Genomic DNA, 72089 nt, shown 5'->3' with positions numbered 1-72089 from the left:
GTTTTTTTTCTTTTCAATTTTTGGTTTTGGATTCAGTTTTTGGTTTTGTATTCAGTTTTGGTTTTGGATTCAGTTTTTGGTTTTGGCAAGTTAAACTTTCTGCAAGTTAAACTCTGACAGCCATTCATGCACCAAAAAACTCTGATAGCCAAATGCAAAAGCTATGAACTCTGCAAGTTAAACTCTCTGTGAATGTTAAAGCTATGAACTCGCAATATTTATGTTCTCTGATAGCCATTCACATCTATGAACTCTGACAGTCAAATACTCACCATAACCAAATACTCTGACAGCCATAATCAAATACTCACCAACTTGAACTCTGACAGCCATTCACAACTTGAACTAAATACTTTAACTAAAACTGGAAGCTAAAACTTACCATAACCAAATACTTGAACTAAAACTAAAAGCTAAAACCTACCATAACCAAATACTTGAACTAAAACTAGAAGCTAAAACTTAACAGCCAAATACTGGAAGCTAATACTCTGATAGCTAAAACTGGAAGCCAAATACTCAGAACGGGAAGCCAAATACTTGCAGTACTAAAAGCTATGAACTCTGACAGAACCAAATACTAAAACTCTAACAGCCAAATACTTGAATTCAATTCATTGTCTCGCAGCACTAAAAGACTTGCAGCTAAAACTAAGACTCGCAGTACTAAAAGACTTGAATTCACACCTTAGAAACAACAAACTTCCCCTACAAATTACATGCCTTATAAACCACAAAGTTATGTCAGCTTACATGCCTACCAAACAACAAAGTTCTGTCAGATTACATGCCTAACAAACAACAAAACTCTAACAGATTACATGTCCATTACAAAGCTAAAACTCCGGATGTGGTTACAGATTAAGTTGACTGAGTTTTGCATTCCAAATTACATGTTCATCCATTGATATTTAGTTTAGAAAATTCTGACAGGGTCATTTTTAGGGTAACAATGGGTTCTGCATCCAAAGTGGTTGTCTTCTTTCTTGCCTCCGCCAATATTGCATCATGAAGCCATTCAAATCCCCCACAGCTTTTGCATTTCAAGTATTTTTTTCCAATATTTAATCCATACTTCGTAATCTTAACAGTCCTCCTTCCCTTACAGTCATTTCTATTGCATTCGCAGTCTACCCAAGGGCAATCAGGCATCCAATGGCCTGCCTGACCACACTTAAAGCATTCATTTGTTGATGTGCTTGATCCAATCCCAGAAAGCTTTCATAAATAACTTCATCTAAACATTGCAAATAACTTCGACATGTAGTATGCTGACACTTCAAGTATTTCCTTTCTGGATTGTGAACTGTTTGCGATATGCCCAACAATCGGATACCATCACAGGTAGCTTCTTTACATGGAGAGTATAGAAATTGGCACTCAGTAGCTAGTTGATTATTACACCAACTAAAGTTGGGATTTTGTCTCCAAGGTGCGTTAGCAATGCTATTAAAGGAACAAACATTTTCCGGCTGTGCGGGTGGTTGTTCATAGACAAAAGAACAGTAGGAGTCGGTATGCTCAAGACTAAAATAGAAATTACATGGAAGAGAGTCGATGTTCATGATAGGATTAGGATTATGGTGAACAGAAATGGCTGCTACCTTTTTTTATGAGGGATTCGATTAGAGTTCTAAGTTCGGGATCAGGTTTAACCTCAAACATATTGGCAGCCTTTGTTGTTGAAGAAGAAGGAGCTGAACGGGGGATTTCATTACCCTCCCAGTTATTATTACACTTTAATTGATCTTCTAAAAACCTATAAGCCTCTGAGGCTCTTTTACTAAGAAAACTACCCCCATTCATTATATTAAGAATCTCCTTATGGTGATGTGAAAGTCCCTTGAAAAAGGCACGAGCAAATATGCCTTTCGCAAGGTTATGATGTGAACATTATAAGAAGATCAGTGTACCGGTTCCAGGCCTCCGAAAATGATTCATGAGGGTTCTAGCAGAAAAAATGAATCTTTTTAATCATTTCATCTGTCTTCAGTGGTGGATAAAACTGTTCCATAAACAATTGAACAAGTTTGGCCCATGAGTCCACGGAATTAGGCGTCACTACACCATTTGGGTGATTTTGCAACCATTGAGATTTCTTATTAGTGACACATATACATCTGTTAGGTAATTTTTCACATTCGTTATCCGTTAGCAATTTTTATAACCATTAGTAAGCATCTATGCAAATTAGGGGTGAGAATTTGGCCCTAACGACCATAACCCGGCCCTGACCGATCCGACCCTAAGCCCTATAAAGCCCTCACAACTAAAGCCCTCACAGAGTTTAGGGCCGGCCCGGCCCGGCCCTAATGCCTTCTAGGGCAGGGCTAGGGCTAAGATTCTAAAACATAGGCCCGACCCTAATTCAGCCCTCATTAGCCCGACCCTAACCAAGCCCTAACCGGCCCTGTTTCACAATTTCACTATAAATACACATACCATAATTGTCCAACTCTTTGTTAAATATTTTCAATTAAAATAACATTGTCCTTTGTAATTCATCACTTACACCCAAGGGTACTTCCAATAACTTGTCTTATATAACAAAAACTTGTCAACTTAACAGCCATGAAGAACAATGAGCACTTGCTTAATAAAAAATAAGACTTTATTCCTTTGATCATCAAGTCAAAGTCCATAACTTATTATTCTCAATTTCTTTTCTCACTTATTTCTTATAAATTATATTTTTATTCACATCCAAGCCAAGTCTAAAACTAAAGATTTCCTTCCACACCATTAAAGCAAAATACAGAGCAGACATTTGTAACATAGAAACCAAAAAACAACCTTTGTCAGAAAAATGACATTTGTAATCTCAAACCTTTCTCCATCACTTGTTCAAAAGCCAATATTTTCATTTCCATATACAAAGCTTGAATCACTTTTAAATTAGAAGAAAGGTAATATTATATTTGTTTGAATCTATTATAGAAATAATTTATGATATTACAAATAGTTTAACAACTTTCATGACCCTTAACCAAAACTATTTTGTTTCTTCTTTATATCTATTACTTCTTCCTTTAAAATGATAATATAATTATTTGTCTATGTATTTCAATTTAAAATGTAATTTTAGTGAGGTTTGAGTACAAGGAAGAACAAATTCCGAACTCTCGATGTACTTCAGTTCATTAGATTGTGGATTAGGGGTGGGCAATGGGTCGGGTCGGGCTAGCCCGGCCCTAAACATTTAAAGCCCTTCAAATATTAGGGTCGGGTCGGCCCGGCTCTAAAGTCAGCATAGGGTCAGGTCGGGCCAGGTCACAAGTCTAAACCTCAAGCCCTTACCCTACCCTAAGCCCTCTTTAAAGGCTTTAGGGCCGGGCCTATATATTTTCTTTTTTTTTACTACATCAGTTTTAAAACTCATTTATATTACAAAAATGTACAATAATCTACAAACTCAAAGTCCAACCAATCTAGTAATAATCTTGTATAAGTCCACAAATTTAAAATGCACATCCACAATCTAATGAACTGAAGTACATCGAGAGTTCAGAATTTGTTATTCCTTGTACTCAAACCTCACTAAAATTACATTTTAAATTGAAATACATAGACAAATAATTATATTATCATTTTAAAGGAAGAAGTAATAGATATAAAGAAGAAACATAATAGTTTTGGTTAAGGGTCATGGAAGTTATTAAACTATTTGTAATATCATAAATTATTTCTATAATAGATTTAAACAAATATAATATTACCTTTCTTCTAATTTAAAAGTGATTCAAGCTTTGTATATGGAAATGAAAATATTGGCTTTTGAACAAGTGATGGAGAAAGGTTTGAGATTACAAATGTCATTTTTCCGACAAAAGGTTGTTTTTGGTTTCTATGTTACAAATGTCCGCCTCAGATTTTTGCTTTAATGGTGTGGAAGGAAATCTTTAGTTTTAGACTTGGCTTGAATGTGAATAAAAATATAATTTATAAGAAATAAGTGAGAAAAGAAATTGAGAATAATAAGTTATGGACTTTGACTTGATGATCAAAGGAATAAAGTCTTATTTTTTATTAGGCTAGTGCTCATTGTTCTTCATGGCAGTTAAGTTGACAAGTTTTTTGTTATATAAGACAAGTTATTGGAAGTACCCTTGGGTGTAAGTGATAAATTACAAAGGACAATGTTATTTTAATTGAAAATATTTAACAAAGAGTTGGACAATTATGGTATGTGTATTTATAGTGAAAGTGTGAAACAGGGCCGGTTAGGGCTTGGTTAGGGTCGGGCTAATGAGGGTTGAATTAGGGTCGGGCCTATGTTTTAGAATCTTAGCCCTAGCCCTGCCCTAGAAGGCATTAGGGCCGGCCCGGCCCGGCCCTAAACTCTGTGAGGGCTTTAGTTGTGAGGGCTTTATAGGGCTTAGGGTCGGGTCGGTAAGGGCCGGGTTAGGGTCGTTAGGGCCAAATTCCCACCCCTATTGTGGATGTGCATTTAAAATTTTTGAACTTATACAGGATTATTACTAGATTGGTTGGACTTTGAGTTTGTAGATTATTGTACATTTTTGTAATATAAATGAGTTTTAAAACTGATGTAGTAAAAAAAAAGAAAATATATAGGCCCGGCCCTAAAGCCTTTAAAGAGGGCTTAGAGTAGGGTAAGGGCTTGGGGTTTAGACTTGTGACCCGGCCCGACCCGATCCTATGCTGACTTTAGGGCATATTTGAAGGGCTCTAAATGTTTAGGGCTAGGGCTAGGGCCCATTGCCCACCCCTAATGCAAATACTAGAATTATTATGTAACGTTTCTTGGATATTTTCTCACGCTTTATATATATATATATATATATATATATATATATATATGTGTGTGTGTGACAAACTTACATACGAAAAACATAATATAATATAAAAAAGAAAATAAAAACTAAACACACAAAAACTGAGTGAATTAGATTTCCACCCTTAGCAACTTTGCCAATTAGACTTCCACCCCCAGTTCTTTCAATATTAGACTTCCACCCCTAACTGGCTAACTTCACACCAAAATACATTCCGTCTGTTTGCTGCATGTGCAAGTACACATCTACCCCTCACCAGGTAAAATGACAAATAAACCCTTTGACTCCCCCAAGACCAAAACTCATCTAATTGCCACGTGGCATCATCACACCCATCTAACTCCATCTAATCCAATGAACCTAAATTTTTTCCCTAAATGACGTCCACTACCCCTGCCCACCTAAAATTCCCAAAATAACCTCACTCAAGTTTTCTCAATGGCCACGTGTCATCATCCTAACGAAATCTATCAACGGTGGAGAACAAAACATGCACAACACGTCTCATCAGAGAACATTTTCAGTGGCACATGTTACTCTTCTTAGCTAAGCTAAGCTCAAGAAAAAAATCGTTGAATCATCCTAAGTAAAGCTCTAACATTTTCATTGTGAACTCCAACATGATGTAAAGCTCCATCTTGACAAACCCAACTTTATCTAGTTTACTAGACAAATCCATATGAACAAGAACTCAAAGCAAGTACACTGAAGCAAGTAAGTAGGTGGTAGCTGGTTTACTTACACGTGATCTTACAAAAACTTCAAGGTAAGTTGCTTAAATTTCGCACCTTTAATCAGTTTTAACATGTTTTTAGGTGGTTTAAAGTGTGTCAAGTGAGAAATGTAAAACTTTTAGTCCAGTGTTTAACTTTCATGATAATGTTATTGTTAAAAACCTATGTTTGAGTACAATCTATTTAAGTTTTTGTCATTGTAACATGAGTTATTGTTTATATAGTTGAAAACGTGTATAATGGTGGAATGTTTTGTTTTATAAATATGTTTGATTCATGCTTGTATTGTAAGCTGGATATTTTGTTTGTTTGGTTGTTATAATAATCAGATGGAAAGGGACTGTTTGGCTAAAAGAAACTTGATCCTTCATTATCATGGGACATTTCAAGAGGCACCTGATGGTTCACTATATTCCCAAGATAATTATCGAGGTGGTGTTATGGAGAAAATGAGGAATGTGGACGGAGATAGGATAAATTTTATGGATTTAGTAGATGATATAAAGGAGAACTATTTGTTTGATATTAGTGTAGGATTTGAAATATTGTACACTTTGAATGGTGAGAAGGTGTATGTTAAGAATGACAATGATTTGATGCAAATGTGGGCTAAAATGGAGGTAGATATAAGGGGGTGGAGTCATGTATTTGTTGAACTTGAAGGGGAACTTATAGAGCTAGTTGAAACTATGATTGTGCCAACTCCACAAGTTAGAACTCCAAAGTGTAGGAAGCCTACCAAAAATGCAAAGAAAATGAGTACAAGGAGAAGAAGTATCACTAAGAATAAGTCTAGCATTAAAGATAATGATGATTTTTACTCAAAGAAGTGTATTGGTGCATTAGATGATTCTAATGGAGAGGATGACTGGAATGAGGATTTACCACCAATAGCACCTCTAAGTTCAGGTCCACAAGTTGATATATTAGCTCCACAAGCTGATATATTACCTCCACCACCACATACAACCAATGCATCTACTCCACATATTTCAGGTCCATCCTTTATATCAGATTCCACAACACCCATTTCACATGCACCAACACCTTTTTCACCTCCACCACCACCACCACCAAGACCCATAGATGAGATTGAGGATGATGAGGGGTATAAGAGTACACATTCTTCTGAGGATGAGGAGGACCATGTCATTGCAAACAAAGTAGACTTTGTTGACTTCATTGCAGGGACTGACAGTATTATTGATATAGATGAGGGAAGTCACTACTATAGAATGACACTTATACCACTGTTTTTAAGTGTGGTATAAATATATTTACCACTGTTATACAACCGTGACAATAGGTGGTGTGGTATATAATAATAGCAAAACTGTGGTATATATGTTTAACGGATACCACGGTTTTTCAAAAAACTGTGGTTTGTATGCCCATTATATACCACGGTTGTCAACAGAACCATGGCATATAAGCTATTGAAACCATGGTTTATATTAGTGTATGTGTTATAATACCGTGGTATATAGTTATACTAAACACTATGGTTTATGCCAAACCGTGGTATATATATATATATATAATAATAATAATAATAATAATGCTAATAACAGTCTTCCACTTAAAAACCGAACCTGCATAACAAAATTTACACAGCCTGCCTACATACAACATTTCCATCCCAACAAATTCCAAAATGTACAATAAACTATCAAACATTGCAAAAAATAATAATAATAATAATAATAATAATAAAACTTCCATTAATTTTTTGAGTGCACTAAGAAAACAAACTTCAAATTCCTTTTCATAAATTAAAAAGGTAAGACTCATAAATTAAACTGGAGGGATCCGAATATAGCTAAAACTCATCCTCATTCGCTTCCAACTGAAACACCCCATTTTCCTAGATGAACTGAATAATATCGAAGTCGAACACCGCCAAGTTCATCTTGTGTATGTCTCCTTCATTAGTAGCAATTCTATACCTCTTTGTAAGATTTTCAAGAGGTAATTAGTGTGCGTGAGATCATATGTTTGAGGATATGTATTAAAAGCCTCGCGACCAGTCATGATATATACCAATCAAACCTCGATAAAAAACAACACACATAGTATCTAGTAGATTGATTGGTACCACACTCATTAACCAAAGGGGCTTATCAATCAGTGTTGCTGCAAATCTGAAAAAGAATGGGAACATGTGTCAAATTCTGTAACTGAATTCACATACAATTATCTCATATTGTGATTATGTTAATAGTGACACTCCTAGAGCTAAGCACAGTGTCCAACAAACAACACACTTCAAACACAACAATAATCATCAATATCATTTATCCCAATGTTATGTTCCAAGACATAATACGTTAGCAAAACCAGAATAAGCCCTGGAACAACCAAAAAAAAACACATTATCAATGAGCACAACAACCAAAATCTTATTATGCCTTGCACACTAACATGTATGCAGGATATCTAATCAAAACCCAAAGCAATCCAATTGTAAAATTGGAGGATAAAAGTCAAATTAAATGTTAAATCCGAGATTTTTATTGACTTTAGCCGGATTCAGTCCACTTTTTGGACCAACAAGACCAGCAATATTTAAGAGTTAAAACCTTTAGATTTGGTCAAGACATTTCTTTAACAGAAATTGATATAATCATCATGCTCACAGCCAAGATGGGGTGATCCATGTCAACCCCCCGTGATGATGCCCACTTCACGAAGACTAATGAGCTATTTTCTAACATCCTACCAAAAGATCAACTCTAGGTAATTTCATAGTCTGTCATTATTGAAAGTGCACCAACATGGAGGCAAGTGTATGAGACAATTAACAAATTGCGTTATTACAAGGTCCGGAGAAAATGGCCATTTATGCTTTCTCATGCAGTTGGCTCACCACTTTAACTAAATATAAGTGCAAGTGCATGTGACAACAACACACAACATTCTCTTTTTCGTCTTCTTTCATCATTCTATCTTCTCTTTCTCCTTCTACATTGAACTCTTCAAGTCAAATAATTCAAACTATTACTTCAACAGTCTTATAAAAATATTTATGGACTTTGTAGCATGAAGTTAAACACAGGCAATACACTTAAATACAAGATTACAATATAAAAGCCACAAGACAAATGAAAATATAAAGGGAAAAAAGGTACAAAATCATATTAAGCGGATACAAATAACAAACCCAAAAACAAGAAAACATAAAAGAAATGTGTGGTTGGTTAATGCTAATGGTATGGTATGCATTCAATACAGGACTACAAGTATTAGTCATCATGTTACTTTAACAAATAAGCAGTAAAGAAGGGTCAAATGAACCTACTTAATCACTGAATTGTAGTTTTCACAACAACAAATAATACACCAAACAAACAAAATGGACAATGAACTAGCACAAGAGGAACAAATTTGGTAGAAGAATCAAAGAGCCCCTGATAACATTTAGAACAGGTAGACATAATAGTACGTAATCGAGGGTTTTCTTTTCTTAATCAATAATACAACGTAATCGATCCTTCAAACTTAAAAGAAGATTTCCTGAGAATATCAAATAAGTTTGTTAACTGTGGAACTGGAAACAATATTATACACTTGAAAATTTAGTATTGGCATGATCGGAGCATAATCAATTAGGTATATGTTAATAAGAAATATGAACTAACTAAATATTTTTCTATCAAATAAATAACGAGAGACAGAACTCATAGAAGAACACAACAATGATAATAGATCCTAACGATGAAGCCAGTTGAATCATTGCCACAACAAAAAAAAACGATAGTAAAAATATGTGAAAGAAGATAAACCAAGAACTGAACACACCCTACGGACTCGAGAGGCTCCCACTTGAAGTTGAAAACGGTGCCGGTAAACCAAATTGTGAGCAAAACAATTGAAAAGAACAAATAGCCAAAAGCCTTCCGAATATAAAAAATTCAAAAAATGCATATTCTAACAAAAAGGATGATTTGAATTAAAAATACGAGCGGACTGTAGTTGTGCTAGGAAGAAGGACCACCTCTAGAGCCCCCAATCATTTCTGCGAGCTTTTTTTTTCCTCACCTCGTCAAGTTTCTCAAGAGACCTTTCTAAAGGTCTCATTCCAAATGAACTATCGAAAAGAACAAAGAACAATAAAAAAACATTCCATGTCAAAAGAGAGCAAATTAGAGACTACAAAAGTAGAATCTAAAACACAGCTTGCTTTCAAAGGTTGGATTTTTCCTTTAGTTACCATCAAAGTAATCTCACTAACAGTAACATACTTTACAACAAACTACCTTAGCTATTGTTGCCATGACAGAAAAATGAGGCATCTCTAACTCGGGGTTCCATCATTTAAGCACTACAAAACACATAAAAGTTTATCAAATGTATAAAAAAAAAAATTTTATACTTATTTTGCCCAACATCATAATGTAAAAAAAGTAAAAAGAATAATAAGTGAGCATTGATGTGCACATATTCACTGACCTCCATACATATGGGCTTCCTTATGCAACTTAAGAACAACAGCCTTGTTGCTAGTCTCGATACAATATGTAACCCAATTCAAGGTTAAAGAGCGGACGAGGGGAACTTTATTTTTCACTGCAGTTCTAACATCTGCAATGGCATAAATTCTCAGGAGCGTGAGCTTATAGGTTTCAAGAAAGCCAACAGTTTATGCAATGTTAAATGTAATATAATCAGCTAACCAAAAAAGTGCATAAATGGATAAACATGTACCACAATTACTTGCAATTACTTATATCTTTGGTAAGTAGTACCATAGATAAGGAAACACATGTCCATGTGTAATACATAAGAAAACATGCAATATGTAATAACTAATAACTCAAGTAGTAGGGTAGAACTTGTCTTTTTTGTTCTTTTTTTTATCAGTAGGGACTTCTTATTTTATGCTTTCATCGGTAAAGTGAAGATTTTCATTCAAATAAAAAAGGAGTAACCTAAAAGCACAAGGAAAAAAGGAAAGAAAAAAAATACAAGAACATCATCAAAGACTAAAACCCTAACAACCCCACATCTAGGAACTCTATAAATAATATCACTCCATCTCACAATAAAAGACTCAAAATTAATGCTTCTAAAATCCACAAACACTTTACTCCACTAGCAAAGAAGGCCTTTTATGGTCAGGATGACATTCTGGATATTCATACATTTACCATCAAACTGTCATCTAATACTTTCCAACCATATCCCACACGATCACAAATGGAACCATTTTCTAAATACATTGACCTCTGGGTTAGGTCTCATTGCGTAGCATTCTGAGCCTATTGTGAGCCCGTCAATTTCTACTTCATTTTGTTATGCTTGCTGCAGTTGAGAGATATCACAATCGCATTCAAACCTATACCCTCCCGGTGGGTTAGAGATTGCCTCCATTCCATTGAAAGCTTACTATTAAAAAGCTAGAACAGTTTAACATACAAATGTTATTACAACCACTTAAAATCAATTGATTGATTCCATTTCAAAACTTTAAAATACCATATAAAGACCGTAAATATATTTATTTGCAGTGTCCATAATTTTATCGCCAAGTCTCAGATCCAATAACGCCGTTCTATAGAGATCAGCTAGTCTCTTTTTTTTAAGAAGCTAGAGGTTAGGCAGACCTCGAACTTGTATTAATAAAATCATGTTCTCAAGTAGACCAGCTAGCCTATGGTCTCTCTCTCTTTAATTAAGCTAGTAAAATAAGGACGGGTTGTAAAGTTGACAAAAAATGAATACTGATGGTTGAAACATTAATAAGATCTTGACAAAATGGGCTTGGAGGACCTATGGCATTAAAACAAAAAGGCCCAAAGTAGAAAAGCAAAGGACATCAAACAAATGCGATCCTAATTCTCGCCTTTAAAGTAGCAAGAGTTACCGTGCAATGGTTTCGAGTGGCACCTAAAGTCCAAAGCGACTATGTAGATCTCCTACTAAATCTGCAAACCCCCACATAAACAGAGCTACATGCCCACACCCTTGCATTCAGTTACTACGTTCGTGACATACCGACATGTAAGTACTAGGTAGAAAACTGACTTACTTGAGATAGCCTTTGAACTTTTATCGCTTGAATAAATAGGCACAATAGAAAACCAGGTTTTGAAACCAAATCCTTCCTCTTTGCAAATTACATTAGACAACTAGTACCAAATCATCACTTTGATGTCCAATGCCACTCTCTCTGCATGATGATTTTTCCCCTCCATATTTTGTCAATGAGGGATACCGATCACACCATAAACCTGAATAAGGTGTTGTAACCTTAGGACCATCAACATAATTTGATAACTTCTAATGGAGTTAAAAAAAAATAACAGGGGGCCGCCACGCACTTGTTGGTTTTACTCAGAACAAAATGGTTGTTTAAACTTAAACACAAAACCAATACTTCCACAAGATATCCTTCCATCCACCCTTGTCGACTTGCAACTTTCCAACCAAACACGAGCAATTTGAGGTTCATAGCTTAAGTGTAACTTGTTTTGAATTAAGTTCCGTGATACGTTGGATCGCTACTTTTCTCTATTATAGAAAAGCTTTCGGTAACCAACCTCGGGCGGCAATTTTGAAAAATAAAACAAAACAAAAGTTGCAGCTATCGATTCAAGATTACACGGTTTCCTGTTGAAACAATATTAAGCAAATTCTACAGGAAAGCCAGATTGATACCTTTGGTGACTAACTATAGAAAAGAATGGAATAGAGATGAAATTAGCAAAGATATTTCTTCTTTGTTAACATACACTCTTTGTTTCTTTTTTTAGGACTCTCCCTCATTTGACCAAATCCACATTTGCCTTAAGCTTTTATCGACAACAAAACATAAGTCGCATCATTTTTAGGAACCAATGAAGTAAATGCTTGGATGCCCATTCACCCAAGTTTATGTTCCCATGAATCCTACACCATTCATTATGGATCTCCAAACAATCGCCAAGGCATGAAGGGCATTACTTCAAGCACATGTTTAGCTTCTTCAAGGAACCCATTTCGTGAAAATAAATCAACTAAGCTACCAAATTCTCTTCGATGGAATCATTTTGTAGAGTGAACTTATTGAATCAAAGAAACCGCAACCTAGCTCAACAAGCCCCGGATGATCGCGATAATGAAATAACAGAAACAAAAGTAACTAGAAAAAAAATGAAAGATTATTACCTCAAACTGCAAACTCCTTGTTTTCTTCTTCTTCTTCTTCTTCTTTCTTTACTAGTAACGATTTTGATTTTGATTTTGAGGAGTGCGAAAATTAGGGATCTTGAAATAATGCGGCAGTGAGAGAGAGAGAGAGGAGAGAAAAAAAAGTTATGTTTTATATTTCGATTTTTTTCGTTTCCTCTATTCGCCAAATTTTTAAGTTTTTAATTTGTAACACTTCTCCAACGCTTAAAAAGCATTAGCAATTAATTCTGGAAATTCACCCAAATAAAACAACGCTTTACAACATTACCAACGCTTATTTAACGTTGGAAAATTACTAACGCTAAATAACCGTTGCAAATTAAAAAATGTGCGTGTTGCAAATATCCTATTATGGTGTAGTGTATTGTGTAGTGACGGTGGATTTTCTCCTTTCACCTGCAGGGAATCCTAAGAGTCGTAGAACTGTAGAAGTTGTGGGGAGAGACCGAGAGAATAGCAGGAATCCAATTTGAATGAGTTTCAGATCTTGCGTATTTTTTTTTCACAGATTTGACTATTTGGCATAAAGTCATAAACCACGGTAGAAAGTGGAAAATTTATATACCAATTTGTTTATGTTTAAGGTAGTGGGAATGTGCAAGACTCTCAAAAAAAAAAAAAAACTAACCATGGTATATGGCCCAACTTATCCCACGGTTTTCATGTAACTGTGGCATATACTAGTAAACCAATGACCAAAGAAATTTCCGCCGTAGTATATAAATATTTCCCATGGTTTTTGGAAGAACCATGGTATAAACGTTCTTATTGACCGTGGTATATGTGTCATTCTGTAGTAGTGAGTAAGCAGTCTGTGAACAAACCATTAATTTGGGAGGTGGGAATGGAGTGGCCTAACATTGATGTTTTGAGAGATGATATACAAGATTTTTGTATAGGAAATAAGTTTGCTGGTGACTTAATCAAGAATGACCCATTAAGAATTAGAGTGGTTTGTTTAGGGGAAGACAGAAATAAGGTACAATGTCCATGGGTAGCTTATTTCAGGAGAGATGAAGATGGATTCACAATGAGATCGAATATTAATTGAAGCCAATACATACTTGTCAGGCTGATTGTGATATGTTGCATAGAATGGCCAATGCAAATTGGGTAGTCAGAAAAATTCAAGATCAAATGAAGGTTAGTTAATTATAAGTGTGTGGAGTTTAATTATCTCATATTTGTCTTTTTACATTGTACTAATGTAGTAACTCTTCTATTGTTTTGTCCAAGGTTCATTTCAAAACCATGACTCCTGTTTTCATAAAAGAAGAAGTCATGAGGGTTTTTCATGTCAATATAAGTTATTGGACAGCTTGGAATGCAAGATTCAAGTCTTTACAACAGATTTATGGTGATTATGAGGAAAGCTACAACATGATCCCAGTGTTATGTAACATGGTATACACTTTATAAATGTTTACACTTTGTGATTTCAACCATCAAATTGATTATCTTGAATAATTGCATGTTTGTTGCTTGCTTGTAGATTCATGAGAGTAATGGTCTATCAACTATTGCAAAATACTCAAGAGATGTTGACACACTTCAGTTTGAAGGAGTGTGTATTTCATTTGATGCTTGTATTCAGGGTTTTTCAGTTGGTTGTAGGCCATTAGTGGGGTTGGATGGTTGTTTCCTTAAAGGGAAATATGGGCCTTGTGTGCTTAGCATGGTTGCTTTAGATGGAAATAATGGTTTATTTCCATTGGCTATATACATTTGTAGATCCGAGTGTAAGCAGTCATGGGAGTGTTTTTGAGTATCATGGTGAGAAGCTAGAACTACACCCTTGGCCTATTACCTTTATTTCCGGCGAGGGCAAAAGGGTTTGATTCAAGCTGTTAAGTGCATATTTCCTAGAGCACAACATAGGTTCTGTTTCAAACACATGTATAAGAACTTCAAAAAGTTGTTCAAGGGTGAGTATATGGAACAACTTGTATGGGCTGCCTCAAAGGCATATAAAAAGGAAGACTTTGAGAGGTGGATGGAAGTGATAAAAAAAGAAAACATTGAAGCACATAAGTGGTTGCAAAAGGAGGAATATGAAACATGGGCTAGGTCTTATTTTGCTGAGGAACTTAAAGCTGAACAAGTAAGTAGTAATTTCTCAGAGTCTTTCAATAGTTGGATCTTGGAACTGAGAGACCTTCCAATTACCTGTTTACTTGACAAATATCACATTTTGTTGATGAGTTTAAGGTACAAGAGAAAACAGGCTTGTAAAGAATGGGATCAAAATGGATTGGTCCCTAGAGTGAATAAACATATATCCAAGATGATTGAAGTATGTCCCCACTACACATTTGAAGGTTCAGATGATCATCTTTTTGTGGTGAAAAATTACCATGGTGATAGGTGGGCTGTCAATATTGTGGACCACACTTGTGAATGTAGGGCATGGCAGATGACTGGGATTGTGTGTGTTCATGCGGTGAGAGTACTCTTACCAAGGAGAGTTGAGTGGGTTGAGTACTGCAGCTCTTACTTTTGGGTCTCAGAGTACAAGCTAGCTTACACAAGTAATGTCAAACCCATGAAAGATGTCAAAGATTGGCCTAAATCTGTAAGTATGTATTTATATATGAGTTTTATATATTTGCCAAGTTTAATGTTCTTCAAACAAATTTATGTTCTTTAAACAAATTTGTAAAGTGTTCTATTTTCTTAGGATCCAACCAAACATGTGAAACCACCTCCTTTGGTGAGGGGTATTGGAAGGCCTAGAAAGGAGAGAATGAGGGCTGAGGATGAAAATGAAAATGGGCATGTCTATAAAAAGAGGAAAATGACTTGCAGCAAATGTCAAGGAGAAGGGCATAATGCAAGGTCATGTAAGGGCCCTGCTGCATCAGAAGTATCAAGCAATGGAAGTAATGGAAGCAATGCAAAGAAAACAACATCAAGACTGAAACCTAAACCTTGGACAAGGTCTAGAACTGTGACAGGAGAGTCCACTGTCATGGACAGGGAAAAGTAAGTTGTGATTGTACTAGGTTAGTCATTGTTACTAAAATGATACCAAATCTAAATTGTTTTTGTCTTGTTTTGTAGAAAAATTGTGCGGAAGACTCAGAGTAGTATTAAAAAGTCAAAATACAAGGCATTAAGAAATGGCAGTGATGCTCCTGCAAGTGACCCTATAGCAGAACCACCAAACAATGCACCAGTTAGAGTGGCACCACCAAGACATGAATACCCAAGGAAGAGCCAAAGCAATGGACATACCTTTTTCAAAGCACCAGAGCACAGACATACTATGGGTGACTTGATCATGAAGCAAGGAGAGGGGCAAAGGAATAGTGTAAGTGTTTTACATGCTGCTATGGGTGACTTGATCATGAAGCAAGGAGAAGGGCAAAGGAATAGCGTAAGTGTTTTACATGCTGCTATGGGTGACTTGATCATGAAGCAAGGAGAGGGAAAAAGAAGAAAAAAGAATAGTGCAAGTGTTTTACATGCTGATCATAAAGAAAACGAATATTGCTAGAGTTAGCTGCTAGTGTTAGGGCTCCTTTCAAGGCACCAACAGTTGTGAGTAGCTACTAGTGTTAGGGATCCTTTCAAGGCACCACCTGTCAAGCCCGATGGAGAAGCTATCTGCGGAAGCCTGCACAACCCTAGACCAAAGTTCAAGGTGGTGGGTTTAGTCTTGTTACTTTTGGAGTTACTTTTGGGATACTTTTGGAACAATGCAGATCAAGAGTACTCTGCAGTCAATGTATAGTTGGATGAATGATACTTTTTGTAAGTTAGTATGTTTGCATTTGTTTTGGTTGTTTTTACTCATTTTGGACGTAAACATGGTGTATCTTGGGTTTTAAAACTCATTTTGGTATGTGTCAATGTATAACTTATTTTGGTTCTGGTGATCGATGGATTAATGGCGATCTTGGGTTTTAAAACTCTTTTAAAATTGGCGATTATGGATTTATACTCTTAAGTTAGCAAGTTAGCATATTAAGAAAGAAAGTTGTGATATTGTGTTTGCTTATATAGGAAGAGACTCATATAGAAATGAGTACTCTATAGAAATAGAAATATTGTGATGAGTTATTGTGATAATTTTACATCTGCTTTTTCTAGGAGTTTTCTAGGTGGCTAGTCAATGCCCTCGTGAATAAACATTGTTCATCTGTTCTATAAAGGCATAGCCACCCCCAAGCACAACTCACATCACCAATCACATCTTTCATCTCCTCACACAAAAATGCAAACAAAACAAACTCAACAAACAATGGTGAAAGCAGGAACAATGAATAAATTTGAGTTAGATAGCAAACAAATTGAACAATCTTTTGAGCAAATCAAGTCATTGCTCAAAGACAAGAAAGATCGAGGGTGTTCTTGGAGATGATGGAGAACGATGGTAGGTTAAGTCTCAAAGTCTAGTAAGCCGTTTTGCAATTGCATGTGCTATTCTGATTGGACTCTTATTTTGGTCGATGTGAAGATGAATTAGGATCATATCCTCCACCGGCTTTGCTCCAAAACCAGGGTTTGCTCCTCCACCACCACCAAGGGATTTGATTTGAAATTTGCATCACAAACCAGAACCACCACAACCAACACCACCACAACTAACACCACCACCAACAAAAGCACATCCTCTTCTTCTCAGGCGATCATCAAGAGTAGGTGGTCCAGGACCATCACAATCACCTGGTCCATCACAATCACCTGCACGTCAAGCTAAAGAAATTGTCTTGGCACTAGAAGCAATTGGAGTGCATGAGCAAGAAGAAGTCCACCTACAAGAAGAAGTAATCTCAAGTTTGTCCTGTTTCATGGTGTGCTCTATGGTTGAAGTTCAAGCATTCTATGTTTGAAGATCTATGTTTAGAGTCAAGTTAGGAGTTCAAGTCAGTGTTAAGTGTCATATGGTGAGTACTCTCCTATGGTAGTTCCAATGTTTTGTCCTATTAGTTAGTTTCAAGAGTCAAGAGTACTCTAGTTTCAATGTTTAGAGAGGTGTTAGTTTTCTTTGGTTTTTCTCGAGTCTATTTTCTGCGCAATATCTTTTTTTTACTCTTTTTGTTACTACTTTCCTCTGTTTTCAAACATACACTAATTGATTGAAGACTGACAAACATACTCTCCTCTGCAATACTGTTTTGCATACAGTTCAACATATTTGAGAAGACTGATTGATTGAAGAGTACTCTTGATTGAAATTGAATGAACATTTACAACATAACTAAAACTTGAGTAAAACTTCAGAGTACTCAAAACTCAAACTTCATTAACAAACTAAAACTTCATTAACAAACTAAAACTTCATGAGTACTTCATTACCAAACTAAAACTACACTTCAACATTTAAAACTAATGGCAAAACTAAAACCTTAAACTTGGCAGGATTACAAGATGACTCTTACAAGATTATAACGAAACATCCAAAACAAAACAACAATACTGATAAAACTAAGAGTACTCTAACAAACTAGAGTACTCAACAAACTACAAACTTAACCCTTCTCTTTCCCTTTCACAGTCACATTTGCCTCGAACCCATCACACAAATTATCCATTTATATTTCAATTGAAACTCTCCACTTCCCATTAGAACTCCCTACAGAAGAGCTCCCCCCATCTACAGATAACAACTTACTAGGTTGTTGCTGAGTTTGTTGCTCGATTGACTCCTTCAGAGCATCCTTCATCCATTGAAAGCCTCAGCACTTTGGGTTTGGGCAACTCAAAAACTTTTCACCAAATGAATGAGGTTGTTGTGAAGTTCTCACAACACGACCAACATCGTGATCTCTTGCAAGGAGAGTTCGGGGACAATTCTGAATCCAATGATCAAGCTTTCCACATGAGAAGCAACCACGATCCTAAAATTAACAAAAGAGTACTCTTAACAAATAAGTAACAAGAACTAATAAGTAACAGAGTACTCTAAGTAACAAGAACTAATAATCTAACACGCAAGTGTACAAAGTGGAAAAACCTTCTCCAACGTTGCTTTTGACGCGACTATTTCTCCACCACCTCCCATTTTTTCAGTTTTTCTTTCTTCCAGTTCAGAACCATTGTTCTAAGTGAACAATGAACAATGGTCACGTTTTTAGAACCAAACGGCTATTTTTGCCACGTGGCCATTGAGAAAACTTGAGTGAGGTTATTTTGGGAATTTTAGGTGGGCAGGGGTAGTGGACGTCATTTAGGGAAAAAATTTAGGTTCATTGGATTAGATGGAGTTAGATGGGTGTGATGATGCCACGTGGCAATTGGATGAGTTTTGGTCTTGGGGGAGTCAAAGGGTTTATTTGTCATTTTACCTGGTGAGGGGTAGATGTGTACTTGCACATGCAGCAAACAGACGGAATGTATTTTGGTGTGAAGTTAGCCAGTTAGGGGTGGAAGTCTAATATTGAAAGAACTGGGGGTGGAAGTCTAATTGGCAAAGTTGCTGGGGGGTGGAAATCTAATTCCCTCCACAAAAACTCAAGCGGGCTTTTTTTCGTTCTCGCGCTGATCTTTAGAAACTAGGGTTTTGATCTCTCTCTCCCTCCTTTTGTTCTTTCTCCTTCATAATCGAGCAGCTATGAGATATCGCCTTGAAAATGCTCCTTGCTTTCTCTTAAAGTGCCAAAACATTCATCTCTCTCACTGATTTAATTTAAATAGATCTGTAATTCTCAAATAGTATTTCAGTTTTGTAGAGTACAAAGTTTGATGACTGTCTTGAAATTAATTTTTTGACCTAGGGTTAATTTTGAAAGAGCTTAATTGGCTTAAAGGAAGTTTGAATAATTTGGTTTTTAAAGGTAAAACTTTATTTACTCTTAAAGCTTTCGATCTGGTCCATGTTCCCTGAAAAATGACAACTTTGTTAATATTTCGAACATAATATTGTTTTTCTCATCTTATTAACTACAAATTTTCTGAATCCATTATCGCAAGAGTGAAGTAGTGAGTACAGGAGTTTTTTGTGTCAACTGGGGGGCTCTCTTTTCTCTAAAGGACGGGTAAATTATCCTTTATTTTGAGTCTAGCACTGTTTTATGAAACAAATAGCTTTTATTTCATATATTTAGTTAAGTTTCGAGCATTTAATTAACTTACAGCTGAATTTAGTTCAGTTATTCATAGGTTGTACTGAGGTTCATGCATTATTTTTGTCATTTGATGCTCTGTGATATGAATTATTGATACTGCAGTTGATGATTTAAGCCTTGCTTGTTTTTCCACCTTTGCAAATATCTGCCACTAATCATCTTGTATAAGTTCATGGAAGTGTCTGCAACGGTATACTTTATTTGATAATCGATAGTTTTAGGTGTTTGGGAATGTGGCAAGCCATTTAATCGATAGTATGAACTACTGAATTCTAACACACATGAGGTTTATTGAGCTTATTGAGAGAACGGTTACAAGTGTAAAAAGCAATGACAGCTTATTCTAGGGAACATAGTTCACTTATGCCCCAAGCACACAACGAATAGGCGTACGTATAGAAACTCTCATGCTTACTGATTTCAGTTATTTGTACGTACGAGACACATCTTTTGTTATGCTCTGTGGTCTGCAAAACCCTTTTTTTTCGCTAACAAAAAAAATGAAGTTAATAGGCCGAGCCCGTTAAAAATGCTGACATCATCATTGGCATGTAATTTGGCACCAAACTAACAACACTTTCCCTCTCTCTCCTTTCAGTTTTCAGTCTTGCTCTAAAAATAAAATGGCTTAATCGAACGTAAGAAGGATTAGAATTTGAAACAGAAGAAATAGACGACCCATCAATTGCCACGACACCAAATGGCGCGTGGAACCAATGAAACGAGCTTTGAAACGAAAAAGGCATCACCTGAAATTCTTGAATTTCAGTCGATTTAGATGATGAATCGGGAGGACGGATAGAATTAAATGTATATATTTTTCAATCCCTAAAATACCCTTACTATTCTTTTATCTTCAATTCATCATTTTAATAAAACCCTAACCCTAGAAATGTAATTTTTGTGTAGGAAAGAAACGTGGAGGAATTTGAACAAAATGGTACTGACCCATTAACTATATCACTTTACCAAATGGATTTGGATCGAAGTCAGTTTCTTTTGAGATCATATCTTAGAATTCGTCTTTATAAGGTGATCACTAGCTCGGATTCTTTTCGTGTTTTACTTATTTATTTATATTGTTTCTAATTATGGGCATTTATTTTTTATTGTAGATTGAAAAGTATATGATATATATATCGAAAACTACTGATATGTGGAACCGGCTTTCTGAACAAGAACAGAAGTTTGCTAAAAGGTGAAAATTTGTGGTTATTATGTGTGTTTTTATGCGAGAGAAGTTGTTTTACATGTTAATGATGTGTGGAAGATTGGGTGGCAGATGTATGGATGATATGGAAAAGCATTTAACGCAATCTGTTTTGTCACGGTTGCCTTTTGGTTATCAGTCTAGATGAAACAATCCATTTCAAGTAAAGAAAATGATATGGGTATGATATTCTTGTCAAATGTTTTTTTTTGTTGCTTTATTTATTGCATTTAGCTAATTCCAGGTATTTATATGGTGGTATTATGTTATATCTGTAGAGGTTGGCTGGCACATCTAATAATATGTTTCTTTGTGGTTGATAGACATGAATAAATTACATAGTACATGCCAAAACTGAGAATTGCTACACTAGAATTGCTAGAGGAATATTTGTTTATGTCGTTATGATTAGTTTGTTGCGAATTGGAAAAGGAAGTTATCTTAACTCATTGTGAAAACTCACAACAGCTGAACTTTTTATACTATGGAGAAAATGCATATTGTAATATTCATCAGCTGTGAACTCATCTTCTGATTTTAGGATTTTTTTTCTCCCTCAATGAAAATTTCCTGAAGAATCATTTTAAGTTTTCTTTACATTGTCACATAAAGCGTTTCGCTAGGTAAAGTTGATAAAAAAATCAAGGGGTTACATAAAGTGACCTACTCTGAACCCAAAAAATTCTGTAATTGGTGTATCTCAGTAGCAGAATTGCCTCTTGTGTTGTATTCAACATATGCAATAAAGGCTGTGCACAGTCCTACTAGGTTTAACCAGAGAGAAATAACTCTTTTCATTCCAGATAGGTGTGTACTGTTTGCAATAACATACAAATTAGATGATAGGTAGATGAATATAATGCAAAATTAGTTACCAACGAACGTAACTTCACAGACATATGGTATTGAGTCGAAGTATAGTTTCTTTCATTATTGGAAAGATGAATTTTATTCTGTGTACGTCTATTGCTTACTAGTTGTTATCCATGACATGTAGATTTATGACGTCCCTACATGGACATGCACATGAAAAGAGTAATAGATAGCATTAAGGAAACTCACCAAGTGCTGATGAAGAAGTTTTATGGCCTCAAAATGTTTGGTGAGGCCTACCTATGCCATGCAGAAAGTGGGTATAGGTACTGTCATGTAGGTCACACCTGATTTGTAAAGCTTACATAAACTAGTGTCAAATCAGAATTGTATACGTTGACGACATTTTCATCACATTTAACAATACAAGAAAATTTATCATCTGAAGCTATAAGTTGAGGTCAAAGATAGTGGCCGCAATTTTTTGAGTGGGCATTGAGATTGCTAGTCTAAAGCAGACAAGATTTTATTCGCCCGCAAAATTGTTTTGGATTTGCTCTTGATATACACAAGAGTCTTCCCTCCTTACAAGTTTGAGCTTTTAGAGCCATTGACGATGCCAATCTGACATGGTATCACAACATCAGAGGTCCGTCGTTTAAGCCTCTAAGTGCAGTCGTATTTCCACTAGGAGGGAGTGTTGAGATCATTCTACCAGATTTCTAGGTGTGTCCCATACTCCCATATGTTGTATCCACGGGAATCCTCTTGATATACAGTAGAATTTGTCCTGTCTACAAATCAAAGTTTTTAGACTAATCATCAATTTGAGAGTTACTCCTATAAAACACAACCTAAGTTGACTGATAACATTGGGGAGCCTTTCATACAATTGAGCCGATATTAACACTAAGTTAGGAGCTTAATATATTTATCTCAGATTCGTCAGATATAGCTTATGCTGTGAGCTTTACTAGAGTTATTTCTTATTTGAATGGATGCATTGGGAAGGTTATGTTTGAAGAATGCATCCACAATATGTTGGTAAATGTTGTATAAATCTGTTACAAAATAAACAGTTTTTCAAAGGCTGTCACACTCTGGTAACTGACAACATATTTTGTTGGAGTAAGAAATGTGGTAGCTCGCTGAAGTGCATAGGCTGAATGTTGGTCAGTGGCACATGTGATTGTGATATTTGTTGACTACAAGTCCTAATGTTTCATTACTTGATGACATATTATTATGATAATACTTTTGTGTAATCATTTTTTATAACCCACATATCATATGATCAAACTAAGCACATTGAGGTAGATCAACACTTTGTGGAAAAAAGAGGTTGCTTCTAGTGAAGTATGCGCTCCTTTTGTCCATATACATATTTTTTTCTTAAATGGTATAGACGTCCTCGTAAACACACACAAACACACACCTTAAAATTGTATTACTGTAACATCCAGAAAGGCTTGAACCCGTACGTGGCACTAAGGCTAAGTCCAACGGTGAGCCATCCCACCAAATATGGCGAAAATCGTGATCCAATGGTGCGTCAAAACACCAACCCGTTAACGCTATCGCCATTAATTTACCTATACATAGCGCGAGTTTTAGCGGAATGGTGTATGGTGTACACCACTTTGAAAGGCGGGTATAATATATTTTGTTGGCACACCACTACAAATGACAGGTAGAAAGTGTTTGCACGCCACTAGGAGTGGTGTTTGGTAGTACTTGCTTGATTTGGGCTACATGCCATTGGGAGAGGCGGCTAGAAATTTGAATATTTTCTTCACGCCTTTGGCACCGGCGGATGGTTTAGAAACCATTGGGTGCGACTTACACCATCCCACTATCACTATCCTTGTGCTATTGTACTATAGTGGGATAACGCACAAAACCATTGGACTTAGCCCAAGTAAAAGACAAATTAAAGTTTAAATGAGAAACAACCCTATACAAAAAAAAAAAAACAAAAACAAAGTCAATTAGACCTAGCTACAATTGTAGAAATGGATTAGTATTCAGCTTTCATGGCCATGATGCCACAAAAGCACCACCCTGAGTCCTGCAAATGAACTTTCCTCTTCCTCTTCAGAGTCATAGAGGCATCAACGTTGGAAGTTAGACTTTGAAAAACATAGGTTGCCACAAAATGCATATCATAGGTACACCAGATAGCACTTATGGTGTTATGGTGTTACAGCAAAAGGATCCCTTAGGATACAAATGAGAGGGATGATAAAGGTATGTCCCTCATTTTCAATTAAGATAAAGGTCTTTGTAGGAATCAGAAGGTCAGGCTGGGCTAGTTTGGTATTACACCATATGGCTTTGGCCTGATCAAAAGCTTCCTATGAGTGAGGTTGGAGATTGTGGTATGGTCCAAAAAAGCATCTGGTCCTAGCCTAGGAAGCAGTGGAGGTTGGAAGTTGGGATTCTTATTTGGGTTGGCAAATGGGTCAGTTGAATCTCATCTATAACTTAGTCACCGCTTCTTGGTGTACAAGTGTACAACTATAAAGCGTCGACTTCAGTTGGGTATTAAAGTATAAAGTTCAATGTAAAACAGTTTAATTATCAAAAAAAAAATTATCGAAAAAAATAAAGTATAAAGTTCAATAAGACTTTCAACATCCATGTAAATCTTTAGGCATATATTTAATTTTGACCCAATTTGAAGACAATTTTAAAAAGTAACTTTTCGGAATTGGTAATGTCCTATTTTAAATTCATTTAGTTTTATATTTGGTTTAGAATGTAATTTTAAAGTCTTTAGTCTTCTAAGGCTATAGTTTAGCTTGTAGGCCTTTATCCGAAGTTGATGATTATAGTTTATAGGGTGTCTAAAGCCTTGCAATACAAAATATAAGTTCCTCAGCCGCTCCACTTGTTGCCATTTGGTTTTGAGTTGGATGCTCAAAATGAGTATGGTATCATAGTTAGGCTGTTTCTTTGGCTTAAAGGGCCCATGTACTCCACACCACCCATTTGAAAAACTGGTCACCTGTTTGGCTCTAGATATGCCACATTTGAGAGGGTGTGTAGATATTTATGATCCCATATTGGGTGTCTAAAGCCTGGATAACAGTATACAAGTTCCTAGGTCGCTCCACAGATTGCCAATTGGTTTTGAGTTGGATAGCCATATTTAATAGTGGGTGTCTAGTTAGATATCGTTAGTCACAGGGTTATTACAGAGGAGAATATGTCATCCCCATTCATTGAAATTGTGTGTTTAAGTTTGATTTGTTAGAAAAAATGGTTTAATCATGTAGTTCTTTGTATAAGGAATACATAGAACTTGGTCATTGCCCAAAATAGTTTAGTATTGAATGGGAAATTGCCTTTAAAAGTTTCCATAACGTAAATGTATCATCACTATCGTGTACTTTGGGCTTGGGCTTATGGTGTGTAATTTAACTTGCTCGTGGAAAGCAATTTTGTTAACTACCAATAACTGAATTTTGGCTTCATGCTTGAACGTTTGTGTCTTTTCAAAATGTTGAGTGTTTTCGAAAGGGCACACCACTTCGAAAATGTGCTTTCTATTTTATAAAACTCGACAGAATTCATTGTTAAAATAATCTTTTGGAAAAAGCCTTTACATTCATTTTTCGTGCATTCTCTTCCTCTGCAATTTTTCTTTATTTTAGTGAAAAAGAAAACACAAATTGTGTTTGATGGTTCCTTTGAATTGTAGTGCTACATTCTTCGGAGCCAAATCCGTTCCATCTTGGGAGACAATATTCATCATCCTTGAGCACCGAGAGGGAGCAAATTTGTGGGATACGCTGGGTCAGATTATATATTTGGTATTCAAATTGAAAGAAAAATTGCATTAATATTGTATCGATATTGTACCTAGTATTGATATTGTATTTGTCTTTCCCTTTGTTGTATATGAGTGGGATATCTCATACTATAAAGTTGACTTATGATTATATATATATATATATATACCCACACACATCACATTTTACCGATACAACAACAACAACAACAACAAATTGAAAGAAAAGGTTTGTGACTTACAGTATTTTTGTTTGTCTGGCTTACCTACCACTAAGCAATGATGTTAAAATTGTACAATTCCCAATACAAACTGTTTGACTCGGATCGAGTTGACAGGCTAAAGAGTCAAATCGCCCAGTCAAATTGGAAGTTCCGGTGAATCGCGACTTTGAAATCGGTAATTTAAATTTGGAATTGTAAGGAATCGCACAATGTTTGCAATTCAGGTTTCCAAAAGATAAAAGAGAAAAAACTGATTTTCCCATTTCAAATCCCTAAAACCAGAGGAAAAAATGAGAAAAAGAAAGAGAAGGAAGAAATGGCTGATTTGTTGTTTTTGCTAGAGAAATCCACTTTCTTTTTCTTCTCTATGTCTCTTTACAGTCTGTCACAGTCCTCATGTTGCGGCGGTGAGAAAACATGAAGAATATCCTCATTGTTGTGTTTTCATTGGTTACACCATTAACAACAGTGTTTATTTTATTTTTTTATATATATTTATTTATCATAAGATTCCAGATATGCATGTTAAGATAATTGTGTCTTCATTCGGCAATCTTGAATACAAAGCCACAATATGCATCCACATTCCAAACTTTAGGATACACAATGCCTAAGCCTCTTTGCTCTTTGCTATACCTTATGGTGTTGTGACTGGCTTGCTGCATCTTCTTAGACAAGCTAGGCGTGGATAAAGTTGCGTAGACTTGTTCATATTCTTTTACGTCACCCAAGTCCGTGTAACCTTATTGAGGAGTTACATATCTTAAGTCTTGACATTCAACTGAATTGAAGGGAACTTTTACTTGTAGGAAAAGAGCACCTTAAGAAAAATTAGTTAAGCAAGGATCAACGTCTTCAGCTACGTTGATTACCTTTCATCACTTAATCGAGAGCTGCATTAGTCATTATGACCGGCTCTAGTTAGTATTTTACGGAGTTACACGATTGGTTGTGAATAAGTTTGCAGAGCACAATCTTCATTTTGTTCTACATATTTTGCTCGTTCATGACTGCAGAGCACAATCTTTCTTGGTCTTAAATTCCATATTAGCAGCTACGTTTCTAATTTTTTAGCCGTAAGTCTCACGGCTTATGAGGCTTAATTTCACAGTTCCATTGAATCAGGTTTCCCTTGATATAAATTTAACTTTTTACTTTATAATTTATCTGTTGGCACATTAGCCGGAAGACATCTCAATTTGTTTATGGTATCCGAGTTGAAGCACTATTATAGCTCCATTTTCTTCTGTTGGGTGAAAATATTTTACTATCAGAAGGGAATCTAAAAATTTAATGTGAATATGAACCAGGTTTGTATATAGAGAGAGATTTTACTTTCAAAGTCTTAAAGTGCATTGTCAACAATTGGTGCAATGCAAACTTGGGTTTTGATGAACGCACAGGTGCTTATGCATTTCATCAAGGACTCACACAAAGCTGTGAGCACTATTAAGTACAATCGCTTTGAGAAAAATTCTTACAACTGGGAATATTTAATGAGCCAAAAGTAAACCAGGAAGTACTTATGCAACTTGCTGGCTCCACAAGCAAGAGTTCCATACACTATACTCAAAGATCCGACTTTTGACGATTCACGATTAGGATTGTGTTTTTGTTTGGCTTCATGTGTCACAGTTGGGAAATGGATATTGCATATATTTACTGGTTTTCGTGCATGAATGGAAATTTCCTGTTGGTACAAAGACTGATGAACTTTGTTTGGAATTTCAGTTCCAGAGCCGCAGTTGGATACATTTGTATTCTATAAGAGCAAGGGGTCTCTTGGAGCTTTCCAAATTGGATGAGAGGTAACATACTATCAAATTCATTCATTGCTCTTCATCTACCTTTTACCTTCACTAATCAAATTCTTACGTTTTGGCGTGAGGCGAGATTGTGGATTTAGTCAGATGATTTGATTTATGCGTCTTGCGATACAAGTCAGTAAAACCACTTATTGAGAATGGTCAAATTGACATAGTGTGACTTTCATGTTGAGTATGGCATGGTGTGACATAATGAAGTGGGAATGTGTCAATTTCTTTGTTGATCTTGTAGTTATAAATGCAGCAAAAGGAGCCAATAATACAATGTAAGTTTTTTCGTTGAGAAAAATGTGAAGTACTTCGCTAGAGATTTTGAATTCCATAGAGATACTTTTGCATGAGGATGAAGATTACACTCGGTAAAAGACATCTCATTTCTAGTCTGTTACCCTCACCCACAGTTGAATCTTTTTCTTCACACATGTCAAATAGGAAGGATAATGGCGCAATACATGCAGAGGATCCCAATTTATGTGGAGTGTCTAGAATTAGTTAGATGCTTTCATTTATGGCATCATCATTTTAAGGGTCGTCATAAAGCGAAAAAGAAAACCGGGTGCCTGTTTTCTCTTTCCGGTCAAAATTCCATCAGTTTTATTTTTGTAGTTTTGAATTAGGTGCTCATCTTCCGCTTCTCATCTGTTTTCTGTGGGAAATTTTGTTGTGTACCAGATGTTGGAAATATGCATTTTCATTCATTTAATTTCTCTGCAATGAATAGTCATAGAGCACAAAGAAACATTTGTGTATTGAGTTAAAGAAAACTATGTAGGAATATTGGAAACCAAAACAAATGTAATGCACAACATATAGCAAATTATGTCCTAAATCCTGATGTAAACATCATTAGCCAATGTACAAGGAAAGCTCAAGGACTTGTTAAGATTCATGCCTCTCTCTCTCTCTCTCTCTCCATGAAAGCTCCTTGCGAGCTTTCTCTCTCTTCAATTTCACCCCATTTTCCATAAATTCCCATGATCAAGACCTTAAATCTTACTTTCACTGGTCTTCTAAGGTCGACTGGGATTGCATGTTGGTTTTGCTGCATAGTTTTATTTCGTGATTAGCGAAAACCCGTTTCATGGGTTGTTGAATTTGGCTCTACTCAAGTAGCAAGTATACTTCAGGTGTGTCTTTTCTGGTGTAAATTTGAATTGTTGAAAGGTTCAGGCTACTACACTTCCTCTAACTTGGATTCAGAGTTTGGTATGTCTAAAACATTTTGATTGTGCTTGTTGGGGTTAGACATCAAGTGGTGTAATTGGGGAGTTCTGGTGAGGCTCTTAGCTTTTGCCAGACTATCAGGTGTACATTTTCCCTGCCTACTCAGAAATTTTGTAATGTTTGGATGCTGATTTGATTCTTAGTGAGGAAAGAGTTGTATTTTCCGATTTTGACACACCAGAAAATATACATTGGGAAGGTATTGTACTTATTACAGTGACCATAATTTGTACAAACCCAATTTGGGTATTTTGTGGTTGCTTCTGGTGGCAGCTCATGCAAAATCTTGTGGTGTGACTAATGAGAATTCTGGCATGGAATTGTTGAGGAATTGGCCAGACAATTCCTCGAAAATTAGGTGTTTGACTGATATATCCGTAGAGAGAGACCCAATTTTATCTTTCTTTGTGAAACAAAATCTAATGTACATAAAGCTGTAAATATTATTAGTAATCTGGGTAGCTACAAGTCTTTTGCTGTTGGGTCCCGGGGATTATCGGGAGGCCTATGGTGTTTCTGGGATGAAAATTTGGATGTTCAGATTGCTTGGTCTGATAGTTGGATTGTTCATACGGCTGTTAATGATTTTCAAGGAAACTTTTGGTACTTATCTTGTATATATGGTAGTCCAACTCCTTCCATCCGCAGAGAATAGTGGGAAATTTTACATTCTTTGCTGCCACCATCTAATATACCATGGTTGTGCATAGGTGATTTTAATGATGTCAGTAACAACAGTGAGAAATTAGGAGGACCTCCGCTGCTTCCTTCACAAATGCAGCACTTTAACAATATGATTCAAGACTGTTGCCAAATGGATATGGGTTTTATCGGATCACCATTTACTTGGTGCAATAATCAGCAAGGTCTTTGCCGAGTCTTCAAACGTCTTGATCGGTGCGGTAATATCTTGTTGGCGGTGCTTATTCCCGAATGCTAAATTATCACACATACCAACTATGGATTCTGATCACAAGCTCTTACTTCTTGATTGTGCACCAAGGATTCAAAGACTGAGGAAACCATTTCGATTTGAAACCATGTGGATTACTGATCCGTCTTACAAAGATGCGATTCAAGAGGCTATGCAACCAGGCTCTGCTTTCTCATTATGTCGACATTTAGACTTGTGTCGGAGGAGCTTACAACACTGGAATATTCATCATTTTGGCAATGTTAATCATCAATTGGCTCAAATCAGGAAAACACTACAGACAAGTTCGGTCTCAACAATGGCCAGCTTATCTTCATCTTTTCAGCCATTGGATGATTTAATTCAGAGGAGAAGGATCTCTCGCAACAAAGATAGTCTTCTTCTAAAACGACTACATATGCATTGGGCGCAGAAGGCTCGGACAGATACGTTACTCTTTAATGAACTAAATATGAGGTTTTTTCATGCCACTGCTATATGTCGAAGGCATAATTCTCATATTTACTGTTTATTTGATGGTAATGGCAATACTTTGACCTCACATGATTCAATTAGCTCTCATTTCATTCAACATTTTCAGTCAATAATGACCTCCGCAAATCCAACTCTTGACACTGAGTTACTTGGTCTAATTCCTGTCAAAGTTGATGATCAAGCTAACAATGATTTGTTAATTGCCGGTGACTGATGATGAAATATGGAAGTGGAAGGCTATAAAAGACATTCGGTCGATGGTTTTCAATCAGTTTTTTATAAAAAGTTTTGGGTGGAGATGGGAACTAAAGTATGTGATATGGTGAAACATTTTTTCGGCCAGGATACTTTTGCCAGAGAACTTAATCATACATATATAGTGCTGATCCCCAAGATTGCTCGACCTACCTTGGCAGAACATTTTCGCCCCATCAGTCATACAAATGTCACTTACAGTGTTGTTGCCAAGATCATGGTTAAAAGAGTGAGGGCTATTTTGAACGATATTATTAGTCCCAACCAGAGTGCTTTTCTGTCTAGCAGACTCATTCATAATAATGTTCTTCTGGCACATGAGGCATTTCATCATATTCGAGCAAAGAACAATCAGCGAAAAACAATCAGCGACACAATTGCTTGCTCTTAAGTTTGACATGCAAAAAGCGTATGATCGTTTAGAATGGCCCTTTATCGAGGAGGTTCTGAAGAGGTTTGGTTTTCATGCACAGCTTATTCAAACAATTATGTTTTGTATTACTACTCCTTATGTTATTATGGTGAATGGCTCTCCTTCTGGATACTTCCGTCCATCTTGTGGTCTAAGACAGGGTGACCCCTTGTCGCCCTATCTATTCATTCTTTGTGCAGAGGTGTTATCATTGCAGCTTCATCATCTCCAAATGTCAAAGCAGGTTAAGGGCCTCCAATTTTCGAAAAATATCAACCCGCTCACTCGTCTAAAGTATGCAGACGATCTTCTGATTTTTGCCAAAGCTAACTCAAATGAAGGACAGGTTATTAATACAACTCTTCATGGTTACTGCAATGTTTCCGGGCGGAGAATTAATGGGGCCAAGTCCTCTTTGATATATCATAAAGCATTACTAAGAAGGCTCGAACAAATGCTTCATGCTATCCATCAAGTTCCATGTATTGTTCACTTTCCAAATTATCTTGGAGTACAGTCTATTCTTGGTCGAGCATCCCAGGATAATTTCTCATCACTGATTACCATATTTCAAACTAGATTGGTGAGCTAGAAGTCAACTCTATTATCTAAAGGAGATAGAATTACTCTTATTAATTATGTATTATCTGCACTCCCCACATGTATCATCATGTATCCGGCTACTGGTGAGCCTAGTTAAAAAGCTTGATCAATATCATCGTTCTTTCCTATGGGGGCATGAGATAGGAACATAAACTTCATTATTTTGCATGGGACTTGGCTTGCAAACCCATGAGTCAGGGTGGTCTTGGTGTAAAGGATCTGGAAGTCCAAAATGTTGCATTATTAGGTAAACAAGCTTGAGCATTGCTCCAGCCTACTTCTCTGTGGACTACGTACATGAAAGGCAAGTATTTCCCAATGGTACATTCTTGCGTTCTCGTTGTCCAAGGACTGCATCTAAGGCTTGGAAATCAGTTCACAAATTACGGGCACCTTCTTGCTTTTGGCTTATGGTGGCACATTGGCGATAGCCTTTCAGTACGTACCTGGCTTGACTCTTGGGTCCCTGACACACCATTATCCTTTCCACTATATATTGCCCCAACCAATTAGTTGTCATTTGGATAGAGTATCAGATTTTATTGACCCAGTTAATAGAAGTTGGAATCAGCTCCTTGTTACTACTTAATTATTGGCCATCTTAGTATACTCAGAGAATCTTATCCATCCCTCTAAACTTTTAACCTCAACCAGATTCTATCTTTTGGGCTCCCGAGAAATATGGTCTTTACGCTGTGAAAAGTGTTTATTCTGCCGTAATGAAATATGTGCGACTAGCGATGGCAGTGCATTCCTCTCTGTATAAGAAGATTTGGAAATTGCATGTTCCTTATAAAATCTGTTTTTTCCTATGGCAAGGAGCTCAAGGAGTACTTCCCACGGCAGATGTTCTTGCAGCTAAGTCTTTTAGGGTGGATCCAATATGTGATCTATGTGCAGGTGTGAGTGAAACTCATTTACAGTTATTTGAAAGTTCTCTTTTCGCTCGTGCTATCTGGTTCGGGTTAATCTTATGTAAGTTATTAATGCAACCCGAAAAGATGCTTTTCTCACTTGGCTAGCAAATATATTTTCCACATTGGCTCGTACCAATGATCGCATCCACTGTTTTGTTTTGTTTTGTTTCCATTGACTTTGTGGATTATATATACTAGCAAGATGCACGTGCAATGCACGCGATGTTAAAAAGAAATTGGCGAAAAGTGTAAACATAATTTTACTTCGCCATTTTTAATTAATCTTCAATTTGGGTTTTTAGGAAGCTAGCAAATTTTGGGAGAAAGCACACAATTTTTTTTTGTAGGAGAGTGTGTATGTACGTGTGTTGTGTCTTGAACTCTTAATAATTAGGCCACCTAATTATACGGGAAACCTGATTCTACTCACATGTTGTGACAATATATGAAACTTAAGGATCTCTCGATTAACAGCAGGCTAATTGATTTAGATGAAGTATAGTAAAAAAAAAAAACAGTTATAGAAAGGCACAAAGCAAGGTACGTACAGATTCAAGTATGGAAGAGATTTACTGATGAGTAGCTGAGTAAATGTGCATACCTGTGGTTGGGTTTGTAGCACAGAGGCCCCTTGCGGTGTGCTAACTCTTTCCCACCGATGGGGGACTTCAGACTGAGAGTTCACAAATGCGTAATTGTTTTCCATAAGTAATTACCCGTTATGTTGGCTCTCCATGTGATTTTTAATACCAGGAGGGAAACCTTTTACAAATGATGCATCTTTTGTTGGTGCTAGAGAAACCAGTTGAGGTCCAGTACACTGAACTGGAACCCATTAATCATATTTTTGACCTGTCCTTAACCAATGCTCATGAAACCCCACTGCTACTTTCTCCGTCACCTCCAATTCCACTACCACCCCCTGGCGAAGTCATGTCCTGAACCGAAAGAGTTTGCAAAAGCTGCAGTAGAAGATGCATGGGTTAAAACAACCAAGAGAATTTCATTTTTTAATCTTGCTTCAAAACTAACATGGAAGAACCTAAGATTTGGAATTTGCTTCCAAAAGTTTTAGTGTAGCCACCATGAAAATATTCAAAACTACAACAGATACCAGAGGTTTGAGTGATTAGTAAGAATCCCTTATCCTCTTTTTATCTTTATTGATAGATGTCGCAGATGTTAGTACCTCTTTTGGCCTGCCTATAAATAAGTGGATAGCTCTTACAGTTGTCACCCCAAACCATATGGAAATCAATGCAGAATTGCACTTTAAAAGGAAAAGATTTTTGGGATGGCCGGATAGCCAGACTGTACTCAACTTGCCTTCATACAGACCTGCTTAACCTACCCCCAATAAATATTAACTTGCAACTGTGTTTGTTTACAACCAAAAGACGATATCAAACCACCATTCTGTACGTGTCAGAGTTGAGTGTGTTGAAACACAGATAGTTCAAGAGATTTCTGTGTTCAACATTGTTTATTCTGGACATTTTAACACACTATGGAGAACTCTTCGGCTTTTGTTGCTTCCATGGTAATTAGTGTAGTTATAGTGTTGGGCATTTTTGTTCCTCAAGCAGAGGCGCGTGGATTTTTTGTATTTGGCGATTCACTTGTGGATAGTGCAACAACAACTATCTGTTAACAACTGCTCGTGCTGACGCTTATCCATATGGAATCGACTATCCCACTCATCGTGCAACTGGCCGTTTCTCCAATGGACTCAACATCCCTGATATTATTAGTAAAATATCTCTCATTTTTCATGTGCTGCATTTTATATTTTGAGATTCTTTTGATTGGAGTACATTTATAGTTTGTGTCTATACTCTATAGTACGCAGATCGTAAAAGTTAATGGAAATCTTGCTCCATATTTGAGCAAAGGCCAAGTACTTTAGTAATTTTTGTTTTCCAATTCCCTTTTAGTATAATTTATTTGAAAGTGCTTTATTACTTAAATTTAGAACTATGTTATATATACTAACACATGCCATAATTATATATGTAAATCGTAGGTGATCCAATTGGTGAAGAACCTACTATGTCATACTTAAGCCCATAGCTAACTGGGCCGGAGACTCTTGGTTGGTGCTAACTTTGCCTCTCTGGGATTGGAGTCCTCAACGACACTTTGGAATCCAATTTGTAAGAAGCCTCACATTTCAAATTCTAATACCCACACCACCGAACCTTATCTAATAATACTAATCCGAAATGGAACTGTACTTAGTGTATTTACATTATAAATTAAACTTGCTCACTTAGCCAAAAAACCTATCTAATAAATACGCCGTAATGGATGACACACTATGCAGGTAAACATAATCGATTGGACAGCAAATTAAGTATTTCCAGCGATATCGACAAAGAGTGGGTGCACTCATTGGCACCGCCTTTATTCAGCCAAAAGACGGTGAAGCGAAGCACTTGTTCTCTTCACTTGTGGTGGAAATGACTTTGTTAACAACTACTATTTAGTCCCATTCTCTGTAAGATCTCGCCAATTTGCGGTCCCAGATTACGCTCGCTATGTGATCTCCGAATATAAAGCATGAAAGAAAGAAGAGTTAACAACACAAATAAAAGAAAAGATTGTTGCATTTCCAGAAAAATGAAGACGGCAACGTCAAGTATAGCTACATTTAACCTGGATATTGGGAGCAAATCCACCTTCATCACCAACATTGGTTGCATCCTGACCATACTTCTTTTTTATGACACTCTGTGGATAAATTGTAATATAATCATTAAAACCAAGAAAACATCTTTACATACACTTAGGCATAAATCTGAAAGAAAAAATATTATAAGACAAACTTAGGTAAAAGAAAGATAAGAGAAAAGATTCATACATTGATTATTTTTACTTTTGTGAAATATTGGTCATATGGGCATTTTATGGATAGTACTCAAGATTGTGTTTACAGACAAACTTTGGCAAACACTTGGCTTGCTTCCTTTGAGAAACGAGGCACACCTTTGATAGACATTCCTATGAGAATTCTCTGCACGGTATTCAAGAATACCGGCGAAAATATTCCTACCCAAACAAACTCTCATAATTACTTTTCTGTCTTTGACATCAGATTCGTCGTGTGCTTTGATGTCCCGGTGCATCTCGGTCTACATGGCTTCCCCTTTGTGCATTTGTAGGTGATCCCCTTGCTAGTATCTCGGTCCAAAATTCAAGTTCCGCGGTCCATGGAGCCTTGGCTTTATGAATGGCTTGATATCGAATGATATTCCTATTGGAAACTAAATTACCTATACAGGTTGAATCCAAACCCAAGGCGACATGTATAACCGACAATGTTTTTAAGAGGAAGTTCATGAAAAACAATAAGAGCGGGGGCATATAGTTGAGCTGTTATAGTGTCGGCGTAAATGCAAAGTAAAAAGGAAATCACCTTACGTTCGATGGAGTCACCATGATGTGGAAATAACACGACACGCGGTGATTGATCCACCACCCTTTAGTCGAGTCTTGTATGCTTTATGCATTAGAATGGTTTTAGGCGGGGGCATGGCTTGATTGCACCGGGTGTTATGGTCCTTCTTCACTAAACTATTTTGCCCACCCCTACCCACCCTTCTTCCTCTTGCTCCCCTACCTCGGCCTCTCCCATTGTCATTACCTTGCGATTGGCCGGGTACATATTTACTTGACGCGGTGGCATTGCAGATTGAATTGTTGATGCTGCTACCACACATTGGGCTGCTTTGTTGTTGTTGTATTGTACACATTAAAATTAACACCCAAAGCTGGAGCAAAGAAAGAAGACTCCAAATAATAACATCGGCAAAAGAGTAGCAACACCCAACGCCAGTTAAACATTACACACCACCCGGTCACTACCGGTCCACACACACCACCAAATCACTACACACCACCACCACCACACACGCTAGTCACCACCACCGGTTGACACACACACCACCACCGGTCACTACCGGTCCACACACACCACCACCACACACAGCTAGTCACCACCGGTTGACACACACACCACCACACACGCAGTCCCACCACCACACACACAAAGCAGATCACCACCCACACACACACACCACCACCACCACCACACACAATAGTCACCACCACCACCACACACACAACAGTCACCACCAGTCCACATACACACACACACACACGGTCACTACACGCCTACACACACGCACACCATTCACCACATACACACGGTCCAGTCCACACAACACCCACAAGAGTCCACAGTCCACACTCCCATAATCATGCAAAATGCAGAACCACATGCACGATACAACCATACACAATCACACTACCATAAACAAACCTATGATAAGAAAGAAAAAGGATCCGGTGGATTTGAACCACCATCACTGGGATGCATGAAGATGGCACTCCAACTCCCAAGAGCTCTCCCATTTGAGCTAAAGATCCATTATGTATTTTCTAAGTTAAGTACAAAAAACACACGTGACTAACCCAACAATTGTTATTAGATAAATCCATAACTGCATCTCACAACACGGTATGTCCGCCTCCCACCATTATGTTCACAAATCACACCCCTCTTCTTCTTTAAACCACGAGACTACCATTTAAGTTATTTACACCAAAGTAGTACCAAACCATACAATTTCTATGATCAAATTTAGCGACAAATAAACTCAACGAATGTGAATCAAATAAAATCGAAGAAAAACATAATAAAAGAAAGGTCTGGGAAGTCAAAGCAATATACTGAGAACAATTACCAGCATATGTTCTGGATACGCCCATATATGTCTCTACAAATTTTTTACACAGTTGATCGAGGAAAGCCCTGTCAGGAGATATGATGACCATTGTAACTTGAATTTTGTGGACTTAAGTGGGGCGGGTGGGTGTTCTTTTGGTTCTTGAGCAGGCGAGAAGAGAGGAATAAGCTTCATCACATACGCTCGATCGAATCCATCTTGTTTCTTCAGATAAAGGAAATTCAACTTTGGTAAATAATAAACACCTTGATAATTTACAATTGGAGTTCTGAAAATTTAACTACAGTTATGTTATACAGTTGGTCATTTTAATGAGTTCTTGTTTATGGCCAAAATATGAGCAAAGTAGGCTAAAGCCTCATGGACAAAATATGAGCAAAGCAGTTCTTTTTTTTCGATGTAAATTTTCTACCCTTTCATTAGAGCCACCTAAAGGTGAGCAGGAAAACAAAAGTTGTCCAACATACACTTCGGAAGATCAGAATTCCCCAGCTGATGGTTAACCCATTTTGCTAGGGAATCTGCATCCCCATTGTAAATCCTACTAATCCAAAAGAACATGCAAGAACTAAAAGCCTGAGTTAAAGAGTTAATATGTGTCTTCAGCACCTCCAGGGTCCAAGGACATGCTGCCCCTTGAAGTGCCTTAATAACTTCCAGATTATCCCCCTCGAACACATAGCTATCGTGGTTAATCTGCCTTCCCAGTAAGACTGCCACCTCAGCTGCTCCCATTTCTGCTGCTCCAATATCCTGGGCCTTGAACCTCCGCACTGCTGCTCCAACCATAGCCCCTTCACTATTACTAGCAATTGCTGCAGCTCCTGTCCACCCTGTATTCCTGTCATAAGAAGCATCAAACCTAATCACCATGCTATCAATTGGGATTTCAGGGAACAGCTTTTCTATAGAGTTCTTAGAAAGGTTAGAAGGTAATTGAAATGATAAAGAATCTTCTCTGAAGGCATCCAAGCATTTCTCTGCCATGGCTCTACTCTGCCTAATGATACGATCTCTGTTAGCATTCCTTTTGTCGAATTTCAGCTCATTTCTAGCTCTCCATATGTAATGGAGCAGGTACATGATATGGGTCCCAGCCAGGCATAGGTCCCTGTCCTTGCTGGTGCACCAAGATAGGTAGAGTTCTATTCTGTTCCTCAATCCATGCGGCTGCTGAGTTGTATTGATTCTCAGCCCCACTTGGGAGCAAAACCAAATAGTTCGAGTCCAATCACATGTGAAGAAAAGGTGCTCTGCTGTTTCCATTTCTCTATTGCAAAAAGGGCAAGAGAAATCTCCTTTCATGTCCTTTTCAGCTAACCTATCACCCAGAGGTAGCACATGCATGTATAACTTCCAGAGAAACATCTGTAAATAATAAGGCAGGGGAGCTGTCCACATATGCTTGATAGCTATATAGTTGACACTGGAACTTTGTCCCATCTCATTTTCTTTGTTTTTGAGGTAGGCATAAACAGTCTTAACAGTTAGCTTTCCAAATCTTTCCATGGCCCATATCATTTTGTCAGCTGGGGCAGTGGCAGGCCTAACTACAATCTCTGCATCAGCTGACTTAAGAAGGGGTGGAACCAAAGATTAAGCTTAGCTGGATCCCAGCCACTGCCATCAGGCAGAAAGAGATCAGATACATGGAGGTTATTCAGGGAGTTGTCCACCACCCCTAGCTCTGCCAGAGTCATAGGTTTGTTAAGACACTTGATCCAGGGATCCTTTAGGATGGAGGTGGTAGTTCCTTTCCCTATTCTCCACATCAGCCCCCCACTAATGGAGTTAAACACATTATGAATGCCTTTCCAGAAGTAGGAGGCTTGATCTGGTGGCTTAAGAACATCTCCTATCCAGTGTTTTCCATATATACTAAACATAGTCTGAGTCCACAGAGAGTGGACGTCAGTAGCTGCCTTCCAGGGGAGTTTTGCTAACATAGCCTTGTTCATGTCTCTAGTTTTCCTGAGACCCAGCCCTCCTTCTTGTTTACTTTTGCAAATCTGTTCCCACCCAATGGTGTGAACACTTTTTGATTGTTCTGTTCCATTCCACCAGAAATCCCTACATGCCTTATCTATCTTATTGCAAGTTGCCACTGGCAACAAATACGTCGACATGACATATAGGGGGGTAGCTTGTATCACAGCTTGGATAAGAGTGGTTCTCCCAGCCTGTGATAAAGCCTTAGCTTTCCACCCTTTAACTTTTCTGTGGATTCTATCCACCAGATAGTCAAAATCTTCAGCTTTCTTCCTAGAAAGCATAATAGGGACTCCAAGATATTTTTCTGTGGGCTGGAAATTCTTCATCCTCCAGAATCTTTTTAACTTGATTTTTTTGTCTATAGCTAACATTCCTACTGAAGAAAACACTAGATTTCTCATAGTTTATTTTCTGCCCAGAAACCCTACAGTAACACTCCAGGATATTTTTGAGCTGGCCACTTTCAACAAGATTGGCTTTAATGAACAGAATCAAGTCATCCGCGTAGAGCAGATGGGTTAGAGCAGGAGAATTCCTCCTTATCTTGACCCCATGCAACTCCTCCTTAGACTCAGCTTGAGCAATCAATCTGGAGAGGGCCTTTGAGACCAGGATGAAGAGATATGGGGATAGGGGGTCCCCTTGTCTCAACCCTCTCTCAGGGTTAATTTTTTCCAAAGGAGAACCATTAAACATGATCTGGAACGAGACTGTGGATAGACATTGGTGGATCATGTGTCTCCACTTATTGTTGAAACCAAGCTTTTCAAAAATATTATCAACAAAAGCCCATTCCACCTTGTCATAAGCCTTTGCCATGTCCATCTTGAGGGCACACCAGCCCTCATTTTTTGACTTCATATTCTTCATATTGTGAAACACCTCACAAGCAAGCCCCACATTATCCCCAATGCTTCTCCCCTTAATAAAAGCCCCTTGAAAAGGGGAGATGATCCTGTTCATGAGACCTTTCAATCTATTTGCAAGAATTTTTTATACGACTTTGTACCCAAAATTGCAGAGACTGATAGGTCGAAATTTAGACGCATGGTCAGGATTCACCACTTTGGGAATAAGGGCAATGTAGGTCTCATTGAACTTGGGATTGAGGTACCCCGTGTTAAAAAAGTTTTGAACAAAGGAGACCACAGCAGGCCCAACTATGTCCCAGCAATTCTTATAAAACACCCCTTGAAACCCATCAGGACCAGGGGACTTGAGACTGCCCATCTGCTTAACCACTTTCCAGATATCCTCCTGGTCCGGGGTACTTGTGAGAATCTCATTTTCCCTATCACTCACAATACTTTTGAACAAGTCCATAATCTGGTTGTCCCTTTCAGGATAATCAGTAGTGAAAATGTCTGTAAAGTATTGATTGAGAGAGGTTCCCACAGCAGTTCTTCCTTCTCTCCACTCTCCATCATCATCTTTAATTTTATCTATCTTATTTTTCCTTCTTCTATATATTGTGGAGAGATGGTAGAATCTGGTGTTTTTTCCCCCATCCTTAATCCAATCAACGGTTGATTTTTGTTTCCAAAAATCCTCCTCCTTTTCATACCAACCCAACAAAATCTCCTTAATAGCTTTCGCTTTATTGTAATTCTTAGTGGAGAAAGGTTTAGCTAGAACAGTATCCAGGTCCTTTTGGGCAGCCTTGATGTTTGCAAAGATGTTCCCAAAAAGAAACTTATTCCATACAGATAGGTCAGTTCTGGTCTTTTGCAGCTTATGTATGAGATTGTGGTCAGGGAGGTCATGGGTAATGGCATTCTAGGCCTTCTCAATCACAGGTTTGCAAGCATCATTAGCAAGCCACATATTAAAGAATTTAAAAGGTCTAGGGTTCCTTTCTTCTTTATTATCCAGATTAATGATTAAAGAGATATGGTCCGAGGAAGCATTAGCCACCGTTTGAACTAGAGCATGTGGGAACAGAGCTATCCACTCAGTAGAAGCCATAGCTCTGTCCAACCTTTCAAGCACATGATCCCCTATTCTGCGGTTATTGCTCCAGGTGAACTTTGGGCCTTTAAAACCCAAGTCCACCAGACCCAGATCATTGATCATGTTATTGAACTCGTGCATACTCTTAGAAATAGTGCTTTTCCCTCCAATTTTTTCACTTAGTTGGGCTATAGCATTGAAATCACCAAACAAACACCATGGTCCAGGAATCAGAGGAGCTAATCCCCTCAATTCATTCCAGACTTTATTTCTATTGTGGGCAGCCGGCTCCCCATAAACAAAAGAAAAGAACCAATCATCAGTACTAAAATAATTCGCAAGTTTACCTGTAATTTGGTTTTTTGAGGCCCCAAGGATCTCCAGTTCCACACCTTCTTTCCAAAGCACAGCCAACCCTCCACTCTGTCCTTGTGCTGGAACCGCAAAATGTCCCTCTAACTTGAGCTTTTTGCTGAGATAGCCTATTTTCTCTTTATTAGCTTTAGTTTCTGCCAAGCACACAATATCTACATTAAACTTACCTATCAGGTCCTTTAGTTGTTGAACTGCCGTGGTGGTGCCTATCCCCCGGCAATTCCAGGCGTGGATCGTCATGGGTACCAAGGCAGCTGTGATGGGACAGCTACCGCGAACCCTGGAGGAGCAGACAGACCCCCACTGTAGTCATCACCCTTTTCTTGGCCCCTAATATTAGACTCATCATCCATCTTCTGACTTAGGTTTACTGAGCTTTGCCCTTCCTGAGCCTTCTTCTCTGCTTGTCCCCATTGAGAGCTTCTCCTATCCACACTTGAGTCATCCATTGCCAGAGGTTGTGGTTGGCATGTAACTTGTTCCCCATCCGCTTCATATCCCACCATCTCATTATAAAGTTGCTTTTCTGCATCATGCACCATCCTATCTTCCTCATCATCTGAGTAATATACCTCCATAGGAGCCTGATGCTCTGCCATAATTTCTTCTAAGATTCCTGATTCATATGATGTAACTGAGTCATTTGTACCCTCAGACTCAGTTGGACTTGGATCTGTTGTAGAATCAATATCAATCAGTTCCTCCGAGGTATTTGGTGTTGATGAGTCACTGGATAGTTGCACTATATTTGCGTTCCTTGGTATCAGGAGATGTCCTTTTCCTTGACTCCTTAGTTCAGTTGCCCTTTGTTTTACTTTCTTTGATCTCTGCTCCCCTATGCGTTTGCTTCTTCTTATCCATCCATCTCCTCCATTCATTACCATTTCGTCTTCCTCTTCTTCACTCAGAATGTGTTTCCTTTTTGGATTTTTTTCTTGAGTTTGAGCTTTTTGCTCTCTAACAATACTACCCAGCCTGGATTTAGTCTCTGTTTTAGACACCCTTTTTCCTCTGCCTCGGGAAGCCATGACTTTGTATCCTCTACCACGTGTGGATTTGTTATAGCTTTGTAGCTTAGACTTTTCTTGGAACTCTCTCTGAGATTCACAGCTTGTGCGGCTCGAGACTCCATGGGAACCTAGTATTTCTTCTGTAGTTGTTTGAATAAAGATCTGGGTCATAGCCTATTCATAACTTCTGGTAGCCTCTAACCCACTAGGCTGGCACCTGTCAATCATTCCTTCCTCCTGAGTTAAAGCCTTGTAGTTTTGCGAGGTGTCTATGCAGTGATCCTGATATCTATCCCTCTCTTCTGTATTTATCTTTCCAAACACCACTAGGCCCAGTATATCCCTGTGCTCCACCATATCCAGTTCGCAGCCCATCGCCTTCTCGTTCGCAGACTCTATTGGGCTTTGATATATCTTTAGCCCATGATCCTTTTCCAGCACTAGCCCATACTCCTTCCCATCTAGGCCTTGGGCCTGAATAGCAGTCTCTTGTTTGTTCTTTTGGTTCGGTAGTCCCATCTCGAAGCCCTTTTGGAAATTGACCGTTGAAGTAGCCGTTATACCTGATTCCTTGATCCCATCTCCAGGCCCCACATCTACTCCCTTGGTTTTGTCTTTTTGCTGTCCTTGCTCTGCTGATGTGGACCCCTCCCATCTGTTCTGTCTTGCTCGTAGTTGCGCTTTCCAGTTTCCTGTCGACCTTCTCTCCCTTTCCGGTGCCGGAGTTTCCTCAAACCGAAGTTTTGATGGTGTTCCTTCTATGGTATAAGCTTGTTTTCCAGTGAAGGCCACCCCATTGTAGAATTTGTTAGCTTTTATTTGACTTGTGAAATTTGGTTTGATATCCTTTATGCTTCCTCCACATTTCAGCAGCTCATATCTGTATTGGTTTCTAATTCGGCAACTCAGATGTTCATGGCCAATGACTCCACAAAAATAGCAGAATGTCTCCAGCTTTTCATACTTGAGTCTCACCGTTAACTCTTCCCCAGTCTCTAGCTTGATCTGTTGTTCTTTTGTTAGTCTTTCCTTTACATCCATTTCTACTCTAACCCGTGCAACCGGTTGATTGAATTTAGGTGGACAGGAAATATCAGCTTCAATGACCAGCCCTAATTCCTCACCAATTTTCCAAACGTTTGCTTTATTGATTCTGTCTTTTGGGAGGTCCCAAATCTGGACCCAGAAGCTAACCAGCTCAAAGTTATACTCATCCAGTCTTCTGCCTCTCTCCCATTCCTTTATAGAGAAAATAAATCCTCCCACCATCCAGGGTCCATTTGTCTTCACATGCTTGCATTCCTGACTATTTTCAAAGCTAATCTTGACATGGTCTCTATCAATCCGTTCTAACTCTATATTCCCTGTTGTCTGCCAAATTCTATGCACTTCCTTTCCAACTTCCTCTAGATTTGGAGAAAACCCTCCATGTAGCTTCCCAATTAGTGTAAGAGCATCGTTTTCCAAAGCTTCGGCATTTAGACAGTTGATCTCTATAATATGTTGTTGTTTTTTTTTCCAAAGAGAAGCTTTTTCATTTTTTGTTGTAGTTCCTCTATCTGGTTCTTACTACTACTTTCTTCTTGTTGGTGTGGTAGAACTAACGCTGTTGATTTTTGCATATTTCCCTTGTTTGGGTAAAAGCAGAGCTGTATAAGGGGGGGGGGGGGGGATGGATGGGATTTTTTGTGTTGGGTGAGAGATTGAGGGGGGGGGGGGGTGGGGGTGGGGGTGGGTGATGAAGTGGGGGGATCAAGATCAAGGTTTTAGTTGAGGTATTTGGATCTCAAACAGAGGTGGAGAAGCAAGGAGAGAGGGGGAAGCTCTGCTATCACCCGCAGGAGAGGCCTCACGTCCACTACTAGTCCCAAATCTGGACCCAGAAGCTAACCAGCTCAAAGTTATACGATGCATTCATGAGCAAAGCAGTTCTAAAGTCATGCTAACTTACTTGGGAGGGTCATAATAGTTTGAACTATCAATATTTGTTGGGGTATTAAAGAAAAAAAAAATAGTGAAAAACAGAATATTCTTACAACTCTAAAAATTCATAAGACACTTGAGGGCACATACAACACCACATAAAACACAGCTTACTATAAGGAAAGAAGGGAGAATCTAAAGACCATTTTACCTATGTGCCATTCTTGAGAAAAGAGGAAAAAACGAAAAAAAAAATCTCTTTGAGTAGATCATAATGACTCCCTCAACTGACATGCAGCACATTATCATGAGGGCATAGGTTTATCTCAGTTTAGAAAATGTATACCATGCGACTCTAGCCAGTTCCATTAAAAAAAAAAACTGCTTTGCTCATAGCATGGCGACAACACAATTGATTAAGTCTTAGTTTGAAATACATGTAAGCACACTATAATTAAGTGACCTAATCATCGGAGGCGAAGAATCGCTAGCGTATTTTTTAAAATCGTATTTTTCTATTTATTAATTAATTAAATTATTTATTTTCAAAATTAGATTGATTGGATTAGGGACATGTGGGCTGGTTTTCGGGCCGAAGTGCGTGTTAGGCTTGGGTTTCGAACCCAAGTATATAAACACATTGTTCTAGATAATAGGGTTTTTAAAATAATAAAATATTAAAAATGGAGGCAGAGCTAGAAGCTTGTCTGCTGGAGGGTGGAGCGCGACGATTCGGACTAGGAGGATTCGTCGAACTGTTCATAAAGGTGAGTAGAGTTATCTCTCACCACTACTAAAATTGTAATTTTTGGTCTGTTTAGAATTTACGAATTTACTGTCAAAGTGTTTCCGACCAGTTTTCAGTTTTCACAGTTATTTAGTTATGTCGATATCTGTTAGTTTCATTTGAACTGTTGAAGCTCGGAACATGGGTTAATGGAGGCGCGAGCTCATACTGTTTTCCTTAACTTACCTTTGTTGTTGTGTTGTTTTTGTTGGGTTGTTATTGATTGAATTGTGGTTAGGAAAGGGGGGGTGTCGATACATTTGATAGAACTGTTGGGAGCTTCGACAGAGCGTCAATGGTGGCAGTGAAAACCCCTGTATTCGTTTTTGTTTTTTTTTTGTTGTTTTGCTTTGGTTGATTGTCGGGAGTTTGGAGATTGGTGGTCGGACTGTCGAATGGGTGCTGGAAAGGGTTGTTGAAGCTCGAAGCTCCATTAATGGCGGTTCGACCAAACCTCCGCCAGTAAAACAGTTTGAACTGTTTTTGGTTGATTTGTGGGTTGTTGATGTATGTGTGAATGTTGGAATTTGATGGGGGCTGTTGGAAGCTTGAACCAGCCATAAATGGCGGCGTGAATTTTGAGATCTAGATTGGATGAAGGGTTTGGATTCAAGAATTTGAGGGTTTCGATTTTGTTAATGTTGTGGGGTTTTTCTTTAGGAGTCCAACCGCTTGGTTGGAATGGGTAGGCGATTTGAACTTGTGGTGGCCGGATTTTGGTGCTGGTGGTGGAAGAGAACTGATGAGGGTGATGATGATTTGGGCTTTGGGCCTTGGGCCAAAACCTTTTGGTTTTGTTTGGGCCCGGATTCTATTTTAAGTTGTTGGGCCGAAATGTTTAAGTGTTTTGTCTTGGGCCGATTTCTTTTAGTGGCTAGGCCGAAATTTCAATGGTGGTTGGGCGAAATTTCATTTTTTAGTTTTAGAATTGGGTTTGAGTTCAATTTTTGGACCGAACCACTTAACTATTTTGGGGGTTCTAATATTGATTGGGGCGATCCATTGGACTTAAAATAGATCTACATGGGTCTTTCAACTTTTAGACTTTCGGGTTCTAAGGTTTGGGTTTGGCCAGTTGGGTCCGAACCATTACCTTAGCCATGAGCCATGCACCTTTGCCCTTAGCCATGAACCATGGCTATGACTCTGAACCTGTCGAACACGGAAACGACAGTTTGACTTTGACCAGGACATGTTGACCTTTGACCATTGACGGTTGACTTTGACTTTGACCATGACATGTTGACTTTGACCATTGACCGTTGACTATGAAATGTTGACTTTTCCAGTTTTTCACCTATTTGATTTGTATGGACAAATATAGTAATAAAATATTGTCGATATTATATAACTTGGTTGGTCATTATCTAATTTAGATTTGACGTGAGTAGTGTGAAAAGCATATATATTGGGCTTTGATTGTGGACCGGGGATTTGTCTAATTGTGTTACGTTTTATGTTGTATATTATATGGACACATATAGTAATAAAATTTGTGGAAGCTTGTATAAATTTGGTTGTCATTATCTAAGAAAGATTTGACATTGATGTTGTGTATTTTTGACCGCGTGACGATATTGAGATGTTAGGAGACATTATATTCCTAATACGTTATAATAAAATGTATGCGTCACGTTGAAGCATTATGACATGATATCATATGTTGGGATATATATATTAATGTAATATCTTGGAGAAATTTATATAAACGCTCCATTATTATATATGTGAGATGCTACTATGAGGTAGCATAGTATTGGTGAATATTTGCCCACGGAGTGTGGTGTAGTGCAATAATATATTGGCACGTGAAAATATGAAAATGGTTATGAGATATATTGAGATATTTCTATATATTGTGGCTTAGTGCAATAAGGCAATTGACCTGCACGTGATATAGTGGATTTATTATGAGTCATTAATGTATGACACTTGAATAAATTACGTAACGAAAATCCTAGAACCTAGCTACCACAACTCATGTGATTGGCCCTTCTGGCGTTTCAGTTAATCTGAATGGCCTTCGGGTGACCTTCCGGCGTTTGAGTTAATTTGAATGGCCTTCGGTAAGTAATGTGATTGGCCCTCCGGCGTTTGATAAAAGCTGAATGGCCCTCTGGCGTAGCCGAATAGTGGCTTGATTATTCCGTTCGCCAAAAAATAGAACGATGATGCATAATATTTTATGCGAATAGTGGCGATTTACATAGATTTGGCTTCCGTGTGAGGATTTACCGGTGTCGCGGCATCCCCTCCGGGTAGTAGTTACGCACGGAGTGACTCATTATGTAAGGGAGGCATGTGGATGTACATGTTCGGCGTTGGGTAGCGATTGTGGTAGCCAGGGAAACTAGGTAAGACATAGATACGACGTGATTTTAGGGACACACAAAGAAAGTCTGAAATAATCTTATTATGGTAATATGCTTGGTTGATTATTTGTTTAGTTGAACCTAAGGCGCCTCGATGGAGGAACTACATGCCTTATTTATTATGCGTATAGTTTGTTGTGTGGTTAGTGGGAAGTTAAGGCGCCTCAATGGAGGAACTACCTGCCTTTATTATTGTGCTTAAGGATGCTGTATTAGTCGTTGAAAGTTAAGGCGCCTCGGTGGAGGAACTAACTGCCTTGTGGATTTTGTATATATATGTATATTATATGTTGTATTTTAGGGCTACTCACACCAGCATTGTTTATAATGCTGACCCGATTTGCATGTTTGCTTATCGGGTGTGTTCATTAAATGAACATAGTTGATAAGTCTTGACAGGTTTAGTGATGAAGAAGATTGGTTGCTGCTTGTGGTTTGCGTTAGCATTGCATCTCAGGTTGTGTTTTGTTTTCCCTTGAGGTGATATAGATTTTCAGTCTAGACGATGTTTTACGTATTTTCATTTGTAAATTTTTGTAAGGAAGAGGACATTTGTATAATGGAACTTTTATTTGGTTTTTTAATTATCCGCATATTTAAACTGTTGATGGGTTTTGGGAGTGGAAGTCGTCACACCTCGGAGATCGAAGAGTCGAGGGGACAAATAATGTTTTTCAGAATGCAATTGAAATTCGGGGTGTGATGAAGAACTCTCATTAAGTAAACTTTCTGCAGCAACCAAAAGCTTCGGAGACATCCACACAAGATAATCATCGAGCCATGATGCCGCAGGCTTAGCAATGTAATTTGTTTTGGTTTTAAGGATGCTCTTGCTATCTGCACAACAATAAACAGTTACCCATTTAAACACGTAGAGGATCAGTATAGCGAGAAGAATATAGGAAAACTATGATAACACATTAAGGAGCTGGTTACGTGGACTAATCAAGCAACTATTAAGCTGGTATCGATTTCGGGGGCAAAGCAAAATCAAATTAAGTTTCTACATATAAGCTGTTCAAGATTAATATGACATATTCATATATAGTTACTCGGTTGGGATCAACATTAGCGAGGAGCTCTCGATCGTAAGCCCTCATCTTACCCGGAAAAATGAGGATAATCTATTTGCTAAAATCATTAATCATTAAACAACATCTGAATATATTGGGTAGAACGACATCCAGGTGGAACCAGTAACACTAATAGCACATTAATGGTCTTATTAAACAGGTCCAACCAAGTGTTAACCATGAATTAACATGAAACTTTGTAAATTGTACCTCAGTGTTGATTTTCAACCTATGAGGTCTTTGACCATCTTTCGGCCCAAACAAAGAAAGTGCATCCTAGACCGATTCAATTGATCTTGTATCAATTTCACCCATAACTGGCTATTTGAAGTTCATTATGAACCTTGCGGGCTTGAACTTGAACGGCAGTGTGTAGGCTGTCACACATACAAATAATACCTAGGAGTTTGTACTGTCCCGAAATTAATCCGATAAAGCTTTTGACTGACATGTACTTTTTTCATAACCCTTTCTTCTAATCTAACGTAAGTCCCTTGGTCTTATTTAGAATGATAAGCAACTGGTGAGGCTTTATAAAAGGCAAATCCAACATCATATTAATCATAAGCAAGAGCTGAGTCCAACTAAGAAGATTGGCCAAACTTGTAGGTCGTCAAAGTCAGAGTGCTTTCAGGTCTAACACCTGGAGAGGTTACTTAAGTTGACTCTGCCGAAGAAGAATAACTCGTAGCAAGTGGTGTCTATGGGCTTATGACCCCCGTTTGAGCCTTCTTCCCTTGCACATACACCTCACTCCAAGCTCCATTTGTACTGATAAATCTAGGAAAAAACCTCTAATGCTAAGCATCTGCTGAAATCAGTCGACATCTTCAATTAGAAGCTCCCCCATGAGCTTAAACGGGGTTTCTTGCGCCAAAGCAAGTGCCACCACTAACTGACAAATTTGGATAAAAACGCTGCGGGGACGTGGAGATCAATTTAAGTGACATCCATAGCAGTTGAAAACGCTGCGGCAACTTTCCTCAAACCGTATCTGGATCGTTGCAGTGACAAATAGCAGTTGACGTCAGATCCGTTCTAAGCTGAAAGTTTTTCAGAAAACAGTTGACATCTACAATGTGTAAGGTTCTGCTGAAGATAAGCTGGGCAGTTCTACAACGAACCAAGGGGCGCCACCAAATGACCAAACCGGTACAAAAAGCGTCGAGTACTTGGAGAGCAACTTCGATGACGTCCATATTTGATCATTTTTAAAACTCACTTACATTCTATCATTATCTAAACCCTCCAAGTACGCATCCATCAAGTTCAGCCATCCAGTAGCATTGCAGCCACCATACCTTTTGCAACAATGTGTTCCAGAGCTGTTCTTTCTGTCAGCTTTTTCTTAAATAACTCCTCTCTATCTTTTTTTTTTTTACCGGCATTGTTTTGTTTATTTGGTGAAACCGGCTGGCTTAGGGGTTCCAACAGCAAGGCGAAGGAGTGCGCCAGGGGCGACTGCTCTTAAGGCTGACTTGGCATATGCGGGATGTGCTGCAGTCATAACTGATTTATCTGCAGCTGTTGAAGGTGTGTGGGTTCCATAAGCTTGATAGTCTTTTGGTTAAGCCCTCAATGACAGACGCATGTTCGTATCCCCAGTTTGGAGTGCTTTGCTGAAGGAGCGACCCTCAGTGAGGTTGAAGTCACAATTGGAAGGGGTGCATTAGATCAATGAAGTTGCTTGTAGGATCTTTCACGTTCTGACGATATAGGCAGGCAGCTGGCATGGACACCAGAAATGCATGAGCTGCGTGGCCAGTGGTTGTTATGAGCTAACAACAAAACATCATATCACCATGAATTCTTATGTCTGTAAAGCAGCTGAAGAGCAACTTGTGAGTCTGTAAAGAAGGTTGCAGTTCCCAAAACCAACATACTCTTAAGCACTTCGTAAGCATCAGGGAACCGGTGTGCCCGAAGGAATGCAGTAAGAAGAGAATTGCATGTGGGAACATTAGGACACAGACTTGCGTCAACCATAGCCTGAATAAATGGGAAGAGGGTGAATACCAAAAGAAGGTAGAAACAGGCAAATGAACACATATATTTGCTTGAATTTATAGCCGACACTTATCACAATGAACACAAAAAAGAATGAGTTAAAACCACACTTTTTCATGAGAATACAATTGATAAGAAAACCATGAAGTTATGAATCAAAGGTACCTTCATTTTATTGAGAACACTGTTTTCTTTTTGTAACTGCATTCTAGCGGGGCAACTACACTTTTCAACTTGCGCTTAGTTGAATTTCATGGAAAAACATTACTGAAAGATTATGTACTAACCTCATGGGCACTGCTGGATGAATCGCGTCTAACGGGCCTTGCCTACTTTGCTTCCAAATCTTTGCACACAACTTGCTCTTAATATATCTTCTTCTGTTATTCTCCTAATGGGAAATGTTCCTTCAGGATATAATTCACCATAAAAGGACATAATTCACCATAAAGTAACGATAAGCGCAAACCTTGACATTTCGGCGTTGTAGCCATTTGGTATTTCGTGGAATCTACAAAGCAAAGATAAGGAAAAACTTTATGTTCTTAAAAGTATGTTCTCTTACATGTTTCTTGCATTAAGAAAAATCCAAGCACCAATATCCATTACCAAAAGTTTTTTGTCCTTGTAAGTGGCCGGTGATCAAAAGGTAGTTGTTGGTGAGATAGAACACAATATATTATATTGACATTAGGACTTCTGAACAAAGACAACTTGATCAACTCTTTAGAGCAACCGAGGGTGATCAAAATCTAAATTGGATATATTCTACGGTTTTGCCTACCAAGTGTCCTTTTATTCTGTACATTTAAGCGTTGAGTAAACAAATTGGTGTTGAAAAGTTGTGATGCCATTGTTCTCTGTTGCGTGTATGGACTTATGCAAAGCAGAGATGCGCTTGCGGTGCTCAGGCTGTTAGACTCAGGCAATTGGGTAGCTAAAAGTTGTGTGACCTTAAAAGAAATTGTTCACACATCTAAATTACTCTATTAGGCTAAATAGAATGGCATAAAGCGAACAACAAACTCGTGATCTAGATTCTATTTGTATACATTGGATTACTTTCATAGATAATGGAAATGGCTTACTTAGCTGATGAATATTCAAAAGTCACACCGTCACTCCAAATAATCACTTGAAGAATATAACTGTGCAGTATAAAGAATTAAGATTCAACTATGAGGTTTGGCATAAAGCGAACAACAAACTCGTTATCTAGATTCTATTTGTATACATTGGATTATTCAAAAGTCAAAGAATATACAATTATAAACACATACAAAAATCCGCGATTTGAAATCGACAACTTAAAAATGAATATTTGGTATTATCGGATAAATGTACTATCTCGATTGCGGAAGAAACCCAACCGGAGGAACGAGTGTTAAGGATATCGGATTTGTGTTTGGAAACAAAAGGCCTACGAATTGTCTTGACCGTAGGCTTTTGATGGGCTCCTTCCTCGGCGACCACGCTAGAGACCACCACGCATAATGATGAAATTTGTCGAAGTCCTTCTTTGGATTACGTTCGATCTAACTTTGAATTGGAAGCATAAAGCAAAAACCAAGAGTGGAAAGAGTTCATGAAGAAAGGAGGGAAGTTGAAAGAACTTCGGTATTAATGGTAGTTAAGTGGGTATTAATGGTATTTAAGTGGGTATTAATGGCAAGGCAACACCGCGTACATGTCAATATAGGCGTGGATTTGGTTTTTGCCCTGAATTTACATAAAACTCCTTTGTCTGTGTGTTGTAATTGAAGGGTATAAATAGAAATAAAAAATTAAATGACGAAATAGTCCTTTTTAAAGACATTGAATAATATTTTTTTGTATTTAATTAGGGGTATTAGGTGGTAGAAAAAAGGCTGGTCTAATTTAAAAGGCCAGGTTAATTATGGTGTATTTTACTAATAGAGATGGTTGGAAAGAAATAAGTACAGGTTTCATACAACTTATGTGCTCCCAAATCCAATTACTTTGATTCGGCAAATTTAGAGTTAGACACAAGAACTATTGTAGTTACATCAACGACCGCGTGATCTCATTGTTCCAGCTTCTATTCTAGTCTTTTGGCGTTCACCCTTATTGAATTTTCATAAGTTTAATGTTGACGGATTATCTCTTGGCAATCCAGGTGCTGGTGGAGTACTACAAAATACTTATGGTGGATTTATGTTTGCTTTTGCATCACCAATCAGACGATGCTCTTCTCTTCATGCTAAAGCTTTAGCACTTCGAACGAGCCTTCAAATTGCCCACAAGCTAGAGTTGACATATGTTATTTTTGAAACTGGTTCACAATATCTTTTCGACTGCATAAGAAATGATTCACTCTTTGCCTTGGGAGATTGCTACTCTAATTTCTGATGTCAAAGAATTGTTACGTCATTACTCCACTTCCCAACTTCAGTGGACATATAAAGAAGGCAATTTTGCGGCTGACGCTTTTGCAAAGATGGCTTGACCAGGTTGCTAATCCAGAATAGTGCCGTCATCTAACAATTCGTCAGTACTCCACTTCCCAATTTCAGTGGACATATAAAGAAGGCAATTTTGTGGCTAACGCTTTTGCAAAGATGGCTTGACCAGGTTGCTAATCCAGAATAGTGGCGTCATCTAACAATTCATCAACTAAATCTTCCTGATAATTTTCTTAGTATGTCTTTAGATGTTATGTCTATATGGTGTCAAAAACCACCTTTATGTGTAACTAGGTTATTTATCTTATTGCTCTATCTGTGCACAGTTTCCGTAATGTTTGATATATAAATAAATGCAGTTACCAAAAAAAAAAAAACTATGTAGGACTTTGCTAGTCTGTCTCGGCAAAACGTCAAATGCAAGTTGCTAAAGTCCTCCCACTCTTGGCAGTTGGCATTACTTTAATGAAAATTTCTAACGAAAGCAAGAGTATAAAGTATAAACAACACAAAAGCGACAAAGTTCTTGTGGCTGGTGTAAATTATAACGTTCAAATACAAAAATGTTTCTTGTCTTGTTCTCTTTCATTGATTGAAACATCTACAATTACACAGCTCACATGTTAGACTTGCACAAAACTTCCAAAAAAAATTTGACGCGTTTGAGAACTGCTCCTGCAAGATTAAACAGCCAGAATCTTCAACAGACCTTCATAACAGACCCCACTCTTGTCATCTCCACCACCGAGTTTAATCATCGTTTTAATATCTTCATCACCAGTTGAAAACCCAGCCCAGTTCATATAACTCTTCAAATCATCAAAACTAACTTTACCATCTCCATCTCTATCCATTACTTTAAACACATCTTCCATTACACCACCACTAACAACAGGTGAAGTCTTGGAGCAATCTAGAACCTGCTTGAACTCGTCAAACTCGACAAAACCATCTTTGTTTGAATCAGCAATGAATATCATTGAACCAATGTCTTCATCGTTGGTTACTTCGTTTGAGCCAGAAAAACATGAGTAGAATGTTTTGAGATCATCCCGACTAATTTTACCATCATGATCGATATCTAGGATATCAAATGCTGAACGGAAATCTGGTGTAGTGGTGGGTGTTACTATGCCTGAAGGACACATTATGATTCCTATGAAGCGGTTTTGTGTTTAAGGTGCAGAGCCAATTAGAAGTTTTCCTTTTGGACTAATGTTTGTTATGTGCGGCTCTATATATGGAGAGCCTGAGGTAGCAAATGTTGAATACTTGTTTCGAAAGTTTTTTGACGTGTGGGGTGACATCATGAGAAGTCGCATGTAGTCCTGTCACTTTTTTTAGACTTTGTCGGATTACCGTGCAATTTGGAATTCTGGATTCTGGAGGAGTATTTTTGCTGCAATTTTCGAAGAGTTTGTCTACCCCGAGGATATTCTCATAGGGACGACATCCAATACCGTTGGATCCGAGATCCAACTGTCCGAAAATAAAAAACAAATTCACATTCTCTCTCTTCCTTTTTGTTTTTGTTTTTCGGACCGTTGGATCTCGGATCCAACGGTATCAGCACACTCATCCCTATAGGAATATCCTCGGAGTAGCCCAAATCATTTTCGAATGTGATTTTGGCCAAATCAAAATCTCCTTTCCTCATGATACTGACCCAAATTTAACTTTGTTGGTCTACACATTCGTCAGCTCAACTACATACCACCATGCCCACCATAAAACAATTGTTTAATTGTTTTGATGTAAGGAAAATTTATGGAACGAAACAAAATGGTGGGAAACTGTGCACCCGGGGCGCGGTATTGGCACCCCGATAAATGAGACTAGCGCCCCTTTGACAAAAAGTAAAACAATAATGGTTATTTCTTATATGTCCTTTTACACCCCCATATGCCTATAGTTCTACGACATGCAGTTGCCGTGAGATCGTACAATCCACGGCATCAAGTTGCCGCGATATCGCATATCTCACGGCAGACAGTTGCCATGACATATTTTTTTTGTGTTTTTTATTTTTTTTTTCACTTCAAATTTTGAATATTTAACACACACGACATATGGATACCTCATTTTCTTCTTTAAAGTTTCTTTACACTCCAAGAACAACACCAAAACCATGACAAAAAAAATATATAATCGAGCCATAATTTTGCTATCTCGCGGCAAATATTTTCATTTGCTAAAAGAAAATTTTGTGATCAAATTAATGAAGAAGAGTTTTGATAATTAACACAAGCAAAAACTCCATTTTAGTAAACAAAATCATCCCTCGGCAACTAACTTTTTTTTTTTATAGTGGCTATTAAAAAAAAGACCCACGGCAGCCACCTTCCGTGGGATATGGGATCTCGCAGCAATCCGATGTCGTGGATTGTGCGATCCCGCGGCAGGTGCTTGCCGTTAGTGTTTTTTGTATATTTAATAGAAGGGTGCTAGTACCGTTGAATTGGTCAAAGGGGTGCTGGTCCCATTTATGGGGGTGTCAATACTGCGGCTTGTGCACCTCACCCACCCCAAATTTGCCCCAAACTGTGGGAGCATTTTGTGAATTGCCCCAAATTTTTGTTAATTAGAAATGTAGAATAGAAACTTTCAAAGCTAAAACGTAACAAATTTAAGACCATATATTTTTTAAGACCATTGAATTTGGATTTGTATTCTCAACATAATTAAAAGTTTAAATATATGGTTAAAGTGTGTGTGATTGATAACAATGTTTTGACACGAAGAGTTGTCTTTTAAAAAAAACACAATAAAAATCCACACACTATACTCAATTTCCACCGTTTGTTTCATTTTATCTCTCGAAACAGTACTACCAAATTTCATCCATTATAAGTGATACTACAAGAAAAATATAATAATAATTAAGTATCGAAAATTGAAAATGGAGACATGTGACTAGTCTCAAACTTTGACTCTAAACTATGGTTGGTCAGTTGGACTAGGACCAATATTAACAAAAGTTGTATATGGTTGACCGGGGACCTTTGGGTTTGGTTTGACCATTCAATGACTTGGTTTAACCTATTTAACATTTTTTTTTATTTTTTCTTTTACCCTTTTTTTTTGCTTGAATTAATTTTAATTGATATATAATCAAATTACAACGAGAGAGGCGACAAACGTGCTAGAATGTGCACCGCAAGTCCCTTTTATTGTGTACTGCGAATGTGGGTCATCGCTGGATTAATATTCTCCACTGGACCCTGCTTAATGGTTTAAACATTTTTATCACTAATATTATAAGAAAAAAAATAATGAACTTACTATTTATAGAGATATTCAATTAATTAATACAAACCAAAAAACAATAAATCTGTCCAAAAACATGTAACACTTGGTTGTGTAAGTAGTGTTCTAAAAAGCAGCCTCGACAGTCTGTAGGCGCTAGGCGATGCCCAACCGACTCATTTAGCCCAAAATCGATTCAAAAAGTGGTGGACCCATTGGAGTTATCCCTCACATGAGGAAGAAGAGAAAACTGGTACTGTTCGTGTGAATAAGTCTGAGCGCGCACACGCTCAGATTGGTTGTGACCAAGGCGCGCCCGCGCCCTTGCCGTGAAAAAGAAGATAGTGTTTTTTTTCTAGCCTCTCATGAAACATGTCTACTGGAGTTTTGAGATGGAAAAATAAGAGGGCGCATTACGCTCAGATTGCCTTGCCAAAAATGGCGCCAAGACTCATGCCTTTAGCATCTCGAGGTTCGATTTTTTCGACAAAAGAACGCGAAATTTTGCAAACGCGCCGAAATTTCAGATTACTATAAAAATAGAAATTAGGTTTTGGAAAACCAAGTCTTGAATAGAAACCCAATTTTGAGAGCAATCAAGATTGAGAGAAAACATTTGCAAAGAGAAAAGCTTGTAAGGAGAGAGGAGTGATCTAGTAAGTTTGAGAGACTTGAGAGGAATGATTGTAATCTTCCTTCCCATACTTATAAAAGGATTAACTCTTGTGGAAGTAGGCATCATTGGCCGAACCACGGTACATCTTTGTGTTGTGGTATGTTTTACATGCTTTATATTTCTATTGCTTGTTTGTGATAGTTATATCCATAGTTTAGGTTGTGGTTGTTGGTTGTAGTGAAAGATTAAATTTTTGTTTGGAGTAGTAGATTGTCCAAGTGCAAGCTATCTTAGTGGGGATCGATTGGTATCGCTTTCCCCAACAAGTGGTATCGGAGCTAGGTTAGATTAAGCCCAACAAAGTTGTTATCCAAATCTTGCCCAGAAAGTGTTTAATAAAATTCCTGAAAGGAGGTTTGAGTTCAAATAGCTTGTTGAGATGGATCATTATATAAACACTCTCATGACTAGTTTAAATAGAGAACTATACTATTTGGAAAGCCAGGATGGAAGACTTGCTCTATTGCAAGGACTTGGCACAACTCATTGAGAATGAAGGAGTAAAACCAGACGCAATTGTCACAGCTAAGTGGAAAACGCTTGATGAAAAAGCGATTGGGTGCATTAGATAACGGATTGACAATAATGTAATCCGCCTTGTAGCCCAAGAGACCACTACTTTCAGCCTGTGGAAGACTTTAGAAGACCTCTACGATAAGACAAGAAAGGATGCACGGAATAGCTCCTGTCACTCAGAGATCCTTGTTACAGAAAAGCAAGAGAGAGGCAAAAGCATAAAACCATCTCATTCTAGAGGTGATGACAAAAGAAAATCTAGGAGCGCGAGCAGACCTCCTAAGAAAGACTTGTCGTGTAATCATTTCGGCATCCATGGCCACTTCAAGTAAGAATTCATAGAATTGAAGAGGGATGAGAAGACTAGTACCATACATGAAGACAAGTTAGAGGTCTTCTAAAGTTAGATGATAATGTCTTTCTAAACTCGTTTGGTAACGGGGTATGGAAATTGAGTAGAGGTTCCATTGTAGTAGACAGAGGAAAGAAAACTTGCTCGCTTTATAAGACACATGCTAGTTTATGTAAAATAGAGTTAAATGCGGCATAAGAAGAAGCTTCCTCCGAACTATGGCATAAAAGACTGTCATATGGGAGAAAAATGCATGAAAGTTCTTGCCAAGTAAAAGTCCTTGCCAAACATAAAATGTACGCTTTTAAATAGATGTACTCATTATTTGGTTGGAAAGCAACACAGAGTGTATTTCCAAAGATTCCCCTCTCACAGAAAGGACAATGTCCATGAGCTAGTACACACAGACTTATGTAGTCCTATGAAAGTAAAGTCCCATGGGAGAGCTTTGTACTTCTTGACTTTCATTAATGATGCGTCAAGAAAGATATGGGCATATAGTTTGAATAGTAAGGATGAAGTTCTTAGCGTGCTCAAGATTTTCCATAGCATGGTGGAAAGAGAGACAGGGAAGCCTTTGAAGTGTATTCACTTAGATAATAGGGGTGAGTACATTGGGCCATTTTGAAGAGTATTGCAAGAGTCATGGGATTCATCATAAGCAGACCGTTCCCAAGACACCACAACACAATGGTATAACCGAGAGAATGAACTAGACCATTGTAGAGAGGATGAGATGCATGTTGTCTCACTCTAAGTTACTTAGAAGTTATTGGGTAGAAGCAATGCGCACAGCCGTACACGTTATCAACCTATCGCCTTCGAATCTTTTGAATAGTGATTATCCAGAGAGAGTATGGTCTGGTAGAGATGTTGATTGTGGATACTTGAGGGTATTTGGGTGCAGAGCATATGTTCATATTCCCAAGGATGAGAGATCCAAGTTTGATGACAAAGCCAAGTAGTGCATTTTTCTTGGTTATGGGGATGAGAAGTTTGGCTACAAACTTTATGATCTGATCAACAAGAAGGTAATCCAAAGTCGAGATGTTGTATTCTTGGAAGACCAAACCATAACAGACTTTGAGAATGGTGAGAAGCTAGAAGCTTTCATTGATGATCTTGTTGACTTAGAACCAGAAGTTCCTACTATGGAACGTGCAGAAGGCATTGAGAATGCAGAGAACCATGGGTTTGAAGCTCATGATGATGATCCTATATATTGCTCATGATGGGATAGAACTTATTGATATAGAAGATGCAGATGAAGTGCATGAACCACCACATGAGCAAGCAGAAGTGCATCCTCTGAGCCACAAGAATATGTGGTAAGGAGATTCGACAGAGAGAGGCAAACTTCAACAAGGTATCCACCACATACGTATGTTTTACTATCTGATGGTCGAGAACCTATGTACTATCAAGAAGCTCTTGAAGGTATAGACAAAGAGAAGTAGTTGAAGGTCATACATGATGAGATGGATTCTTTGCATAAGAATCACACTTATGGGTTAGTTGAGAAATCGAAAGGAAGAAAAGCTTTCAAGAATAAGTGGATCTTCAAAGTCAAGCATGAGGAAAATAATCCACACCCAAGGCACAAAGCTTGCCTTGTTGTGAAGGGATTTGGTCAAAGAAAAGGTATTGACTTTGATGAAATTTTCTCTCCTGTAGTTAAGATGACTTCTATCAGGGTGGTATTGGGTCTGACCGCAAGAATGAACCTAGAGGTTGAGCAACTAGATGTTAAGATATTTTTTCTTCATGGAAACCTTGAGGAAGATGTCTACATGGACCAGCTAGAGGGGTTTGAGGTCAAAGGCAAGGAGCACCTGGTATGCAAGCTAAAAAAGAGTTTGTATGGGTTGAAGCAGGCACCGAGACAGTGGTACATAAAGTTTGATTCATTTATGGTGAAGCATGGCTATATGAAGTCCGCTTCCGATTATTGTGTGTTTGTTCATAAATTTCCAGATGGGGATTTTTATAGTGCTCTTGTTGTATGTGGATGATATATTGATAGTTGGCCAGAACATCAACAAGATATCCAAGCTGAAGAAAGACTTGAGTAAGTCCTTTGAGATGAAAGATTTGGGTCAAGCAAATCAGATACTTGGGATGTGGATCACTCGAGATAGAAAGAGTAGGAAGTTTTGGCTTTCTCAAGAAAGCTACATTGAGAAGGTGTTGAAGAGATTCAACATAGATCAAGCAAAGCCAGTCAGTTGTCCGCTTAGTGGCCAGTTCAGCATGACCAAAGATATGTGTCTAAATGGTGAGCACAAGCAGAGTCAAATGGAAAAGATTCCTTATACATCCGTAATGGGCAACTTGATGTATACAATAGTGTGTATAAGATCGAATATTTCTTTTGTCGTTGGTGTTGTAAGCAGATTTTTGTCAAATTCGGGTAAAGAGCATTAAGAAGGTGTTAAGTGGATATTGAGATATCTCAAGGGCACTTCCAAGGCGTGTTTGTGTTTTGGTAGAAGTAAGACCTTACTTGAAGGCTACACAGATGCAGACATGGCAAGTGATGTTAACTCGATGAAGTCCACCTCCGGTTATCTATTTACTTTTGCAGGGAGAGCAGTTTCTTGGCAATCTAAGTTGCAAAAGTGTGTTGCCCTCTCCACCACAGGAGCCGAGTATATTGCAACCATTGAGTATTGCAAAAAGATGTTATGGATGAAGAGGTTCTTCGATGAACTAGGATTAAAGCAGAAACAACTTGTAGTTCTATGTGACAGTCAGAGCACCATCCATTTGAGCAAGAGTCTAAGTTTTCATTCTAGATCCAAGCACATACATGTGCGTTATCAATGGATTAAAGAAGTTCTCGAAGACAAGCATTTGTGTATTAAGAAGATCCATATCGACAAGAACGGGTCGGATATGATGACCAAAGTCTTACCGAAAGGTAAGTTTTATGTTTGTTGTGCTACCACCAGAATGGTAGCACACTCCTCCTGTTGATTTGGGAATGCATGGAAGTATCCCCCCTCCCTCACTATTCGGGAGGGGGAGATTGTTGGAGTTATCCCTCACATGAGGAAGAAGAGAAAATTGGTATTGTTCGTGTGAATAATAAGTCTGAGCACGCACGTGCTCAGATTGGTCGTGACCAAGGCATGCCCGCGCCCTTGCCGTGAAAAAGAAGATAGTTTTTTTTTTTCAAGATCTCACGAAATATGTCTACTGGAGTTTTGAGATGGAAAAATAAAAGGGCACGCGCGCGCTCAGATTGGCCTTGCCAAAAACGCGCCCGTGCTCATGCTTTAACATCTCAGGTTTTGATTTTTCTACAGTAAATGTGAAATTTCGCAGACGCGTCGAAATTTCAGATTACTATAAAAACATAAGTTAGGTTTTGGAAAACCAAATCTTGAATAGAAACCCAATTTTGAGAGAAATCAAGATTGAGAAAAGCTTGTAAGGAGAGAAGAGTGATCTAGTAAGTTGGAGAGACTTGAGAGGAGTGATTGTAATCTTTTTTCCCATACTTATAAAAGAATTAGCTCTTGTGGAAGTAGGCATCATTGGCCGAACCATGGTACATTTTTGTGTTGTGATATGTTTTACTTTCTTTATATTTCTATTGCTTGTTTGTGATAGTTATATCCATAGTTTAGGTTGTGGTTGTTGGTTGTAGTGAAAGATTAGATTTTTGTTTGAAGAAACCAAGGGAGATAAGTAAAGTAAGAGTAAATAAAAAGCTTAGTGTTTTTTGCTTACTTGAGACCAAAGTTAGGCAAGACAAGTATGATTATATAAGAAACATTTGTTGCCCTCTATGAGAACATACAAATAACTATGGTAAAGACCTAGCTAGCAGAATTTGGATTTGTTGGGACTCTTTCTTGATAAGTATTGTGAAGTTACAGGACTCCGATCAGTTTATCCACTGTCAAGTTACGTTCAAGCCTACCAATGAAGTCTTTTTGCTGACAGTGGTGTATGCTAGAAATTCCAAAGGTCTCAGACAAGCTCTCTGGCGGGATCTAAATGCCATTCAAAGTTCAGTTATGTTACCTTAGTCGGTAGTTGGAGATTTTAATAACATAACTAAAGCCGAGGAAAGGATGGGAGGAAGTCCTATGCACCCTAGAGAAGCCGAGGATTTTGTGGAATATTTACAAAGGTCAGGGTTGTCTGACTTTTGAGTTTTAATGGGTTCTTTTTTCACTTGGAATAACAAGGTAGAAGGTAAGGGCAGAATACAGACCAAGATTGATCGTTGCTTAGTCAACAACCTATGGACTGATGTGTATCCTTCCTCAAAGGCAGAGTTTTTACCCCATGGGGTATCAGATCATTCACCAATCTTTTTATTTTGGTATGACTATGAAAGTAAAGCTCTACCTTTTAGATTCAAAGATTACTGGGTAGAACAAAAGGAATTCCAGGGCATATTGCAAGAGGTCTGGAAGGTACAATTATTTTCAAACCCAATGTATGTCCTTATGCAAAAACTAAAGCTTCTGAAGGCCAGAATTAAACCATGGGCTAGATCTCAGTTCTCAGATATTCATGGTAGAGTTGAGCAAGCTTGGGAAGTGTTGTATGATGTGCAAAGGCAATTGCAAGCTAATCCTTGGGATTTGGTGGTGGGTCAAAAAGAAAAGGAAGCTCTTCAAAAATATAGTGATTTGGCAAGAGTAGAAGAGGCTGAAATCAAGAGTAAACAAGAGGATTTATGGGCTAGAGATGGAGACAAATGCACTATGTTTTTCTTTAAATCATTAGAGGAAAAGAAAACTAAGAGGGGCATATGGTGCTTACAGAATGCAAATGGTGTTACTGTAACTGGTCAGGCTGATGTAATAAAATCTTTTGTGGGTTACTATACTAAGATTTTGGGTTCTGAAGCAGGAGAGATTTGTGGAATGGAGTTCTTCAACAGTCTTCAGGTTAAAGCTATTATCTCACCTGCCATGAAACTTCTTCTAGATGCTGATATTACACCTGAGGAAATTAAGGAAGCTCTTTTTAGGATGAAAGAGAATGCAGCTCTTGGGCTGGATGGTTTCACTCCATTCTTTTTCAAGAGTTGCTAGGATACAGTTGGTTATGATTTTACATATGCTATCCTTAATGCCTTTAAATTTTTTAAATTTCCGAGAGGTGTCAGTGCTACTTTTATATGTCTCATCCCCAAAGTTAACAATCCCTCAAAGGTTGAAGACTTTAGACCTATAGCCTTATGTAATACCATCTATAAATGCATTTCTAAGGTTGTAGCTAACAGAATAAAGCTAGTCATTAATGGCATTGTTCAAGCTAATCAATCAGTTTTTATTCCTGGCAGATCTATACAGGACAATATTTTGCTTTCTCATGAACTTCTCCGAGGTTATGATCAGAAGCATGACACTCCTAAATGTTCAATCAAACTGGATATAAGGAAAGCATATGATACAGTGAGCTGGGATGCTATCTTAACGATGATCAAAGTCTTTAACTTTCCTCCTTCTATGTTTAAATGGATAGAGATGTGCATTGCAACCACTTCTTTCTCAGTCTTGATCAATGGTGCTCCAGAAGGGTTCATTGAAGACAAGAGAGGTATACGGCAAGGCGATCCTCTATCACCATATCTGTTTGTTCTAGTGATGGAAATTCTCAGCTCAGTAATAATGCAGAACATCAACAACAAAGTCATATCTCTTCATTCAAAATGCAATAGAGTGAAACTGTCACATCTAGCTTTTGCAGATGATGTTCTCTTGTTTTGTAAGGGTGATTATGCTTCTGTGAATGCTATTAAAGAGTGCTTAAAAACTTTTGGAGAAGCTACAGGGTTAAATATCAAAAAGTACAAAACATCTTTATTAGCCGGAGGGTTAAATTATCAAGATGCTCTAGCTTTGGCTACACTCTTGGGGGTGGAACTTGTAAAACCTCCGGTGAGATACCTAGGCCTCCCATTCATCTCTGCCAGATTGGGAATAAGGGAATGCCAACCTCTTGTTGAGAAGATCACTAAGAAGATTACAAACTAGAAATCAAAGTTGCTCTCTCATGCAGGTAGATTGTAATTGATCAACTCAGTTCTTATTTCTTTCGACACTTATTGGTCGAGAACCTTTATTCTCCCAGTAACTGTTCTTGAATAAGTGGAAAAGATATGTGCTCAATTCCTATGGACTGGTACAACCATGAAGAAAGGACATCAACAAGCATGTTGGAGTATAGTCTGTCTACCCAAAGATGAGGGTGGATTGGGAGTTATGAATTTACAAAGGTGGAATTCAGGAGCATATTGTGGTTTAATCTTCAAGCTAGTGACAAGAGAGGACACCATTTGGGTTGACTGGACTTGGAAACAACATATTAAGGAAAAGTTTTTTTCGGACCATGAGTATACTAAAAGACTGCTCGTGGACTTGGAGGAATGTTTTGAACTCTAGAGTGGTTCCAAAGAAGTTTATCAAGTATGCGATAACAAACGGGGAAAACACTCTTTTATGGCATGACATATGGTGCTATAGATCTCTTCTGATCCAATATGTAGAGGCTGTGGCTGCTTGGAATTTTCCCCTGAACTCTAAAGTGAGTGTTCTCATGACTGCTGGTAGTTGGAATAAGGAAGTACAAGGGCTGCAAGCTACAACACTGAATGATAGCATAATGGCAGTGGAGATAAATCAGCACTTGGACAATGATTTCGTAGTTTGGACACCACACCATAGTGGTCTTTTCTCCTCCAACAACGCATATGCAGTTTTGTCACCTGAACGAGAGAAGAAAAGATGGTGTAGAATGGTCTGGGGACGTTGGGTGATGCCACGCCATTCCTTCACCACTTGGCAACTATTTTCAAACAGTCTCCCCACACAAGACAAGTTAGTAATGAAAAGAGAATTATTACCGCGATCACTGCTTCTTTGTCTCGTTCCTCCAGTAGAGAATTCTTTGCCCACTTATTCTTTGAGTGTCAATATTCTAAAGACTTCTTCTTAAGAGTAAAAAAATTGTTGGGCATCTCGACTGACAACAGTAATGCAAATTGCGAATGGGCTTCCTTGTTGAGGTTGTGTAAAATACCAGAGGAGGGCGATGTATATAAGGTCTTCTTATGTGCATCGGTTAATTTCATTTGGAATGAAAGGAATGATAGAAAGTTTCGACAAACTTCTAAACCATCACAGGCAGTGTTTCACAAGATGGTACGAGACTTAAGGAATTACCTGCAAGTCCTAAGGCCGGATGTCAGAGACACCGATACTGTTAGAAATCTTTTCCTCAGGCTTAACATATACCACTCAGTTTAAGCAGTAGGTGGAAACGAATTGCTCCTGGACTCCTCCAATGGGTAATAGAATTAAAGCAAATGCTGATGGGGCTTTGAAAAACAATGGTCCAAGTCAGGGGGGGGGGGGGTGATGAGAAACAAAGAAGGTATAGTTGTTGCAACTTTTAGTGGCGGTGGAGGTCATAGATAAGCGATTTTCCAAGAACTAAAATCTATTGATGTGTGTTTGGAGAGATGTGTACTTGAAGGATTTACTGAGGTAGAAGTGGAATCAGATTCCATGAGAGCTATTAATGCTATTAACAAGTTAGAGAAACCCCCATGGTACTGCAGAGATGTGGTGGCTGCTATTGAGAGGAAAAATGTTACTTTTAGTTACATAACTGTAGTGGCCCATTATATAACGCGGGACTGGGTCAAAGACAAAGGGGGGAGGCAGTGTAACAATGTAGGCTGGGGAGAATGGGATCATGTCCACGAAACCCTAGAGAGTGGAGGTGGCATGGGTACGGCTGTAAGATGGGCCGAGGGATGGAAGGAAGAGGGACGGTCTGGATGGGGGCGTTTCAATGAAGGAGCGAAGACCAAGTTAGCAGGACCAGGTAGGGAAGCAGTTTAATGTGCTACCCCAGGGAGCAGGAGAACCGGGCCGTGGAACCCTAAGGGCAGACGTGGTTGAGGTACGGCTAAGAGGAGAGCCGTCAGATGAGGGGACAGATGGATGGTCCAAAAAGAGAGGGGAGGGGTATAAAAAGAAGAGAAGGAAGACAGGAAGAGGAGGCTGCAGAGAGAAAAGAAAAAAGGGAGAGAAAAATAGAGAAGGAAAGAGAGAACAGTAAAGACTTCTTGGTTCTATTTGAGTGTTATTGTTGTTTTACTCCATTGGAGGTTTTTGGTTCTTACATTTGGCGCCGTCTATGGGAAGCGAGGAGCAAGAAAGAGATGGCACCTAAGAAACAGGTAGGGAGACTGAAGAAGGGGGCCGCACAGGAACCGATGCCCGAGGAAGTGGTTGGGGAAGAAGGAGATAGAAGAGAGGAGCAGGAAACAAAACCAACCCTGCTCATGAGAGAAGAGATCGGGAGGCTAAGAGAGGAGAATGACAAATTAAGACGGGAAATAGAAAGGGAAGAGGAAGAGATGGGTGAAGAGGCAAGCGAGAATGCGGAAGAGGAAGAGAATGAGCCGAATCTCGTGGAAAATCTGGTAGCCAGTTTGACAGTTGAGCAGGTGCAAGAAATGATAAATAACGATAGGGAAGCTAACCGGCAGCAGCGAAGAGTCGTGGGGAAGCAGCTAGTCAGGTGATGGTCGGGCTGAATTGCAGCCCATTGGCGGATGGCATCTGGGCTTCGGAAGTCCCAACGCGTTTCAACCAGCCTAGATTTGAAAGGTTCGATGGAAAAGGAGATCCAGCAGACCACATCCTTCATTTCCGGCAGCAGATGCCACTCTGGCAAGAATCTAGATATGACGAATTGCGGTGTATGATGTTCCCAGCTAGCCTGAAAGGGGGGGCGTCGGACTAGTATTACCGATTACCAGCTGGGAGTATAAGAAGCTTTCAAGAATTGGAATAGGCGTTTATAGATCACTTCATTCATCAGAAAAAGCGGGTGGTGGATATCGCGGCATTGTTCAACGTTCGACAAAGATCCGCAGAGTAAGTGAGGGAATACCTGTGTCGGTTCAAAGCTGAGACATTGAAGGTCGAAAATCTAGATGAAAGAACCGCCGTGATTGCATTTGAAAGGGGGCTGCGGCCAGGGACAGGAGTACACTAGTCGGTGGCGAAGAATGAGATTGCAACCTTGCATGAACTGTATCCGCGGGTAGAGAAATATATCCGATATAAGGATAGTATGCAGAAAGAGTCCAAGAGATCCGGGAAGGCGGTGCTATCCTTGGAAAAAGACAGGGAGCCAAGGAAGGCGGTGCTATCCTTGGAAAAAGACAGGGAGCCAAAGAAGGCGGGTGCGACCGAGAAAGAAAGGGGTGGATACCGCGGAACACACTCGGAGAATTACCTGATAAACCTTTCTGCGCCTATCATCAGAGACACAATCTTGAGACCGACGATTGCTACGCACTAAAGTGGATGGTTCAACGTTTGGTGGAAAAAGGAAGGATGAGAGAGTTTATAAGGGGAGGACAGAACGAGGAGGTTATACCGCGACAAGATTGTATCTTAGGAACCATTAACATGATCTTCAGTGGAGAAGTATTAAGCCATAATGCTCATAGAGACAGAGTGCGAAGAACTGCGAGCATCCAACAGGTTAATGAAGGGACTGATAGATCGCGAGCGAGAGTGGGGAAAGCGAAGGACAGGGATAGGATCGTCTTTAGCAACACGGATTTGGGGTCGGTGGATTCTACCCATGAAGACACATTGGTCATCATGGTGGCAATGGGCAATTATATGGTGAAAAGGGTATTGGTAGATTGCGGCAGTGCAGTGGACTTGTTGTTTAAAGGGGCACTGGAAGAAATGGGGATTGATCATAGGCAGTTGAGGACGCCATGGACTAACTTATATGGATTCAATGGGAGCATGATTAAGCCTATGGGAGAGCTCTTATTACCAGTAACCACAGGTCCAATGACTGTGCTTGCGCGGTTCATGGTGGTGGACTCATCTTCCCAGTACAATGCAATTCTAGGGAGGTGGTGGATTCATGAGATGAAGGTCGTCCCGTCAACTTACTACCAAGTGATACGGTTTCTCTCTCCCACTGGAATGTATGAAGTTCCCGGAGACCAAGTGATGGCCAAGAACAGCTATAGGGGTACAGTTAAACGGTTGATCCAAGGGCCAGACGAGGAGAACTCAAATCCGAGGAAGAGGCTGGCATAGCAATTACAGTGCGCCTCGGTGGAGGAGAAGGGGGAGGCGGCGATAGGTCTAAAGACGCTGGACGAGATTGAAGTGGTGAGTATTGGAAGGGAGGAGGAGAGGTTTACCGCGATAGGGTCTAGCTTGTCGGACGAATGGAAGAGAAAGTTAATTCAGTTCTTGTCAGAAAACCAAGAAGTGTTTGCATGGACCATTGAGGAGGTTACGGGGTTGGACCCGGAGTTTGCCTGTCATCGGTTACACATGAGAGAGGAGGCTAAGCCGGTAAGGCAAAAGATACGGAGTATTAGACCAAAGTATGCAGCGGGCATTCGTGAGGAAGTCGTGTGGTTGAAAGGAGCCGGAATAATTCGAGAAGTCGAGTTCACGGATTGGTTGTCCAATGTGGTGGCGGTACCAAAAAAGAACGGCAAGGTACGAATGTGCGTTGATTTCACAGATGTGAATGTCGAGTGTCCGAAAGACAGCTATCCCATGCCGCGGGTGGATGAGTTGGTGGATAAGACAGCAGGATTCAAAATATTTTCGTTCATGGATGCGTCAATGGGGTACAATCAGGTCACAATGTACGGGCCAAATTAGGAGAAAACAACATTTGTGGTAGAAGGCGACACCTATTGCTACACGAGGATGCCTTTCGGGTTGAAAAATGCTGGAGCTACGTTTCAGCAGTTGGGGGAGAAAATGTTCGAAAGCAAGAGATCAGGAAAGGGATGGAACTATACATAGACGACATGGTGGAAAAGAGCATGTCGGAGAGGGACCATTTAGATGGATTGAGGGAAACGTTCGGAATCTTGCGGAAATATAATCTGAAGCTGAATCCAGAGAAATGCATGTTCGGGGTGACCACAGGGAAGTTCTTGGGTTACATTGTTACTCACAGGGGAATAGAAGCTAATCCAGAACAGATAAGAGCATTGGTGGAGATGTTGTCGCCATAGAATGTCACAGAGGTGCAGCGTCTCGCTAGGAGAGTCGCGGCATTGAATATATTCATTTCCAAGTCGTCGGACAAGTGTAGACCATTGTATCGGTTGTTGAGAAGTACCCCGGACTTCGTGTGGACGCTAGAATGTGAGGAAGCATTTCAAGAGCTGAAGAGGTATTTGGGCAAGGCTCCGTTGCTGTCGCGGCCAGAGCAGGGGGAGAAGTTATACCTGTATGTAGGGGCCACCGAGTATGCGGTCAGTTCTTTTCTTGTCAGGCTAGCGGATAGAGTGGAGAGGCCGGTGTATTTCCAAAGCAAGACACTGTTGGATGCCGAGATGCGGTATAGCAGAATGGAGAAGTATGCCCTTGCCTTGATCTTTTCCACCATGAAGCTGAAACCGTACTTTGAGTCACACTCTATAGTGGTGGTGACAAACCTGTCGCTTAAACAAGCGTTAAGGACTGAGAAGTTGGGCTGAATGTTGAAATGGGCAGTGATGCTTAGTTCTTACGAGATACAGTATTAGATAAGAGCAGCGGAGAAAGCGCAGGCCGTCGCGGAGTTCTTGGTAGAATTCCCAGCAGAGGACCCATTGTGGGGCAAGGAGAGTGGCCCTAACAGGCTTGAAAGCCTGATCGAGCCCGCAGAGTGGGATGAGCCCTCCGCGGATCAGAGATGCTAGAGGAAGGTGGGGGGAAAGAGAGTGGCCCCAAAACCTGGTCGAGCTCGCGGAGTGGGAGGAGCCCTCCACGGATCCGAGATGCGAGAGATACATAGGGCAAGGAGAGTGGCCTCAACAGGCTTAAGAGCTTGATCGAGCCTGCGGAGTGGGATGAGCCTTCCGCGGAACATAGATGCAAGAGAAAGGTGGGGCAAAGAGAGTGGCCCCAAAGCCTAGTTGAGCCCGCGGAGTGGGATGAGCCCTCCACGGATCCGAGATGTGAGAGATACATGGGGCAAGGAGAGTGGCCCCAACAGGCTTGAGAGCCTGATTGACCCCGCGGAGTGGGATGAGCCCTCTGCGGAACATAAATGCAAGAGAAAGGTGGGCAAAGAGAGTGGCCCAAAAGCCTGGTCAAGACTGCGGAGTAGGATGGGCCCTCCACAGATCCAAGATGCAAGAGACACATGGGGCAAGGAGAGTGGCCCTGGCAGATTCGAGGGCCTGGTCAGGCCCGCAGATTGGGATGAGCCCTTCGCGGATCATAGATGTAAGAGAAAGGTGAGGCAAAGAGAGTGGACCCCAAAGCCTGGTCGAGCCCGTGGAGCGGGGTGAGCCCTCCACGGACCCGAGATGCAAGAGATACATGGGGCAAAGAGAGTGGCCTCAACAGCCTCAAGAGCCTAATCGAGCCCGCGGAGTAGGAGAAGCCCTCCGCGGATCAGAGATGCAAGAGATAGGTGGGGCAAAGGGAGTTGCCCCAAGGCCTGGTCGAGCCCCCGGAGCGGGATGAGCCCTCCACGGACCAGAGATGGAAGGGATACATAACATACTAAAGAGGGAATAACATAGTATAAGGAGAGATTTGCATAAGGAGAGAGATGTCGTACAAGCGGATAGATAGAATCAAAAGATAAAGAGGGAACAACATAGCATACTAAATCAAATATCATACTAAAGGAAATAATGGAAGTAGGAAAAGTATGGCGAACGACAGACATATAAAATGTAGTTACACAGCAAAATATATGGGCAGGGGCGAACCCAGGTCGCAAGTTAATGATAAGTATTTGATAGAAAGAGAGAACTAAGGCATTCCCTAGGTGGATGAATCAACCATGTTTTTGTAGCAAGAAACCCCGGTCGCAGAGCGGGAACTTCGGAATGATCTTGGCGGGGAAGGGGTCATCACCCATCACAAGGTTCTCGGGTATGCCAGAAGGGTTCGCAGCTCCGTAGGATCACTGGCGGCCTCAGTGGGCTCAGTCACCAGAACGGCGGGTATCTCTGGGAGAAGGCGGCCTTCCTGGGTGAGCCGGGGGAGTTCCTCTTGGACTTTCCATGCCACCCTCTTCTCTGACAGAGCCTTGAAACGGTCACTGAGAGCCGTCATGTCTGATTGGTGCTGCTCTATCATCTTGGCGGTGTCATCTTTGTGGGCCTGACTGAAGGCATCCACGGTTTTCTCATGTTGTTGGGTGAGGGCGTCCAAATTGAGCTGGTGGTGGTGGATAAGCTCTTCTCTTTGACAGTGCAAGCGATCATTGACGAAGTCCATGTACAATTGATGGGAGGATTCTGCCGACTTAAGTTCGTCTTGAGCCTAGACTTTGGCCAAATTGGCAGCTGCTAGATCTGCCTGAAGTCTGGTGTAGGCCGCTCGCAAACCAGTGGGGCCGTTGAGCTCCTGTTCCAGGGCGGTCACCTTGTTCTTGGCGCGGAGAAGGCCACGGATCATGAAGGAGATGTCCAGGCTCACCTGAGTCAAAAAGGGAGAGGGATTAAAAAAAAAAAAAAGGGAGAGGAAGTTATAACCTTTCCCAGTTTGTGTATAGCAAGGTGCGATGTTGATCAAAGGTACCTCCATCAGCGTAGGCAATGTCCTTAGGCATATGAGTAGTGTAGAACAAGGAGGAGGCCACAGCGGCATTGTCCAAAGCGGAGTCTGCCGTATTCACTTTTCGATTGCGCACATTGAAAACAGGACAGAAGTCCTCAACAGGCGCAAGAGTGGAAGTCGGGGCGGGAGGCTGAACGGGTTCCTTGCCAAGCCGGCGAGTGCAAGGAGAGGAGTCGGCTGGATGAGAGGGTGCAAAAGTAGGGGCTTGACCGTCAGGCACGGAGCCCTGGTGAATTATAGAGACAGGCCCCTCAGAGGTGGACGTCTGCGGCCTCTTAGCTGGCGGTTGATCAGCGGGCGCATGAATATCGGCGGGGGGAACTTCCATCACGTTATCATCGGAGTCACTATCAAACAATTTCTGCTTGTGGACGTCCATGTCTATGGGAGGTGAGGGGTGAGAGGTGAACTGATCATCCCAGTGGGAGATAGAGCGGTAGGAAGGGACGTTGCTGGGAGTGGAGGAAGGGTGGAGATCTTGAGGTTCACGGGAGGCAGAAGAGTGTGAGGAAGTTCGAGGAGGGGGGCGGTGAGAGCTATGGGAACGAGACCTCTTCTTGGAAGGAGGAGACGCGCA

At 39.2% G+C, this 72089-nt stretch overlaps 4 protein-coding genes and 1 pseudogene across 5 annotated transcripts; 3 read left to right on the top strand and 2 right to left on the bottom strand.

Moving 5' to 3' along the window:
* The first annotated feature begins 13544 nt into the window (after window positions 1-13544).
* LOC147516998 (uncharacterized) lies at window positions 13545-14465 on the top strand. Its single transcript, XM_086593445.1, has 4 exons — window positions 13545-13679; window positions 13772-13843; window positions 13937-14104; window positions 14193-14465. Exons 1-4 carry the CDS (start codon window positions 13545-13547, stop codon window positions 14463-14465), a joined length of 648 nt encoding a protein of 215 aa, XP_086449571.1.
* Window positions 14466-18903: 4438 nt separating this feature from the next.
* On the top strand, window positions 18904-27615 carry LOC147516997 (DNA replication complex GINS protein SLD5-like; annotated as a pseudogene). The gene is made up of 5 exons (XR_015213059.1): window positions 18904-19038; window positions 20680-20802; window positions 20886-20968; window positions 21053-21161; window positions 27542-27615. The product of XR_015213059.1 is annotated as a DNA replication complex GINS protein SLD5-like (transcript).
* A 10017-nt stretch (window positions 27616-37632) lies between these two features.
* On the bottom strand, window positions 37633-38724 carry LOC147516996 (uncharacterized). Its single transcript, XM_086593444.1, has one exon. It carries the CDS (start codon window positions 38722-38724, stop codon window positions 37633-37635), a length of 1092 nt encoding a protein of 363 aa, XP_086449570.1.
* A 14904-nt stretch (window positions 38725-53628) lies between these two features.
* Window positions 53629-54991, bottom strand: CP1 (Ca2+-binding protein 1). The gene has a single exon (XM_086589430.1). It carries the CDS (start codon window positions 54261-54263, stop codon window positions 53799-53801), a length of 465 nt encoding a protein of 154 aa, XP_086445556.1. The 5' UTR covers window positions 54264-54991; the 3' UTR covers window positions 53629-53798.
* A 12372-nt stretch (window positions 54992-67363) lies between these two features.
* On the top strand, window positions 67364-68017 carry LOC147516994 (uncharacterized). The gene has a single exon (XM_086593443.1). The coding sequence runs from the start codon at window positions 67364-67366 to the stop codon at window positions 68015-68017; it is 654 nt and encodes a 217-aa protein (XP_086449569.1).
* Window positions 68018-72089: the final 4072 nt, after the last annotated feature.

Source organism: Coptis chinensis, chromosome 2 (genome assembly GCF_015680905.1).
Source record: "Coptis chinensis isolate HL-2020 chromosome 2, ASM1568090v1, whole genome shotgun sequence".
Classification (NCBI taxonomy): Eukaryota; Viridiplantae; Streptophyta; class Magnoliopsida; order Ranunculales; family Ranunculaceae; genus Coptis; species Coptis chinensis.
This window is presented reverse-complemented; position numbering and strand designations above follow the sequence as displayed.

Bases quoted from the DNA above. Each gene is read 5' to 3' on its own strand.
- LOC147516998 (XM_086593445.1), top strand. From the start codon at position 13,545: ATGGAGTGGCCTAACATTGATGTTTTGAGAGATGATATACAAGATTTT. The intron at 13,844-13,936 runs GTTAGTTAATTA...GTTTTGTCCAAG, and splicing joins AAATTCAAGATCAAATGAAG to GTTCATTTCAAAACCATGAC. The intron at 14,105-14,192 runs GTATACACTTTA...GCTTGCTTGTAG, and splicing joins TCCCAGTGTTATGTAACATG to ATTCATGAGAGTAATGGTCT.
- LOC147516996 (XM_086593444.1), bottom strand. From the start codon at position 38,724: ATGATATGGGCCATGGAAAGATTTGGAAAGCTAACTGTTAAGACTGTT.
- CP1 (XM_086589430.1), bottom strand. From the start codon at position 54,263: ATGTGTCCTTCAGGCATAGTAACACCCACCACTACACCAGATTTCCGT.
- LOC147516994 (XM_086593443.1), top strand. From the start codon at position 67,364: ATGATCTTCAGTGGAGAAGTATTAAGCCATAATGCTCATAGAGACAGA.